The 72,089-nt window shown below is 35.4% G+C and overlaps 4 protein-coding genes across 4 annotated transcripts; 2 read left to right on the forward strand and 2 right to left on the reverse strand.

The window, feature by feature from the left end:
• Nucleotides 1-230: 230 nt before the first annotated feature.
• LOC132549060 (bromodomain adjacent to zinc finger domain protein 1A-like) lies at nucleotides 231-27,235 on the reverse strand. Its single transcript, XM_060212961.1, has 24 exons — nucleotides 27,029-27,235; nucleotides 26,594-26,869; nucleotides 24,172-24,267; nucleotides 21,028-21,138; nucleotides 19,676-19,763; nucleotides 19,173-19,374; nucleotides 18,396-18,565; nucleotides 16,983-17,078; nucleotides 16,165-16,303; nucleotides 15,763-15,912; nucleotides 15,297-15,386; nucleotides 14,365-14,589; nucleotides 13,608-13,773; nucleotides 13,258-13,359; nucleotides 11,696-12,803; nucleotides 10,095-10,195; nucleotides 9,755-9,879; nucleotides 9,556-9,627; nucleotides 8,291-8,544; nucleotides 7,448-7,584; nucleotides 6,679-6,929; nucleotides 4,226-4,420; nucleotides 3,389-3,531; nucleotides 231-2,313 (listed from the first exon to the last, which is right to left on the reverse strand). Exons 1-24 carry the CDS (start codon nucleotides 27,139-27,141, stop codon nucleotides 2,044-2,046), a joined length of 4,680 nt encoding a protein of 1,559 aa, XP_060068944.1. The 5' UTR covers nucleotides 27,142-27,235; the 3' UTR covers nucleotides 231-2,043.
• An 8,809-nt stretch (nucleotides 27,236-36,044) lies between these two features.
• LOC132549061 (malate dehydrogenase, cytoplasmic-like) lies at nucleotides 36,045-49,011 on the forward strand. Its single transcript, XM_060212962.1, has 8 exons — nucleotides 36,045-36,121; nucleotides 39,660-39,764; nucleotides 40,320-40,413; nucleotides 40,783-40,958; nucleotides 41,927-42,049; nucleotides 43,705-43,881; nucleotides 44,189-44,314; nucleotides 48,490-49,011. Exons 1-8 carry the CDS (start codon nucleotides 36,119-36,121, stop codon nucleotides 48,703-48,705), a joined length of 1,020 nt encoding a protein of 339 aa, XP_060068945.1. The 5' UTR covers nucleotides 36,045-36,118; the 3' UTR covers nucleotides 48,706-49,011.
• Nucleotides 49,012-61,830: 12,819 nt separating this feature from the next.
• LOC132549150 (uridine diphosphate glucose pyrophosphatase NUDT22-like) lies at nucleotides 61,831-68,810 on the reverse strand. Its single transcript, XM_060213071.1, has 3 exons — nucleotides 68,325-68,810; nucleotides 62,253-62,458; nucleotides 61,831-62,056 (listed from the first exon to the last, which is right to left on the reverse strand). The coding sequence occupies exons 1-3, from the start codon at nucleotides 68,808-68,810 to the stop codon at nucleotides 61,831-61,833; spliced, it is 918 nt and encodes a 305-aa protein (XP_060069054.1).
• A 202-nt stretch (nucleotides 68,811-69,012) lies between these two features.
• LOC132549162 (radial spoke head protein 9 homolog) lies at nucleotides 69,013-71,657 on the forward strand. The gene is made up of 5 exons (XM_060213083.1): nucleotides 69,013-69,254; nucleotides 69,790-69,955; nucleotides 70,141-70,270; nucleotides 70,559-70,705; nucleotides 71,135-71,657. Exons 1-5 carry the CDS (start codon nucleotides 69,028-69,030, stop codon nucleotides 71,293-71,295), a joined length of 831 nt encoding a protein of 276 aa, XP_060069066.1. The 5' UTR covers nucleotides 69,013-69,027; the 3' UTR covers nucleotides 71,296-71,657.
• Nucleotides 71,658-72,089: the final 432 nt, after the last annotated feature.

The following is a 72,089-nucleotide window of genomic DNA, read 5'->3' on the forward strand; positions in this document are numbered from 1 at the left end:
TTAAAGACAGACCATGGACATAGGGCGATTTCAAAAGTCCATCATCTGATGATGATGGTCTAAAAAGAAGACTTGTTAAGTTGTAACAAATCACAGATAAAGTCCACCATCTAGATCCAATAAACTTGTGTCACAAAAAACTCTAAATGATTTTTTACAAAATGGTCTTCATTATACATGACCAGTCTTTATCATTTGTATTATAAATGTAAACAGAACAACACACAATATTGTTGTCAATAATTTAATAGTACAGCAATTAATAACACAGACAAAATCTATTTCTGGAAGATAAATAGTGAAACAGTCATATAACCACACCAACACACAGTACAAACAAACTTTTGGTCCTATAACACTTTCCATTCATAGCTTTGCTTGATAATAATTCCTAGTTATTTCTGTCTATAACAGTGACTTATGAGTTAAATAAACATATAAACACTATCACATTAATATGATATTAACAGTAAGACAGAACAAGTATTATGGTTTATCATCTTTAGTCTATAACTAGGTTTATAGAATTTACCTTTCATAGGTCTTACACATGAACTGAACACATGCAATAAGGTATGTTTCATTAATGATAGTCATTCATTTCTGAAAATAATGGGTCAAGTCATGATAGCAATGTCAATACAATCTTTTTCTAAACCATATTGGTTTATTAAGAGTGTAATATTTACCGAGATACGGAGTTTAAAGTTTATACAAAATGTACTAATTAGCCACATCTAAACAAGAATTCTATATATACACTAATATCCTCATTAAATTGTTCCCTCTATCCATTATAAACAAGTTACAGCACTATTCCAACGAGACACGAGTTACAGAAGGTACTAATGAGAGCTATGGCATGTTACAGACCTGGCAGTATAGAAATAATGGAACACAACATTTTTCTTCTGAAATAAATCCTAACCTGTGCTAGATAATTAAATAGAAAATGTAGTAAACACATGATTATTCAGTCAATGACATGGTAAAGTATTCTTCCTGAAATATTCAAAAACAATTTTCTTTGTGTGCCATTAAAGGGATGTTAAAACTCTTATTTCATGTGATTAAGGAACTCCTCACACTTACCAAAAGCTCATTAAATCAGAGTCTTTTCATCAATCTCGTATTTTACATTATTGCACCACACTGCAACTGTACACAGAGTAATGTCCCTTTGATATCAAAATGCTTTTCATTCACGACGCAAGTTATTTTTGAGAAGGAAAAAAGATAACAGTTGCTGCTTCATAACATGACATTGTAGACATTTTGTGCCAAGGGAGCTAAACTTTTAAAATGTAAAATTTAAATCAAACCAACTAACGCCTTTTTTCTTTCACTGTGTTTCGTTCTAATTAAAAAAGGCACATATCCTACAAACTTATGGTGCTGTGTTTATAATAAATATTTTATCACTTTGTCATTTTTCTACATACTTAATAACAGACTGACAATACTGCTGTATTTTGAACACCAAGCATTGTTAGTTAAGAAATCTTGGATGTTGGCATGATATTCACTTCTATAATTTTATATAAAAAGTTTCTTACATGTATATATTTTACAGTCAAACCCTTAAATGGAATTCTGACTTTGAGCACTTTAATTTATAACACAGGTAAAAGGACACCAGGTAGACCAACCAGACATACCAGGTAGTAGTAACACTTTCTCAGTATCAATCCTAGGTCAGGATTTCTACATCAAGTGTCAGTTTACTTCAATCAGTTAAAAGTGCTACTTCACACATCATATTTTCATAACAAAGATGAGAAACGGACTATTTAAGTTAACATTGTAACAAATTAGCATTCACAAATATCCATAATTTCATACTGATAACTGAAACCTTGCATTAACTCTTGAAAACAATTTCTCACATGCACAAGATCAATTAAATCCAAAATTACTACAAATTTACTCAATTTGCAAAATGTTGCCATTGATATGCACTTATAAATTGTGCCACAAAAAAAATATTTCAAGGTGATAACCACCTTTACCCAGTTCTATACAAAATGGACACTACGATCAACACTATAGTGTGCGTCGTTGTTTCTTGCTGGGTGGAGTTAAATCATCAGTGTCTATGTGGTTTTCCCTGAGTCGTTTCTCAAACAGCTTGGAAAGAAGCCCTCCAGCTTTGTACTCAGGAGTCTGTTTTTTGTTGTATTGAGCACAGTTGGCGAAGATGAGTCGTACATCCTTCACTATACTTAATGCATCCGTATATATAAAACTATTGATCTTGTTACGGATTGTTGAGAAGTCCATTGGACATGCAATAATGTCATGATAATCTGGAACCTGCAAAGACACAAAATCTTAGTGGTAGATCAACATATAAGGAAATATTTATCTTGGTAGTTAATTTGTGGCTCTTAAGCTGGGATGAAAGCCATTATTACAAGAAGTTGAATGAAAAAGCAATTTAAAAAAAAAAAAAAAAAATGTGAGTCTTGGGGTGCAATAGATGTTTTACTGGGAAAGTCCTAAACAAAACCTAGAATCCTGGGATGGTATAGATATTATCCCTACTACAAACCAGGAGTCACGGGATTGAATAGATGTTTTATTGTAATAGCTCTAAACAAAATTTTGAGTCTAGGGATGGGATACACCTTTTATTAGAACTAACCATGAAAATGGGAAGTTACTTACAGTTCCGTAATTTATTATTGCCCAGACTAAAGATCGAGAGATATCAACTTATGTGAGGATCGGCAAAGACTGATTGTGAGAACAGAGAAACCAGTGTGAGTACCAAGCAGACAAAACCTATGTGAGGATCGGCAAAGACTGATTGTGAGAACAGAGAAACCAGTGTGAGTACCAAGCAGACAAAACTTATGTGAGGATCGGCAAAGACTGATTGTGAGAACAGAGAAACCAGTGCGAGTACCAAGCTGACAAAACTTATGTGAGGATCGATAAAGACTGATTACAAATGTGAGAACAGAGAAACTAGTGTGAGTACCAAGCAGACAAAACTTATGTGAGGATCGATAAAGACTGATTGTGAGAACAGAGAAACCAGTGTGAGTACCAAGCTGACAAAACTTATGTGAGGATCGATAAAGACTGATTGTGAGAACAGAGGAACTAGTTGGAGTACCAAGCTGACAAATCTTATGTGAGGATAGATAAAGACTGATTGTGAGAACAGAGAAACCAGTGTGAGTACCAAGCAGGCAAAAACTTATGTGAGGATCGATAAAGTTTGATTACAATGTAAGTACAGAGAAAACATGTGTGACAAGAAGAATCTCAACCTTATCAAATTTGTACAAGGGTAACAAAAAAGAGTGCCGATCTGTCTAATGTATGATCTACATTACCAGTGAGAATAAAGACCTCTTCTTTAAAGACGAGTCAAACCTACCAGTTTTTTGCTGACAGGTTTCAGGAATGGCGTGCTGTCTTCATGTTTAACTAATTCAAGGACAAGGTCTTCACAAATCTTCATATGTTGTACTTTGGAATTGCCTCGTGAACTGGTGGTTGCAACTTGCTTAATATCAGCATCTTCAAATGAAAACATACTTCTTATAACTTTTGAAGTCGATACATATCCTTACTAACGATCTGCTATCATGATCAATGATTCAAATATTTTCTCTTATTGTCGACAACACTTTTCCTGGTGTGGATACAGATAGGAGATTCTCCTTTTCTATCTTTGACATCAATGATCCAAAGCAATGAGAAAAAAATAAGCATATAACTATGATGGCCAGCAGAGTATAGAAAATGATCATTCACCTCCTTGTTGGTGAGATAGAGGTCTCTCCATCATTGGGAAAATATAATTAAGTTGCAAACGATTGGATAGCCCTTTGTTTACCAACTTAATCATATCTTTCCCCTAAGATTGAGATACCACATTTCATCTCAAAGGAGATGTAAAATTCAATTAGCCCTAAGCAGTAGATATCCCTCAAACTATGTAGTCTCCTCTCCACTTTGACTCCATATGTCCAAATGAAATTCACTTTCTGTAAAAGTGACAGTGAAGTGAGGCTTTACTCTCATTTCTGCTCGTTTGTAAAAATGGTTCATAATCACCCTCAACTTTCCAAAATAATATCATGCAATGCTAACATTATGACCTTGACCTTTCAATGTGACCTTAACCTCAACATGACTTCTTAAATCTTTTAAAATAATAAACACAGGAGACTACAAAATCTATCAAAGTCTGTTCAATACTGTTCCATACCTCCATTTACATCCTGAGCCAGTTTTGACATGGACTTAGCAGCTTTCTTAAGCTTTGGTTTAACCTCATCCATTGGAGAGGCTGGTCGACTCCTCTTGCGTGAGTTTTTCACTGTGACGGGACTATCACGAGGACTTCCCTTCCTAGAGGATGCCTTACTTGAGGTAGGGGTTGACTTTGAAGCTTTCTTTCCACCTTAAACAGAAAAGATTTTCATTTCATTTTTTTCCTGTCAAAGTGAACCTTCTTATTAATAAGGTAAAAATGATCACACTGACAGTAATTTCTGTTACATATAATATTCTAATCAGTATTGCATTTGTTTCTAGTTAATGTAAAAAAGTTTCTCTAAAGATGACATGAAATAAGAATAAGTTGTCAGTTTGGTACTCAAGATATCTAATATAATGCAAATCACAACAATAGGTAGAAAGTGGAGAAATGTCTAAGCAGAGCTAGCTCATTCAAGACATACTTCCTTAGTTCTTATGATTAACAAACATATGATGCTAAAGAGGACATCTTAATGCTGGGACATTTTTTGTATTTATAAGTACCAAAACTTCTCTTGATCATTAATTCTGCTTGGTATTTTCTAGCAAACTAATGCAATGAACTCATTGACCTGTTAACGTAAATAACCTCTTAGCACCTCCATGGTACTGAAGCTTATCAAGATTTTGATATCTAACTTCTTGAAAAAATGACAATATCAAGGCAAATCATATCAAATTACAAAAAATCAACTAAAAGCCAATTCTTATATACATATACATGTACACGAAAACACTGAATGAAGGACTAGGTTATGTTATGTCCCCATCCATTTCAATGTGGAAGCATATCAAAAATGTAAAAATAGAAATTATCAGGAATTTGCAAAGCTATCATATTCTCTCACTGAAGCACTCAAATCTGGATTATGTATGTCTTGAAAAAAAAGATCAGGGATGATAGTTATTGATAACAACAATAAAACTTCTAACTTATGCACAATTTGTTTGAGACATTCCATCCTCAATTTCATTTCACGAAAACCTAGTTCAAATCAAAGTGTGAAGTACAAGGTATTGGTAGAGGTGAAAACCACAAAGATATATGATTTAAGATGTAGGTCTAATTCAAACCCTTGCTGCTAGGAGCTGTGTTTTGCATTACTCATTCCAATTACATCTATATATATTAATCATACAAATCAAAAGTCAAGAAGATCTATACATTTTCCTTCTTTAAAAAGTCAAAATATTAACCAATCATGCCTTCAATAGGTTTCAATTCAATGGAAAAAAGAGTTGATAAATCCTTGATCGTGATTATACACATTAGAAATTACCACAAAAATCTATAGATTATATTTGATTCACAAGATTGATATCGATTGAAATAAAAAAACCCATAAAGGCCTATTAGCTGTCCAAGCATTTTAACATGCTCTTTATGATATGCTGTAAATTCACAAGCATCTTTACATGCCCTTTATGATATGCTGTAAATTCACAATCAGGTATATAAGCTTATGACATCTGATCAGTACTGCTGTCAAAATTAAAACAATTACTAGCTTTTATCTACACAAATTTGATGATGGAATCTAAAGACTGCTTTGTTCACATCTATGGAGTTAGCCATCAACATTTATTTTAAAGAAATATGTCTTTCACACTCTTGATCTTTTCCTCATCCCTGCATATGAACAGAGTGTAAGCTTACCACCAGAACTAATTATAGAAAGTCTAGTCATTGTTGTTTCATATTAAAGTTTTCATAAACTTTTCAATTAGTCTGTTGTTATCATAAGGTTTTCAAAAGTGAAATATATTTCAAACACCTATTTGATAAATCATGTAAGAAACTTGATCTAAGATACATGGTGGTACCATGGACTTAGTTATTGATAAGAAGTCCATGGTGGTAGGTCTACTGAAAATGGAACTGAAATACAAACTTCCTGTTTTAGAACTACGTTGGAAATCAGTCACCCTTTCAAATATGTATGATCATCTATATAACACTAGAATAAATGAAAATATCTAAAACATGTTTTCAGTTATGTTGTTTGATTAACTTTAACCTTATCACAAAATATCTAGTGTATGAGACCTCGAAAGTATTGCTGATGAAAGATAATTGAACAGTGTTAATGATATGATTTTCATTCCAACAGAGAAGAAGCATATTGATATCAGTATGAAATAGTTCAAATTTGTCATTTAAAACAATTTTTGTATCCATTGTATATATTTGACAACAACTACTTCGTGCACTCATTTCAAAACACATTTTATATCCTTTCCATGGAGGCATATGTGCATTGTTGGGATTTTTTATGGTGTAAAATTCAGTCCAGGCTATAAATAGCTGATTTGGGTGATGGAAGAGCAGATGCCTACCACAGGGTGTAAGGTGAGAATAGGTCTCAGTGTTTGTTGGACTTCTGAAGACTACTTAATTACCTTTCCCTGGAAATTTGATCTTTCCCTGCTTTCCTACACCAGAGCAGATCTGACAGAGCCATTTGCCCTTTGGTACCTTCTTGAGAGCAGGTTTAGCACAGGCCAGATGATAGGATAAGGGACATGTGTCACAGCAGATGAGCATGCCCGCCTTACTACACACAGCACACAAGTTGTCATTGTTTTCCTCTTCTTCCTCATCCTCTTCCTCTTCTGCTTCCTCTTCACCATCTTCCTCTTCCTCCTCATCACTATAAATCAGGAATTGCAAACATTTAAAGACTTCCTTTCAAGAATGTTGAACTATATTTAATAGTTATCACTTCAGTTGACTTTTAGTAGTCAAATCAAACATGAACCACCAGGTGATATTGTTTATGTAAGCCAATTTAAAACACTTTATATTGTGTCATAATTGCCACATAACATGATTGTTTTCTTATGTAACAAGGTCCAACTAACACTCAATACTAAAACAGAACTTGGTAACACTTAAAAACTGAATGAATGACCACTCAAAATATCAGTGCATGACATTTAACACACTGAGAAATCTACTCTTTTTCTCTTTTGGCAACACAACTATCAGAAACATAAGAGTGATTTTTTTCACTTCTTCCTATGGCACTTGGCATTAATATCATGACAACAAACTGATCTTCAGTTTATGCATCTTGAGTCTAGGCATTAGACATTGAGCTGTACAGACTTGGGTGGTGTATAAATGAACAACACACAATTCTTCATCGAAACATGCTTTATAACTTACCTATCTGCTTCTTCTTCTTCATCATCTTCTTCATCTTCTGACTGTTCGCTAAATGTACGCCGTCGACTCTTCAGAGGGCTCCTCTTGGTCTCCTTGGGTTTACAGTCTGGACAGTACCAGTCTCCAGAGGGAACGTTCTGTAAAGTTATAATTATCCCATAACATAATTTAGTGTATTGGGAAAACAATGTTTAACCCCTATCACTATATCCTAACAAGCCTCTTCTAGAATACTGTAATACTATCTGCTCAAGACACCCTTCTGGGTCAAATCAAACAATTTAACTTACGTCAAATATTTTTACTATGTAAGTGATCTTCGACATGGATCATGATTACTAGAACATTTAATACAATAAATGGTGACCACTAGTACAGACAGACCTACATTATAAAGTGACCATTAACATTGATATATCTACACTATATGGTGACCACTAATACAGACAGACCTACAATATATAGAAACCACTAGTACAGACAGACCTACAATATATAGTTACCATTAGTTCAGACAGACCTACAATATATAGTGACCACTAGTACAGACAGACCTACAATATATAGTGACCACTAGTACAGACAGACCTACAATATATAGTGACCACTAACATTGATACATCTACAATATATGGTGACCACTTACACAAATGAACTTACAACAATATATGGTGACCTTTGTCACAGACAAACCAAGACTGAACTTGTGTTCTCTGGTACAAACCATCAAGAATGATCTCATTACCTCTATCACAGATAAGCCATCAATACATATCTCGAGTCTAGGCATTAAACAGTACACATGGTAACCTCTCTCACTAATGAACCTACACTAAAACTAACCTTAAGTCTAGGCTTTAGGCAATACATGTGGTGACCTCGATCACACATATCACACAGCAACATCTGTTCAGCATCACCCTTCCTGCGACATATTCGACACCGTGCATGGAGGGCTGATTTGGACCAGGCTATACTCTTTTCTAGAGTGGCCATATGAAGGAATATCTGTGACAGACTAGTAGAGTACAGCAGGGAATCCTCCCATCTCTCTAACAGGGACCGTCCTTGACTCCTAGTAGTGTCCTCTTCTTCTCCTAAATAAACAACAATGGCTGGTAAGGCAAAACCAATATCAATTTTGTTGAAGGAAACACCAATCTCAAGAAATGTCCTTTGTTATCAAGCTTCATACTACATAAAGAAATGGTAAATTTTGCAATAATTGGAAAAAAACACTTTTACAATAAATATTATTAAGAATGCTTTAATGTCTCAAGCACAACAAGCATCAATTAAACCATCCATCATTACTCCCTCTACAACAATAAGAGGGCCATGGCCCTTAATGTTCATCTGACAAATCTGATGAATTCAAATTATGAACATTCCTTGTAAGTATAAGAAACTCATAAATGATAGGTTTTGCTAATGAAAAACAGATGTGCAATCATTACAAAATAACTGGTTATCATGTTGAAGTTTTGATCAGGCTGAAAATAAAACGATATCATCACTTTCTTCTTCTTAACAAATCAACTCCAGTTTCACAATGGTGTGAATGAAAATTGGTAGAATAAGTCCAGACTATTTGTTCACAATGAGATATGTTGATTTTGGACCAGAGGGAAAAAAATAAGAATTTGGTCAGAGAGGAAAATATCGACTAATTTTACCATTTGGGGACCTGCCCTCATAAGTCCCAAGGGGTCAAATCAACTTTCTGAATTGAAGAATTAATTAGCCACTGTTTCTGACAAAATTTGAATGAAATCCATTCAAGCATTATGGAAAGGTAGAAGCAAAGTATTGTCTAACTCCCTTTTGGGGCCCCATCCCCACATTCCCAGAGGTTGAATCAACTTTCTGAATCCAAGAAATAATTCCCCATCAACAATGATGTTTCAGACCATATTTGGTAAAATCCACCGCAGTAGTGTTTTACAGGGAAAGTTTATTGACGGTGCATGACGCAAGACCACATATGCATGATAGCAATAGGTTGCATCTTGACCCTTTGGGTAAGATGACCTAACAAAAGCATATATTCATGTACCGAGAACCTTAGCAAGATTAACATTGGCAGTGACCATCTTGAAAATACACACCATCACTATCTTCCTCTTCTTCTTTCTTTTTCTTTTTAAGCTGCTTTAACTTCTGCTTTTCAGCGTTCTCACCTATACAAAATGAAATGAATATTATTTCTTGACATCTTCAAAACATATCCGATGTAGTTCAGGAATTTCATAATGTATCATCACTGACAGATATCAATGCCTGAATACACAGCTGTGTTACCCTTACCTAGAGGTGGTGTCATGTACTTGGGTTCAACTGCCTTCTCTATCTGAAGCAGAGCCTTTGCAAGGTCTTTGACTGTGGATTCAGAAGATCCTTCAGAACTTAAAGAGGAAGAGTCATCATCGTCCCTTCAAATCAAAGAAAGAATTTCATTTCAAATTACAACAAAAATTGAAACAATGATAATTCTTAAAATCACAGCAGAATTTTGCCTGATAATTACTAAACATAAGGTGTATATGTAAATTTGTTTTAATACTGGTACTTTGGGAAAAATGTAAACCATTTACATGAAAGATGCATGTGTTCTTTATGTTTAACATAAATATTTAATAATGCATACTTTTCAATCTTTTCATCAAATTTAGCGAAAACAGGATCATTTGTCTGAGGGTCGAAGCTGCCATGCTCAATAGCATCTCTCCATACAAATCGATCTTTAACCTGATAAAACAATCATAAATTAAGTTGATAAATTCTAGCAACAGAAACTAATAAAAATTTCAGCAGAATTAAAATATGATTTTTTTGTGTGTGTAACAATAAATACAATGTCACCAACTGATCCAAGAACTATACAATCATTATAACTATTAATAACTAATTAATGTTAAGCTAAATGTATATCATTCTCCTGTTTCCATTTTAAAATGTAAATATTTACAAAATATTTATGAAACTTCAAAATATTTTGATGCTTACACTGTGGCGCAACAATTGAGGAAATGAATTTCGGAATTCTTTCTCGTTCCATCAAACATAACAAGAGGCCCAAGGGGCCTTAACGGTCACCTGAGGAATATATGTCAATAAGCTGGGGATTTTAAAATGTTGCAAAAATGTAACAACACTTGTGCAGGACCATGTGTAAAACATCTGTACCAAGTTTGAACATGACCCATCCAATGGTTCTTGAGAGGAAGTCCATAATGTCTTAGCCAAACAGTGGCCATCTTGGATTTTGAATCGCCCCAAAAAGTTGAAACACTTGCCAGGACCTTGTGTCGAACATTCGTATCAAGTTTCCCCTTTTCCCCCCTCCTGGGGCCCCTATTGGGGCCACGCCCTTTTTCTTCGCAAACTTTGAAGCGGCTTCCCATGGGGATGCTTTGTGCCAAGTTTGGTCAAAATCCATCCAATGGTTCTTGAGAAGTAGTCATTTAATGAAGGTTTTTACATATGGCCCCTTTTACACCCCACCCCCACCCCCTTATGGGCCCCAAATGGAACATTATCACTTTTTTCAACATAATTTCATATGACCTTCACTAAGGGATGCTTTCTACCAAATTTGGTTGAAATTGGTCAAAGTTGAATTTTCGACCCTGTTGAGCGCCCCCTAGTGGGGCCGTTTTTGACCCGATTTTTTTTTTCATTCACAAACTTTGTAGACGTTGCCATAAGGACTCTAATTATCAAATATGAATTTAATCTGACTGTTGGTTCACGAGAAGAAAATTTTTAAAGATTAACCAAATTTTACCCCCTTTTCCCCCCTCCTGAGGCCCCTATTGGGGCTATGATTTTTTTCTTTGCAAACTTGAAGCAGCTTCCCATTGGGATGCTTTGTGCCAAGTTTGGTCAAAATCCATTCAGTGGTTCTTGAGAAGAAGTTGAATATGTAAAAAGTTAACGACGCACAACGACAGACAAATCATGATGGCAATAGGTCACCATGAGCCTTCGGCTCAGGCGACCTAAAAATCATGTAATAATGATATCTCAAATGAGAAAGAATAGACAAATCATTATGGCGATGTTATGACACATATGACAAAAGGATTAAACCACTTAGTTCATTGTAAATCAGGTATTATCAAATACAACTTGTCCTTAAAATCACTTGAAACTTCTCAATTTGTCGAAAATAAGTTGAAATGAGTGAGTAATGTAAGATGATGTGTATAGCTTAAATCAGATTCTGAATTCCTGAAGTCTAAATACCTTGAGAGATCCCAGGCTTCCTACAAATACTCTCTCCTCCAGATCCAGTAACAACTCCCTAAGATTTATTTCTAACACTTCCTGTGCCTGATCTCCCTTTATTAGGCCTTTTGCCATTTTTTTCACTGGAGCCTTCTTGGATGTGCCTTCCATTGCTGGTGACACACTTCGCTCTCGTTCTTCTGTCAGTCTTTCAGGAACAGCTGGTGCAGTACATAAAGATTTCACAGGACACTTTCCGATAAGTTCTAACACTCTGCTTTTTTGATCTATCAAAGTTTGTTTTAAAGCTGATTCCCTATACCCTCGAGAGTTCAGAGAATTAATCAGCTCCTCAAACTGCTCTGCACTTGATATATAGGTCCACATATGCTTTGGACCTTCCATAATTTGCTTACTTGCTAGACTATCAAGTATTGGGGGTCCTTGATCGATGTCCATACCCTCTGTTTTGCTTTGCTGTGAGTCATCATCACTAATTGTCACTACCTCATCACCAGCCCTCTCAGTATTCGCACCATTTCTTAATGGTGTTTCTGTTGGACCATTGCTGACTAGATTAGTGCTGATGGATGTATTATTTTCTGGAGTATTGTTGCTGACATTGGACACATTCATACTATTGTCAGCTGTTGATAAATTCATACTATTATTCACGGATGATGTGTTCATGCTATCATTCTCTTTGTCACTTCCATTTTCTTCTGGTAGTTTCTTTTTAGGAGGTACTTGAATTACTGAAGGTGGGAGCTGCTGCCCAAAAACTGAACTGTTGATAAAAGGATTGGAGCTTGGATTTTGTGGAACAGGTTTCAAGTATTCATCCTTGACATGCATTTCACAATCTTCAATGAAGAGTCCTGGCAGTGACTGGAACACCCAGTATCGTCGATACAATCGATCACGCCCAAGAGGATAGGTCTGACTAGCATGCTGAAGGCGAGATATAGAGTCAATCATCTCTTTCTCTTGTAACCCAAACTCTGCTTTCTTGTTAGCCTCTTCTTCCTCCTCCTGTAGACGTTCTTGCTCTTTCTCCTGCTCTGATCGGATCACATCGGTCTCATCATCCTCCTCCTCAGGTAAAGGTGGCACAGGTAGGCCACTCCTACAATGCAAAGGAAGATTTACTTAGCATCTAATAAACAATCTGTCATCCTCTCTAACAGGATGGTCAACTCATAACTGCAATTAATTTACTGGTGTATCTAAAATTAAGGCCAAGTGGTTTATAGCACAGCTGATGTTTGGCAAGTGGCCTTTCAAAGATCAGACTTCATTCAGTGTTATCACATGCACTTGTTACCTTAAAATGTTATGTCCATTTCTATCAACAGTTTAACTAAGAAATAGGGATACACTCAGTTCATATTTCTATAAGCAAAGCTTAACACAGGAATTAACATTAATTCTTGTTAGGAAGAATGTCTATTGATTTATAATCCTAAACAAGAGCAATTTGTACAGAGCTGTAACTTCACCATCATAATACCACCAAATCTAGTAAGTCTTCAGAGTCACAGAGCTTACAGACAAGTAAAGGGAGACAATGTAACACTCACTCTTGTAACCTCAATCTTTCCTCATACAATTGCATTTTTTTCAAACGTTTTTGTTCCATTTTTTCTCGTTCCATCATCCGTTCTTCTTGGCGACGCTTATATCTGGAAAAAAATTTCACAAAATTATTGAATACTTTGAATTTGAATACAAGACAACTGAAAACTCAAAATTAAGTTAAATTACACTCCATAACATTTAAAACATTCTTCACATTATCATATACTTCTTCCTTTCTAAGTCAAAATGCTTGAAGCATTATAAAAACGAACTTGTATACATTATCTTTCTCAATTTAACTTTACCTTTGTGACCGTCTACACCAAGATCACATCTGGACCTTAACACTCACCTGATGGCTGCTTCCTCACGCTCCCGACGGTGCTCACTCCACTGCATCTGTTTAAGGTCAGATTTCAACTGACGCAATCTCTCATAATTATCCTCAATGGTATCTCGTGTTGCTGCATATGTCAGAATCTGTTGGATCAGCACACGTAGAATCTTCAACTTGTCATCTACAACAGGAATTATGTGAAAATTTATGTCCAAATTATTTATTTATGCATCCTTTTTTATCAAAATTATTTTTCAAGATATACAACAGAGTGACCCCTCCTTCCCCACAACTACCTAAAAGCTACAAACTGAAGGTCATGCAAACATTTCAGTGATATCGATAATCTCAAAATTATAACTTCTCACAATTTATCTTTACCACTTTATCAGATTAGAGAGGGAAATCTTAAGGGTCTTAAATCTTTTTAGTTCCTAGACCACAAGATCTGGGTTTTATTTACCTAATCATAGGTTGTACAAGGTGTTGACTATGTGACTTCATTATATTTCAAATCCCCATGGTATTGAATATACAGATTTTGAACAACAGATCTCAATATAAAACTTTATAAATAAAATGCTGACAAAGCTTTTGTCAGAAAAGTTTACACCAGCCACAAGAAACACAATACATAAAGTACTCCTGAAAATTGATGCATGGATTAATAAACCTTAGAACATAGCATATTACTCTGGATGAATAGGCTGAAGAAACAACATTAATGATATACTCAATTATCTAATGCATGGATGTTGCTGATTTAAAATACCTGGTTCAAGGTCAAACACACAGAAGGAGGAGAGGTTTTTGAGTATAGCCTGCTCCTGACGCCTGAAGTCCAGTCCAGGATCATCCTGCGACGTATAACCACCCCTCTGTTGATAGCGATATTTAATATTCTTTTCCTTTCCCCTAGCCCCTGATGACAATAGGTGAAGACGGAGGATCTCTGACAGAGTGAAGGAATCCAGAGGCAACTTCTTCAGTAAGGACCCTTTTCAAATAATGTATATAAAATGAAGAGCTTAATATAATACAATTATTGTGCTTCACATATATATGCAAGTGACCACAATTCTTCAAAATCATAAAAAATGGACAATTTCATAAGTCATTTCAAAATATTTTAACTAGAAATGTCCTTTATAACTTATATTGCAGTGTAAAAGACAGATTAACATGTACTCAATCTACCTAGATGTAGCTCTGATCACAAACAGCAGTTTCATCATGAACAATATAGAATTCTCCTTCCAAGGACTATGTCTTCATCTACCAAGAACACTTGTACAAAATATGCAAATGTGCAGGATTGTTTTGTCCAAAAACACAAAACAAAACAAAGAAATACAGTGACTGCAAATAACCAGGTGTTAAATTTTGTCCTACCTGAAGCAAACAACTATCTTCTGGTTAAGATAACCAAATAAATGTGTGACATCAAATGATATATCGTATAGCCGTTATTTTTGCAGTGATATTTTTGCTATTTCGCTGTAAAGTGATCATGAAAATTCAGTCCGTGAAATATTGAGTCCTTTAACATCCAGACTGTGAAATTTTAATTCGTTGAAATGATTTTATCATTTTAAAAGAAAATCATGAAAATTTTGACCCCTTCAAAAATTACCAGAAGGTAAGATATCAGACAAGGGTAAAAATATCTTATACCTTATACCAAATGCTCCTAAACTATCTTACCATGGTTAAGCTGAGGGATCTGTGAGTAACTGCTTGCAGATTCTATCAGCTGGTAACTGGATACGTCCGTAACATCCACAATGTCTACCACTAGAGAAAAAATCCAATCATATTTCTAAAAGTGCTCTAGTATGTGTTGATTTCTTTGATACCATTATTCACCAATGATGAGGAATAAAACTGGTTCATTTTGTGATGAATAATAAAGTTGTATAAAAGGGTGAATATAATCCAGTAATTCACTGAAGGCGCTATTACCTGAATAATGCCCTTCATTACACATTATATAATTACTCTAGCATCATTACCTTTATTGAACACCCTTCACACTTCATACAATTGCTATAGAATATGTATATATATACATATTAGAATATACATCATCTTAACAATACCCTTCACTAAGTTCCTTCTGCATTATATGGCAGTTGGAACAATTTCTTGGCAACAAGGTATTGCTACTTACATTGGTTATCTCCCTTGTCTTTCTTTGACAGAGCCTCCTCCTCTTCCTCCTCCTCCTCTTGAAGGGTGAACACAGCAGTGATCATCATGAGAAGGATGTCGGTCAGTGTGCCATTATGGTCAGTCTCCAGCAAAGCTTTCTCTAATACCTCTATAACATTACAATGTATACAGGTCCATTTGACATTCTAGTCAGTTTCTAGCAAAGCTTTCTACTACATCTTTCAGTTATCTAATTTTTGACCCTTCCACATAATGTGATGGCCTTCAGAATATCACTTTGTCAGGGTGAATATAACTTGATAGAAAATCTCAGTAACCAAAAAAAACATTTAACTTATTGTCCAGTCTTACCTGCATTATCCTACATCAATAACATTCATTAACAAAAATTATAACTTACCAAATGTAAATCCCTTTGGAAAATACTCTTTCAAATCAAACAGTGATTTGAAGCTATTGATAAATTCAATGACCATAACAGCATCACCAAATGACTCTACAGGAATCTTGGTCATTACTGGTTGAGGCTCTGGTAGTACCTGGAAATTAATAACAGCACTAGTGTATTTGATTTTTGATACTATACTGCTCTTTATATGTAACTGTATATGTGTGTTGAATATCTCCATCTACATTATATATTTTGGCCAATGAGAAGTGCAAACAGACACCAGCCAAATATATTCAAAATTGTAAGCCAAGGTGAAAGGTAAATTTTACTAACCATATATCAAACCACTGTAAAGTCGATCAAATAGAAAAGTTAGAAATAAATATCTATCTTGTGGCTACATGAAATAAATGAAGTATTGATAAAGACGAGCCACAGTACCTTTGACAATTTTCAATGGGTCTGTATCACTTAACTTGATCAGACTAGATTCTTTTCAGAATGCTTCAATTATTCTATATATAGGAAGGCTCTGGACAATTTTCAATGTTGATAGAGTCTTTCGTTTCGATCCCAGTCACTACATCTCTTTACACTAGCAAGGTCCTGTCAAGACAATTATGCTAAAATCCTATATCATTAAAAAGTTATTCAAGGTTATTAACAAGTTGAACACTGGTATTGACAAAGCTCAACATTGTTCAAGAATTTGATAGCCTATGCTTGCTTCTGTTACAGATCAAGCACCACACCCTATTGGGCATTAATCCTTTAGACCTTGTAGAAGGGATGAGATGGGCTACACTGCAGAATGAAGGTTTAGTTACCTTCAGGTCATCACACTCCATGTCATCACGAATACGATTCCATTCTCTTAGATACTCTAACTGGACTCTTCGTTCCTCCATCAACTTTTCTCGTTCCTGTAAATGTCAAGCATTCAAGTTAACATAGCTGATAATTCTATAATAGATTAATAAGGATAATCCTGTAACATAGATAACAACTACAATGTCAGGAGTATACAGGCTGTGATATTGCTGAAAACTACAACTACCAAGTCAGGAATATACAGGCTGCTGTGATATTGCTGAAAACTACGATTACCAAGTCAGGAATATACAGGCTGTGATATTGCTGAAAACTACAACTAACAAGTCAGGAGTATACAGGCTGTGCCATTGCTGACAACTAAAGCTACCAAGTCAGGAATATACAGGCTGTGATATTGCTGACAACTACAACTACCAAGTCAGGAATATACAGGCTGTGATATTGCTGACAACTACAACTACCAAGTCAGGAGTATACAGGCTGTGATATTGCTGACAACTACAACTACCAAGTCAGGAATATACAGGCTGTGATATTGCTGACAACTACAACTACCAAGTCAGGAATATACAGGCTGTGATATTGCTGACAACTACAACTACCAAGTCAGGAGTATACAGGCTGTGATATTGCTGACAACTACAACTACCAAGTCAGGAATATACAGGCTGTGATATTGCTGACAACTACAACTACCAAGTCAGGAGTATACAGGCTGTGATATTGCTGACAACTACAACTACCAAGTCAGGAGTATACAGGCTGTGATATTGCTGACAACTACAACTACCAAGTCAGGAGTATACAGGCTGTGATATTGCTGACAACTACAACTACCAAGTCAGGAGTATACAGGCTGTGATATTGCTGACAACTACAACTACCAAGTCAGGAGTATAAAGGAAGCGACAACTATACAATTCGGAGCCACGGAAAAATCACATTTGAAAAATACATCCAACACTTTTCTCAAGATATTACAATGACAAATCTTAGAAGTTAACATCCAAGATGTTATCAGAAGGCCATTTCACTTTTCTGATCAAATACAAAATGTGGTATGAACAACAAAGACCTATAAATCAACTTCACCTTCCTGTTTAAAGAAGATCAATGTTCTTAAGAAAAAGCTGTAATGAAGTTCACATGTACAAAATTCCACATGCCCAATAGAAACCATCTCAAATATCATATCAATATAATATTTATGTGATGAATTGATGGACATTTCAGAACATAACAAATATTCAGCATCCTAAGACAATCATAAACTGTCAATTCAATGACAAAGTACAACGTTTCCAAATATGAAAATTAGAGCCTGTAAGCATCATACAAGAATTGTATGTACATATACAGAACTACAAGGCTAGACTGTATTGAAAGTTGAACAGAATATATGTTACCTTTTGTTTCTCCTCTCTTAGCTTTTGTTTTTCTTCTAACATTTTTCTTCTTTTCTCTTCTTTCTCTGCCATTTTTTCTGCAATCTTCTGTTGTTTTAGCTGTTCTTTGAGAGCTGCCTTTTGTTCCATAGTTAACTCAAGCTCAGCTTTTGGTTTTTGAGATTTTTCAGCTAAGAGAAATTATCAAACTACATATCAATTACTTTTGATCATTTAAATATTACACTTAAATCAATTGCTTTTATCTTGATGAAGGCAAGGACCAAAAAAAATCAAATGAGACTTTGTGGACATAAGACATGACTGGACCTAGCCATGGAAACCATGAATCAACAAAGTTTGAGGCAAGACATCCCTCCAAACTGTAACAAATGATGAACTACCAAGCCTGACCAATAATCATAGCTCTAAAGAATCAATACTGCCACGAAACAAAGCAAGAGAAAGAGGGATGAGGTGATATGACACAGACATGATAGGTGATAATGATGTATATGTTTCAGGGACACTAACCAATGTTTGGTTCAAAAGTACCAATGGGGCTTATTTGTGGGAAAGGTACATTCCAAATGTTTATCATAATTAATCAATGACTAAATTTGCAGAAACCAACATAAAGCCAAATGGCAGGCTAAGGCTACATGATATACCCTGGTCATTTCATGTTGGGAAAAATGTAAAGCTAAAATGCAGAAACTCTAAGTGCCAATTATGATTACACTTGATGGATATATAAACCACATCATGTTGTAGCTTCATCACATACAAATAATTTACCCTTTTCTTTTTTTGGCTTTTCCTCTTTTTCCTTTTTCTTTTTCTTTTTCCCTGTGACTTCTTGTTCCTCCATTTCCTCATCTTTCTTTGAGGCAGACAGCATTTTTCTCTTTGACTCTGTTATTTCAAATCCTGGCACTGGGCCAGAGAAAAAGTCCTGGAAATTGGCCTTGTCAAGCCCCTTCTTGATCACGATGTCATTCTTCAAAACACAAACAATTCATTATTGTGTAATTCAAACAACAAGTGATAACTATGCTGTTGTAAAACATGTTCTTATGACATCATTCTTCATGAAGTACACTTTTGTTTACAAAGTGGTGCTAATATAATTATACTACTTTTTAATATAGTGATACAAGCAGATTACATTTTTTTTTTAATTTGGTGCTACAAGCAGTATACATTTGTTTAGAATGTGGTGCAACAACATATAAACACTTGAATACACTCATTAAATGCTTTCTAAATGGGATGTTTTTATGTAAATTACAAATTCTCACCTTGACTCTCCAGATGCCCATATGGGGTTCACAATACTGCTTAAGGAACAACTTGCTCTTATCTCTCGTATACAAGCCTTTTTTGCGACTGTTATGGAGAAAAAATTGTTTGTATATTTTTATCAAAATCAACAATGTCCCATTCTCAACTTAAAATGACGGCAGAAATGGATTATCATTTGTCATTTACTTGTGTCAGGAGGTTAATTAATGACAGGACACAAATTAAAGTTTAATAGCTTACTTACAAGTCCTGACATTTAATCAACAAAGATAATGGGACTTTGTGTGATGTCCACCGCTGCCATTGCAGTAATAATATATAGTGAGGTCTTATTTACAAAATTGTGAAAACAGTGGAAGACCTGAACACTTTTATAATGAATTCTCTCATCCTCTAAACATTGCTTTTTTAGGTTTAAGTATAAGATCACAGGAAACATGTTGATTTATCTGTTAACTGTACATTCCCCTATTGATTCAGACTAGCCGTTGTTAGAACATCAGCAGACACACCTGAAATTTTTATGACCTAGACATGAGATTTTAGTGCTGTTGTTTCTGGACAGAATACATTATATTAGTTTAGTTTCTTTTCAATTCATTACTGCCTATAACGTTAATGTATCACTATTTAAATAATAGCTTTAATATGCGATGACCACTGCCCAACGTTTCAATTAAAATCATCAGTAAAATACATATACTGTACACAAAAGTACATATATGTGTTTACCCATCACAGAAAAATGTAAATGTAAGCACACATTGTCGATTTCAATGATAAGTTGTGTTTTTTGTTTCATGAATGATTCTAAGACTTGATGTGTAAAAGTTTTTTCACTGGTCCTTGAACTTCTAAACGTCAAAGTTTAACTTTATGTCAAAGAAGATTGTTCATTGAACATACAAATTTTTTATTGAAGAAATCTTGGTATCCACCATTGTTTGATCTTTGTTGGTTATGAGCAAGTGCGACATATTTTCATTTTACTTTCCTTCCTCTAATATTATATATATCAAATGTTAACATCCAGCACTAACAGTAGGGACAAAGGTGAATGTACATAGGAACGGTCCGGCCTCTGTATCTGGCACTTTTAAATAGAGATAAAAAGAATTGCTTAGAAGGATAGACAACAGACCAATTAATGGCAATCTGAGAAGCACATTGTCAGACATTTATAGGCTGACCATAAATACAGGTGAAGAAATTATCAGAACATCATGAAACATTAAGGTAGCTTCCATGTAATAAATGTAAATGCTATATATAATGGTTCGAATAAATCCATATTGTGATTATTAGTACAAATACAGAAAATCACACATAGATAAATGTCCTGTCCCACCTTATTTGTTTGGAGGGTACTGTTATTGTGATGTTGTTTTTGCCTCTCTCCTGGACCACATATCGGTATTGTTCTGCTGGCAGTATGGCTCCTCCCTTCCTCTTGGTTGCACTGTCAAATAAATAACAAGCAGGGTTTTCCATAATTTTGTTAGTAGTAGGCTGTGTAGTGAAAGTAGGAGGCTGGCCTGCCGTGTACGTATAGTCGTATACGGAACATTATTACGGAACTGGATTGGTGTAGGCGGCCAAATGATCAAAGTAGCCGGTCAAATTGGCCGGCGACCGGCTCTTTTGGAAAACCCTGACAAGCTTCTATCAAATTGAAAATCTTTAAAATGGGCTGGTATTTCTTCTGAATGTATCATTGAATAGATTGTGATAGCACTAAATAGTAGCAATGTAACACTGAACAAGAAAAAAACTTTAATATATAATTTTAATAGACAAAGATCAATATACACTAAGCAATAGGTATAATGCAGAATCAGAAACCACTGCAGATTCAAGCAAACCTTAATGTTTTGGTTAGTCATATGAAGAAAAAAAATGTATTGTTTTCCTCGTAAAAAGATGTTTTCATACTCAACTACAAACAAAAATAACTGATTAAAGAAATAGCAAGGGTTACAAATTGAATCTCATGTAACCAAGGAAAAGGTGCTCACTTCAGAGGAGTGCTAAGAATTCAAACCCCCCATCAGGTGCCACTGAGATATTATAGATACTTAGTTTGAGACCAAGATAGATTCAGATAATCCAATCTTGTCAAGTCAAATAATTTTGAAATTTCCCTTCATATCTCATTATTTGGAACATGTGGTTTAAGATCCATCTGTCTACATACATGTAATAACAAAGTACATGTAGCATAAATGTATTAATGAAAGGTGAAATATGTTTTCTGGAATTGACAATACTGTTAAACTGACGTATCACCAAAAATGAGTCAATTATACGCATGTCAATATCTATACATCACACATGTGTGAAACATGAAACTAAATGTCTTCTAATGTGACGATTATAAGAAGGATCTGACCAAAATTTAAGACACCCCTTTGTACCTGTCAGATGTGTGACAAATTATCATTAGAGGTTTACTTTGGGATCAGTATTGCTATCACCAGAAAAACAGGTGTCTACTATTACTATAAGTAAAACCTGGAACAACAAAGTAAATAGCAAATATACTTCTTCCTTAATAATGGTATTTTATTGAATGTGAAATAAACAATCTAAAACATTACATCAATATTAATCAATATATTTTAATGTGATGCTAGTGTCCATATCATAAAATTACTGAACAGCTTCATCATTTTGTTTTACTGAAAGCAAACACCCAATGGGCCTGAATTGCTTAAAAAGCCTATAAAGAGAAGGCTTTAACAATCAAAGTGTTAAGGACACTCAAAGATACTGTGTTATGATGTGTATTAAAATAAGGTGATATATCAATATGGAATGCTATAAAATCTTAAGTGATTGGTGATGCTGATTACTTATATATATATACATATATCTATATCATATGAAGGTTCAAGACATATAATCATGATAAGATCTTCCCATTTCATTATGGTAGATGAGTGTGATTAGAGAGGTAACTAGAACACCGACAGGTTGGCAAGGACCCCACTATGTGGTGGCTGGAAACCCCTCAATCCCTAATCTTTAGACACACAGCCCAAACTGACAAGATTACTGGAAAGACCTTTAGTACACTCTGCCAAAATAGTCAAGAAAGACTGTTATGAAACAAGAGATCTCAGAGGGATCATGGCGTCCACCCTTGTTCCATCTTTATTTGTTCTTTGATCTTTTCCCTTCTTTGATTTTGCTCTTAATGATATGAAATTTGAACATTCCTTTGTAGAAATGGCGATGATAATCTTTACCTGCCAAATCCAAGATGGTCGGCTGGAAGCTATTTTGTTTTTTCTGATCTGTCTCAAACTCAAACAGGCACAATTAGGAACAAAAAGCAACCTATACATGAAATATGAGAAACATTTCTTGAGAAGTAGCAATAACAAACTTTCAAAATCAAAACCCAAGATGGCCACCTGTAGGCCATTTTCTTTTTCGGATCAGTACCAAAATAAAACTGGCACAACAAGGTATCAAGGGAAACCTTCATATAAAAAATAATAAAAGTTTTATCAAATACTTCAAGAAATAGTGATAACAAACTTGCAAAGTCAAAATCCAAGATGGCCACCTGTCCACCATTTTTGGGTCTGATCATGATCAGACCTTAAATCAAACAGACAAATGTAGGGACCAAGAGGAACCTACATATGAAATTTGAGAAAGATCCATCCATTATTTCTAAAGAAGTGGCGATAAAATTTGTTTACGGACAGACCACAGACAATATATTCAACGATAAGATTTTTTGTATATAATGACCATGACCTTAGAACTTGGGATAATAAATGCAATATCCCAAGCAATTTCGTGCAGGGCCCTATTAACTGATCATGTACAGTCAAGTGTGACTCCGAAATCTGCATCTTCGCAGTGTAGTGCACTGTTATAGGATACTGAAGGTCCAGACAATAAGATGCAGAGCTATCTTTGCAAAAGCCCACTTCCAAAGCACACCACTGTCCTACTTTCAAGTGAGCTTCTTTGTAATTGGAAACATTTTATTTGAAGATTTTAACAAATAAAACCCTTGTGACCATGAAAGTTGGTCAAGGTCGTTCATGTCAACAGGTGAGCTAAATCAACTATCTGCTTTTAGTTTAAGAACATCTTAATAAATCAACCATGAACAGATGAGATTTAGGTATCATCATTTTTTCTTTTTATCATTGTTTTTTTCCTCTTCTCTTTTCTCATTTTGTAAATTGAACTAATTATTTTGAAACAAATTAATCACACAAGAGTAGGAGTTATTTACCTTGAAATATGGAAACAATTTTTTAACTGACCAGCATAAAACAGATCATTTTGATAGTCATTTTTTAAACATTTTAAATATTTACCTATCTAGGAATTTCTACTTTCCTGACTTCAATTTCAGGTTAAACTAAATCAGCATGAATTGTAAAATAAAATCTATATTATATTCTATACACAGGTTCAAACCACAGCTAATTAATGATAAAAATATCACAGGAGGAACAATAGGTACCTTTCTTCCTCTTCATCCGAGTCTATAACAATACATCCATTCACATCCGATACACCTGTACTTGGTGGAATTACACGTAGAATCTTGCAAGCTTTCCTACAAAAATAAACAATTTCCTTGCTGTTGACTCCAATACCAGCCAAGTTTTCAAAATTCTCATGTGGAAGGAAAGTGTGTCAAGAATATTTTTTTGACTAGCCATAATACCTTGCACATTGCAACATTTAAGTCAATAATGTGCATGCTTTATTGAAATGTAACAATTCCAAAAAATGACATAGAAGACGGAGCATCAATATCTAGATTCCATGGCTTTATCATTAGTTTACATGTTTCTGCTCACTAGGCTAGCCATCATCAGAACTGTATAAATATTAGCGAAGCTAAGGTTAAAATTAAGGCTCAGTCGTGACCTTATTACAATTGTCTATATCAGGTGATATTGATAATACAATGGTGACATTATAGATATGTCGCATTGACAGAATTTACATAGAAATTCTGCATGCTTAAAACCAGACACATTCTTGTCGGACATACCGGCTACAGTATTGGTAATAGTAGTATCTGTAATGGTTTGATCTCCAGAGTTTGATACAGCTGGTGATTGTTGCATTTTTGCCTTTTTCACGAGTTGGTCCGTGATGGCAATTGGTATAGTATGGCAAATATGTATGGTATGCACATGTTTCGACGAACTAGGCTATTCATCATAGGAAATTGTTGGATTTCTTGAGTTGGATTCAGTTTGTGATATGTTTATTATGGCCTTTTCGGTGTTGGTATCTTACGGCAGTTAGTGTGAAAATATGTTTTGTATGGATGGAATGTGATTGGGCAAATAGTATGGCACTGTACAGCATTAGATGGTTTTTTAAAATCAAGTCAGGATCAACTTGAATTTATAAGTAATAATGATCTGTTTAGTTGTTTGAAATGATATGTATTTCCAAAATATTATCATTCTGAAAGAATTTATTCAATTAAAATAAGAAAAATCTATTTTTGATTATCTCATAAGATTTTAAGTTTTCATTTTAAAACAATTTTAGAGCAATAAGCAAAAAAATGTGGAACTAATTTCTTTCTGGAAATTCTTGTTTCATTATGAAATATAAATTTATTGAATAACTGTACAGATTCAAATCCAGAAATATGGGGAGAACATTACATGAAATTTTCGTCTTTCTTACTCAGGATGCCAACTAAATTTAAAAAAAAAAGATTGATATTGTTAAATCATTGGCACTTATTGAGGAACGTCTGCATATTGTCACATCATAAAGATCGTTTTTCAAACTATTTACTTGTTGAATTTGTTATGTTGAACGAATAGGTAGCATGTATATAGTTATAACTTCATCATTATCTGTATAATGACCTTCTCTTAACTATTTGCCAGGACCCACTCCCGAGGTTGAGAACAACAGGCTGTGTACTCATGTGCTTCCAAATGTAGCGGTAAGCAATGCTGAACTTGGGTGACACTAATTTGATAATTGGGTAGTACACTGAGATTGCTAGGACTATGTGACCAGGTGGTCAGTCTTACCTGAAATTATTCCTGTTTGGCAAATATAGCAAGGTTACTTATGACCTACCTGGCAAATCTCTAAAATTAGGAGATTACCCTAATTTTGATACATATGATCGGATGGCAGGGACGGGGAATGAAAATCAGGAAAGTTGGCAGGTCTGGGCTTTGACAATGATTGTCCGAGGTGAAATTTCTGACCATAATTATCAGCAGCAAAATTAGAAATGAGAAAGAACAAGAGCAAAATCCCTCCAACTAGCATCAAATATGGCTCTCAGTCATGATAATCCGTGGCTCTACCAAATGAGCCAAAGAAGCATGCTCCGTCAGCCAAGGACATATGCAATACAGACACCCTCTTGATATTTTCTATTTCACAATGCTTCTACAATTTTGTCCAGAAATTTGGATAGAAAAAGCAAAATAATTAATGTTTTTCTAAGTTTCATTGTTGTACAGATGTTCAACAATATTAGATACCTTTGCAAGTAAGTTGAAGTGATTACCAGTGTTTTGATGAATGTCAGTATATGAATATCACATGACACTTTCAAAATTGTCATGAAAATAACTTTGCACATCATTTTCTCTAAACTATAACACAGTTTCTGTTAGAGACGTCCCCATTGACTCTTCTGAAGGCATAGGCCTTGGATTATAGAGTTTAAATTTTGTTTTGAAATAACAGACGTAACACTAACTGATATAACTACTGTAAATTATCCCTCAAAGAAACAGAGATAAATAAAGCATTCCTTATCTATATGCTTTAAACAATTTTCAATGCCCTACCCTTATGCACAATATCTATATCTATTTATTTTTTTCCATTTAACAACTGGCAAAGTCAACACAAGTAAAAACCAATATTTGTATACTATATACCTCTCTCCGCCCAGCATCACTTCTGCAACTTCGCCTATGAAGAAACGGTCTTTAGCAAAGACGAAGATGTCGTCATTCATGTCTACCAGACGAGTTCGATGAGTAAGGTTGGCCAGAAATAAAACCGGCTTCTGCAAATATCCAGGAAAGGTAGCCAAATTTTTCAGGGCCTTTTCTTCGCATTCTATAGCTTCTTGATATGTTAGTCCTGCTCGGCCGGTGATTGAACATGACCATACCAGGCTATTGCAAAGGATAATGCGCTCAAAGAATTCCCTGTATAATGACAGACAAAGATGCATGCATTAGCAATAAAATGGCGGTGGCTTGGTTTTTACATAAACAAGTCTCGCGAGCACGATCGTCGTCAAAATCAAACACGTGGTGATCGTAGTTGTGAAATCGACATGTCATAACATAAACGATAGTACTTACTCGTAGTCTCTAAATATTTCGTTGGTCAGTTTACAGTGGAAAACTTCTTCGTCTCCATCTAAATCAGGTGGGGGTTTCTGTCTGTGAAATGGCTGTCGTCGCAATAGCGGCATCTTGAATTTTGGAGGGAAAAACAAAGAAAGTTTTGAGTGGCCAAAATTCACTCAAAACGACCAAAACTAAGCTAAAATGAAAGTAGGATCTTTAAAATATCATAATCAATCAAGTTTCTCCAGTACTCCGACGGAACTTCGCTGTTTCCGACGATTTTGTTCCTGTTCCTCTAGGCCTGCTTCGCTCCTTCCTGACAATGAGGTCAAAGGATTGCTAGCGTGAAACACGACTAAACGCAGTCGAAGAGGATTTGTGGTAGGGGTAAAACAAATCGAGTTATCAACTAAATGAAAAATTGTATGACGATAATGATTACACAGACTGGTGGAGTGGTTATCAATTATGCTATTTATGACAACAAATATTTTTTAATGATTTTATTGAATTTTTACGAAATAAAAATATTTGAAGGTTTTAGCGATATGCGATCAGAAAACACAAAGCAGGCGGGGCGAACAAAAAGAAAGACGGCTTTTGATTGGTCAGATGATTTTAATGTCTTATAAATATTCATGTAACCCGGTCATATTCAAATAATTTGCCTCCCAATACAGAAAACTACCAACAAGGGAAGTCACTCTTGTTAGCCTGATTTACAATGAAAAGAACGCATTCTTTGAAGTATAAAAAATAATACTTTGAAATTTGATATAGATCTACAAGAAAACATCAGTTACATGTGAACTTTTATTGTCTCGATAATAAACACTGAAGTTGTACTGGCATGGAACAGAGCTGAAATCAATTGCAACATTTGTTGAAGTATATATCTTTTTTCCTTTTAATATATATTTTTTTTCAGTAATAAATCATAATAGAAAGATCGTGCTATGGTTCATACGGATATTTTACCTCATTTTGTAGAATTCAAGTTAGGTTTTTAATTATGCCTGCATAAAATAATGATATGATTTTACTTTCCGCTTTACCTCTCTCTTCAATAAATTTAAGTTCGTTGATTATTGTCGTGATTTTTTAAATTGTGTGTGTATTTTTTTAAGTTTTGGTTTGGTTCAGGTTTGTTCTTATCGTTTCATATTTTTCTAAGACAAGACAGAAATTACATGTCAGTAAATATTTCGACTTCTGCCATGTGCATGCATTCCAGGGAGAAACAAACTTCATGCATACAACTGCATTGATCTCTCTAGTGTTTTTACGAGAATCTTGGTTGTATTTTAATTTCTTTTTTTTTCGCCTGTATAGATGGTTAATTACTTCAGTATAGTATATATAAGCAGCAGTTCGTCTTAATGACTAATGTGTGTACTTGTTCACCATACAAATAGGTCAGCGATATAAGATTATCTGGAGATAGTCCCAACCATTGTGCCATACTGTTGTAGTCAGAGGAGCCTTGTTCAGGTCCATATCAGTAACGTGTCTACAGTCACTGTACGGCCAAAAGCTCTGATCTGCGAGTTGCAGCAAGTCACAGCAGAGGACAACATGAGAGAGCAAATGAAGATGTCTTTGACAACGTGGAAATCTACAAGGATGACTTGTCAGACCAGGAAATTAGCCGTATGAAGGACCTGCTGGGAAAGTTCTTGACTACATTTGCTACAAGGCACTGGCTTGACCTCACAAACCATGCGCCTTTAAAGCAACGGCGTTTAAGGATCATCCCATTTATGTTTAATGAAGATTGTAACAACTTCACCAACTCTTGACTGCTGGAATTATCAGGAAGTCTCACTGTCCATGAGCACAGAATGTTGTCCTCGTTAGAAAGAAGATTAGTGCTTCGAGGATGTGTGTGGACCACCGCCAGTTAAACCAGTGGACTATCAAAGATACCTATGCTCTTCAGTCTTTTCTCTTTTCAGTCATTGACATGAAGTCTGGATACCACCAAGTGGATGACACGACGAAAATAAAGAGAAAACTGCATTCACTGTTGGTCCTCTGGGATTCTACGAATACGTCAGGATGCCATTCGGTTTGGCTAATGCCCCATCCACTTGTCAGGACTGATGGAGGAAGTAATAGGTTATCTACATACTTGCATTTGTTTCGAGTACAAAGATGGATGTAATCATTTTTCCAAGTACTATGGACACCATATTCAACATTTCGACTCAGTGTTTCAGAAGATAGCAGGTGATGGATTGAAGTTAGCTCCTGACAAGTATGTTCGCTGTTTTTTTATCGGAACGTGGAATCGACATCCGAATGAAGTAGCAAAGGTACTTGATTGACCACGACCTGAGAACTCAGAAGACGTTAGGAAGTTTCTATGGTTCATTAGGTACTATCATCGCTTCATTCAGAACTTCAGCCACATAGCACATAGCTAGGCCATTAACTGTCCTTGTGTCTACACCTGTTAAGTCCAAGAGTAAGAAGAGAAGCAGGATTCGCTACAACAGGCATTGACATGGAGTTCAGATCAGGAGGATGCATTTTATGAACTTAAGCACTGCTTGTCGGGACCATCAATTGTGGGTTATCCAGATTTTAATAAACCGTTTGAGTTGCACACAGACACATCCCTACTTGGACTCGGTGCAGTACTCTATCAGGAACAGGACGGCGCTAAGCGAGTAATCGCATATGTTGGCAGAGGATTGTCAAAACCGGAAAAGAGATACCCGGCACACAAACTCGAATTCCTGGCACTGAAATAGGACGTTACAAACAAGTTCCCAGATTGTTTGCGTGGACGCTCATTTACAGCAGTAATACACAACAACCCACTGACATACATTTTGATATCAACAAAAGTAGACGCCACCACTCAGAGATAGGTTGCTGCTGTAGGTGCCTACAATTTCGACATCCAGTATAGACCAGGAACTAACAACGCGGATGCCTACTCAATGTCACGACACCCGACACTTGAGAATGAAGAGTTAGAGATTAATGTCATCTGTGATGATGTCAAAGCCAACAGCAATGGGATACATATTAACCCATGTATTGAAAGCCTGTCCATGTCAGTTACCACCCTGGATACCTTTTCCAACAGTGTTTGTGACAAACAGCTTGATGTAAAACATGCGCAGTCAAGACCCAGTTATTTCCACATGGATAACACTTGTCGATGCAGGAATGAAACCCCACAGTCACATTTTACTCCGTTCCTATGAACAATCCATCATTTTCGAAAACTTCAACAAGTTAAGGATTAGAGATGATATCCTGTACAGAGAAGTTACCAAAGATGGAGATGTTATATCACAACAAGTTGATTCTAAATCCCTTGTGCCAACCGTGCTCACCATGACGACATGGGTCATTAGGGACGAGATTAGACTCTGTCGCTCATTCAGGATAGATTTTTTTTGCGTTGGAATAACCAGAAATGTGGGAGATTGAGTTACAAAATGTGATCGTTGTCTACGGAGAAAGACATCCACCAATGTGAGAGCACCACTGCTCAGCATTTACACTCATCAACCTTTGGAGTTAGTTTTTCCTTGTGATACCCGACCCTCTTCACCCGGTATGCGGTTCCTGTGCTTACAAGAAATATGACAGCTCGTACCATTGCAGAAGCCCTTTTCAACCACTTTGTTGTTCACTGCGGGTTACAGAGAAGAATCCATACAGACCAGGGACAGACTTTCATGGTTAAGGTTATGAAGGATTTATATGCCATGACAGGGATGGATAAATCCAAGGCCAATCCTTACCATTCCATGCCCAATAGATTGTGTGAGTAACTTAATCGTACTCTACTGAGCATGGTTCGGACGCCTGCAGAGACCGAAAAGCTGGATTGGAAGACTCACGTGCCAGTGCTTGTACATGCATGCAACTGCACTAGCCAGTAATCCACCGGGCGCACTCCATACTTTCTGATGTTTGGACGTAACCCAAGATTCGCAGTGGACTTGGAATTTGGCGTGGATACTAAGTCATCCGAGACTTCTCTAATCTCTCCAAAGCATACAAGATAGGGACTGCTCTCATCGGCATCATTACTGAACCATGTTAATTACTGATTTGTTACCAGGTATTACCTAATGTAGTGGCTGGGCACTTGTTTTAACCAGATCCTCTTTGTCTTTTTTGCCTTATGACTTTGTGTTTTCTTAATTTGGTTGTTTTTTTTATTCATTTCAGATCTGCTTCCTATTTCCTGTATTGTCGCGGAAGGCATTCTACGAAGCAGGGAAGAATGTAGCACGGATGACTTTATGTTTTATTTCATATGGAATTTATCTTATTATCATTATTATTATATTCCGCCACGCGTTTGTTTTACTGTTGCGCATGTGCGTATTTTGTATGCGTGTTTGTTGTCCTTGGTGTGGTTTTACTAAGTGGTGTTAGTGTCTAGTTACGACATATTGGTCATTGTAGTTGTCCTGTGTTCTGATTGGTTAGGTTGGTGTGGACATTGTGTTTGCGGGAGTTGGTCAGATGATAGTCTGATGTTTTGAAAGACTCGGCGTGAGTGTAAGCAGCTTTAGCAGTCTATTTACTAAATTCACTATCACTTCCATTCTATCATAAAAGTAGTATTTTCATAATTGTTTGTATTTTACAATTAGTTATCACTAAATGTATACCAAATCACATCTTTTTATGTAAGGAACATCATTATGAATGCCAATAATTTATGAATCATTTCTGTGATTTTAAAGTAATATTTTGGTGATTGTTCATATATCTGATTTTAAACATAATTGTATTGTTTATTCCTAGATGTAAGCTGTTTATGTGTATGAGTCTTTTTAATGATCAGTTCTTAGGACAGCTCTGTGCCACGCGCAGGTATGATATTGTTGAAATTTGCTAAAACTGTTTTCATAGAAATATGAAATAGTGATATAACATTACTTATTAGTGGCGTTAGATGTAATTTATGACTATTTTAACTTGTATAAGAACACAAGATTGGTAATGCAAGATCAGTAAGAGTTATGTCCCTTGTTTTCACTTGTACGTATGTGAGTAAAATGTGTAATTGTTTTGGTTTATATTTGTTGCAGGATATTAGATTCTTACCATGTTACGATCGTGTCAGTAAAACCTGGTTCCTGGTAATGAACTCATAAACTAGTTTGTGTTATTTCACATAAAACACCGTCGGTTACATTTACACATGTGAAATTAACCTGATGGTGATGTATGCACGTGTGAAATATGTCGATGTTTACACGTGTCAAATCTAGGGATGTCTATACGTATCAAACTTGTTGATGTCTATAGCTTAGAAAGTAAATGGAAATGATGAGATCAAATCCTGTGAAATTTACCAGTGACTTATACACGTACTACTAAATAAACCGGTGATATATACATGTCAATCTGTACGATATCTATATGTGTCAAACCAAATGATGTCTCCATGTGTGATGATACCTACACGTGTGAGATTAAATGGTGGTATACACACGCGCGAAATAATCGGAATCCTTATTGTATCAAACCTGGCGATGCTTTACGTTTAAGATTAAACGATAATGTCTACTCGTGTCCAACCTAATATCTCCTCGTGCGAAATGAATTGATCGTATCTACCCATGTGAAATTAACTATTATTATCTACACTTTTGAAACTGACTTCATTATCGAAACGTCACATACTTTTCTATTTGTTGAGTTATAAAACTTATATTCTATTGATATTACCAACCTGAAGTAGATTCCGTAAAATCACCAGGTTTGACACGTGTAGACAGTACATAGGTTGATACGTGTTGACGTCACCAGGGCTTGACACGTGTACAAGTAATTAAACGTGTCAAACCCTGGTGATGACTACACACATAGCCTTAGATTAGTCTGGTTTGCCGACGGTTGACTACCATGTTTCAAATAATTTTGGACACAAAATGAGAGAGCGTCAAAAAACCGCCAAACTTGCACGATGAATGGAATAATAGTGTGTTTATTCTAATGAATCAATGAAACGTATGCTAAAGATGTCTTAGTTATTATTTTATGCATTTCTCAGATGTCGGAAGCACACGTATCTATTTTATCAAGCTGTTTTACTCGGCTAAGGATATTCCAAATATTAAACTTCAAAAGGTGTCATTTTCTTTGTTTACAACTGATTATTTTCACAGGATTACATCAGTTTCAATTATAGTGAAATTTGAATAAAAAATGTTTATTTTGCGACTGAATGTTCCATTTAGAGCAAAGGCATTTTAAATTTACCAATTTTTACAAACAAACTACTGTCTTAGAGTACTCATTCTTGTTGGTCAAGATTGAAGATGTGTGTTTCTCTGGGACGAAACCAGTCAGTCAGTTTACTAAAATATATGAAGGTTGCAAACTACATCCAGTAGTAACTTCTCCTACACTACACCATGTATTTGATATGACCGGATATTTGTCAGTTTGGAGTTACAAATAGTTACTGAAATTTCACCATCAAAAATTTAAATATATGCCTATAGTTAGGAATAACGATGAAATCAATTTGATCTTAAAACTAAGAAGGACAATTAGGAGGCAATGGAAGGAATATGGAGCGATAAGTAATAGATCAGTTTCTATCTATTGATGAACATGTAAGTACACAAGTTAAAAAAACATTTTCATTTTCTTAGTAAATACAACTTTCTGTTATTGACAAGACAATAGTTAGAGTTCATTTGCTATAGCCAGGCAGCGACTTTTCTTAAACTCTGGAACAACCAGGTCAAAACAAAGGGAACACGAGGACATTCCACAACAATACAGCAAAAGGGAAATAAGGAAAACATTTTAGTCTGCGCGTAGATTTAGAAAAAAAACCAAAATGAAATAATCAATGCGAAGACGAGAACTTTTGTGTAAATGTAAGTCCGACATTCTATAAAACTTGAACTGTTTTCACAACTGATTTACTCGAGTCTGGTGATTCTGTACTGCTAAATGTCATTTGTGTTTTTACGACATATTTTCATGGATTTTTTGTGTCCCCATGCTCCGAAGTGATCAATATCCCGATTTGCTTACGTTTGAAACTTTACACGTGCTTTTACCTTTGGTTACCTGCGCCATCTAGTCATGTTGGAAACTGATATCATTTAAAATGATAGAAATTCCTTTTAGACGTGAAAAAATAATTAAGGTTTAGTATATTCTTCCTTGTTATTAATGTGACACTAAAATAAAATGCTTTTCATAATTCAAGTTTTACACTTGCTTCTATACATGACATGTCTCGTTTGAAAAAGAATATGATATATATAGTTAGATAATGATGCTGATATGATACTGACTAGTATGTAGTTTTTCATATGGGAAAAAAATTCTTTGTATTAATTTTATCAATATGCATAAATTACTAAAGTAAGAAGTTTAATGATTAAACCTTTAATTAGTGGTAAATCAAATTTTAGCCCACCATCATCAGATGGTGGGCTATTCAAATCGCCCTGCGTCCGTGGTCCGTGGTCCGTCCGTCCGTAAACAATTCTTGTTACCGCTATTTATGGAAAAGTTCTGGACAGATCTTTCTCAAATTTCATATGCGGTTTCCCCTTGGGCCCTAGCTGTGCATTGCACCTTTTTTGGACTAATTCGAATTCAAGATGGCCGACAGGCGGCCATCTTGGATTTTGGAAGTAAAAGTTTGTTACCGCTATTTCTTGGAAAGTACTTGATGGATCTTCCTTAAATTTCATTTGCAGTGTCCCCTTGGTCCCTAGTTGTGCATTGTACCTTTTTTGGACTGATTTGAAATCAAGGTGGCCCACAGGCAGCCTTCTTGGATGTCGACAGTAATACAGCACAAGCATATTTTCTTCGATATTCTATCATATTGATTCAAGACCATGTCCATTAGACTGATATCTAATAATACTTTGGGATCTTTTTCAAATGATATTTGCTAATAGGTGCTTAATAAAAATATCTCGTGCCATCATTGAGTACATTCAATGAAGACCAGTTCATGAACATTTACAACACCTGTAACAAACAAAAAAAATGAACAAATCTTCAAGAACTGAAAACAGATCCTCAAATGGTGGGCGCCAAGATCCCTCTGGGATCTCTTGTTTAATTACCCAAGCCATCTATCTCATACGAATACCTCCGCTAAATAACCAGGGTGGTGTACCCACCTATCTATATGCTACTATCCTACAAGACCCAGCAGCTGTACCGTTTCCTGACTTTACTGAAGACGATCACGGTTGACCGGCTTAAAGCTTTCTCTAGACGTCCTATAACAGCCATTGTTGACTTTGAGACAGCAGCTCGCAAAGTCCAGCAAACTTGACATCAGCAATTTGTAGAAAGAACGACGACATTATATGTGTGAAATATGTTTACTCGGAGTGATTATGTACTGGCATTGTCTAAATTTCCTACCATAATCTTGATTTTCACGGAAATATTTGTTTAGAACTGTTTATTTAACTAACCTCCGTGCTTTGAAATTGAAGGAACGTCTTCTTTCTCTTGACGAATAAAAAAAACACAAAACAAAACAAAATGAATAGATAAAGCTAGTATTAATGAAAAAAAATAATACCCCCCCCCTCACAAAAATCAATAACCTATGACGGACACTAAACGGTTGAGTGAAGCTACTCAGAATTGAACACTCTTCAGATTATACAAGTGAATATTTACTAATATAAACAAGAATTAAGGTAGGTACAAAGAATACTGGCATTCTGTATCAGCCATTGTCTTCTTTATTGCATGTCATCTTTATCTGAGATTTTAAAAAATTAAATTATAAAAAAAAATCCCCGGAAATGATGCCCTGAGACAACACAAATATTCTATCATGTTTTAAAACAATGAAAAGTATTGCTGAAAGTAGTATTCTATTTATAGACACATGCGCTGTTGATATGCATCGAAAACACGAATTGAAAGCTGAAGGTGTATATTTGTGAAATACAAAGAAAAATACACTCAGTGGAAGATTTTGACAACATTCTTAAAGAAGTTTTCCAATTTGGGTAGCGAGACGTTAGTTTGCGTTTCGGCTAATTTGTAACAACCCACTCCAAACGACCTTCAACTTCAGTCTATCAGCCGGCATTTGAAGCTCATCGGAAAATTATGGTAAGATTTTCAGTTAAATGTACTGGTGTGAATACATCATGTCACTAAAATGCAATCGACGTATGATATATATAATCAATTAAGAATTTCTTACCTTAAAGAAAGGACGTGAAACTTTTTTTCTGTAAGAATCAAAAGTTTAAGTGAAAATGCATTGTGACCTTCTTACCACCTTCGTCATGTGTACGTAACGGTAACCAAGTTATCGTATGCGTAGTCGAATATATATGTTCATAGATATAATTTTTAGTTATAAAACATTTATCCTTTATGCAATATGTCGAGTTCGAACATGTCTACTTGTCAAGCTGATATTATATACCGACTGCAGCAATTGTACGTGTTTATGTGCTTCTGATCACAGGGACTTCATCATAAAAAATTCCACAACCACAATCCATGTATAAGAGCATCAATGGTTTTTCTATAACTAAATTATCCCTGGGTTACTAATTATTTTCATACAGTTTTGTCACTGTTCTCTTCAATTTTAATGGTCTATGTGATGTGGATGATTGAACTGAGAGTGTTATTGAAATGACTCGAAAGGAGATTCTAAAATATGAAAATAAACCTTTTGGAAATCTACACTTTATACTTTGAGAAACGCATTGACTCCATTGAATCATGATTCGTGGTTTCACTCCTGGTTAAAGATTATAAGACTCTTTTCTATATGGGTATGTAGGATAGGGATATTCCACCCGAGGGGTCACAAAATGTGGTAAAACCCGAGGCTTGCCGAGGGTTTTTACCATATTTTGTGATCCCGAGGGTGGAATATCCCTATCCTACATACCCATATAGAAAAGAGTTTTTTTCTCTCATTTCTAATCTCATATTATCAAATATTTGCACTCACCTCGCGGTAGCCATCACTGGACGCCACCATTTTTCAGATTTCTATTTTTTTCCTTGGGCCATATACATAAAAAATATGCTGAAATAGATTCTCCATCCCCGAATTTTGCAAACTATGTTTGCGGTCGAAAACATTATATGGACTTTGAATGTAAACATCCAACGTCAGTGTTTAACTGTTTTTTCTTCAAGCGGGCTGGGTCAAATACCCTGTCAAATATATCACCCAGAGACATGCGTACGCGTTCAAATATAGTGCCTTAAAACATGCAATAAAACAACACTTTTCTTTTTAATATTTACTATTGCTCAATGTATAATATATCATAAACACTTTTTACATCTTTGAACATGTTGGTCAAGTTATTAATACTACTTCACTGTCAATAGTAATCTTACAAATCTTACACATTTATGAATGGAATTCTTGGTTTGCTTGTGAGATGACGTCACTTACGTCACACATTTCGCGCCACACCGACAGGAGGAAAGTTAGTCATTGTCACTTTCAATCACACGTGGACGACGGCGGAAAGGCCGAGTCCCAGGGTTGGTGATGTTGATATTTATAAAACAGTTTTGTTAATACGAGCCTGCAAACAATGACTCCAATCGACTATGCGTGTTTGTGGATGAAGCGGATGACGAGGACATAGTCGATGAGTGCGCGGGAAAAAACTATGAATTACTCCGCGTGCGAGGCTTTATTACACAGGCGCCTGTGTAATAAACGTCTATCATGATCATGTTTATTGCCCTGGACAGGCCTATCTGACACAGGTGGAAATGAGAGAAATATATATACACACACACATATATATAAAGCTATATGTCATCATGTCAGTGTGTTTGGTAACAAGCTCCACCTTCTCTAAATTCTTCTGTCATGCGCATATTATTGATGTGTTTGGTAACAAGCTCTGCCCACCTCTCGCGTATCTGCATATTGTTAATATATTTTGTAAAAAGCTCCATCCTTCTCTAAATTCTTGTGTCATGCACATATTGTTGATGTGTTTGATAACAGGCTCTGCCCACCTCTTGTGATATCTGCATATTGTCAATATTGTCAAGCTCCGCCCTTCACTAAGGTCTTTTGTCATGTGCATATTGCTTATGTGTTTGGTAACAAGCTCCGTCTATCTCTATGGTCATGTGCACATTGTCAATGTGTTTGGTAACAAGCTCTACCCAGCTTGACAGAAACACTCATGCAGGTATGGATTGTGACGTCACACCATGGTTACCGGTTGTGATTCAGGAAGCTCCGTAGGCAACAGGGTGATTTTCTTAGATATTTACTGTTTTCGACAATAAACATAACAAAAGAAACATGGATTGATGTAAGTTACTACAAAGAAGTTGGTTACATGTTTTGGAGTGAATAGCGTTGATAGATTTTATGGAAAATGACAAAAAGGAAAGCTGGAAGTAGTACTGCTGGAGCTGTTACCAGAGCCAAATCAGTGTCTTTGTCTACAGAAGTCAGGATGGATACCCTGAACATCACCAAAACTGGGTGTAAGTTGTGTTCAAAGGTGTATGTTGAGAAGATAACCAAAATGCTGAAATGCAACAGATGCCGGGAATATTTTTGCATTGGATATATTGGCATGGATGTACATACGTACGAAGTTTTGTGCCGATCAGATAGTATGTGGTTTTGTCCTCCGTGTAGAGTGACAGTTGAGAAAAGTATACTGACCAATAGAAAAATTGAGGAAAGGTGACGTGAGATAATGGAAACATTCGAGAAAAGACTTGAGGATTTGGAAAATTCAATGAAGAGGAAATGTGAAATAGCTGATGTCGAATGCATATTGAAAAAGGAAATGGAAAAGGTTGGGAAACAGATGGAAACGCCTCAGTGTTCGGATGAAATATTCTCGAGAGGTAAAGGATAGGCAAAGCAGGGAGAACAACATGGTCAATTTGGAATTCTTGAACAGCTCGATGATAATGGAAATAAAAGAATGAGAGCAGATATTCAGGTAGTGGAGAGGATCATTGAAACATGTATGCTCAGGGAGGACCCCAGAAGGTCTTTAAACTGGGAAAACGCCCGGATTCAAGTACAGTGTCAAGTGAAAAAGGTCGACCAATGTTTGTGAAGTTTGACTCTCTGGTACATAAAAAATATTTTCAAAAATATCCAAAGGCTACGCAGCTGCAAACAATTTTTCTTCTATACAAATCAGGAATGATCTGACCAAATTAGAACGAGAAAAGGAAAGTAGATTATATAAAGAGGCAAAAAGAAAAGAACAAGAATCTGAAGCCTATATCTATCAGGTTTGCGGACCACCATGGAACAGAAAAATTGTTCGCATCAGCAGAAAACGAGACATTTAAGCCAGGAATGTTATAACATATTAAGCACTGAAATATAAAAAGACAAATATCTCAATCTTTCATGATGAACAATAATTTGATCTTTCAAAACCGTAAATTGCTAAGTCACTATGTAACGATTTATTTCCTCCTACATTGTATGATATATCAATTCCAATGTAAAATCAATTTCAGATATGGACATAGAGGCATTGATTTGCCTGCGTCCATTATTAACTTATAAACTTAACTTTAATTCTCAAACTGCTCATACATCTACGGAAAATTGAAGCAAAAGTGGGAATATTTAATTGAATAAAATAGAGGTACATTAATCTGTTTTTAGGAATCGAAAGAACCAGTTCGGGTTGTCATCACTGGGGCAGCAGGCCAGATTGCCTACTCGCTCATATATGCAGTGGCCAAAGGACAAGTATTTGGTGAAAGGCAGGTAAGGTTCACTTTTCAATAACAATGAATAGAACTTTTGATGAATCTTAAACATACAGCAATCTATTAACTGTGTATTTTGTATAATGTTTTTTGTAAAAAGGACAATTTCATTTGATCATTTGAACTTTTGATGATAATCTATAGCACATATGCTGTAAAAAGTAGTCTTGGGTAACATACAAAATTAAACGGGTAAACCACCACTTGTAAAAGATATGGTGTACTCTAATTAGTTTGCCATGGTCTTTATTAAACAAGACCTTTCTTTTGTCGTTAAAGTTATAAAGAATTTTTCAGATGGAGAGCACTAAAATAAAACGAATGTCTGATTAAGGTTGTATAAAAACTACATTATGCAATGGGCCTTCTGCATGTTGTTTAGTAAAGTAGCCACCAGCTTCTGCAAGGAGACCCTATCTTAGAATGACCTTGTCTGTTCACAATTGGCGGTTCTCGTAAACAAAGAAAACAATTCACCCAATACAAAGACCTGAAATTGTATAGATTGTTGGGATTATTTGTTAACAAATTTGACATGTTTTCCATCTTGAAGGTTGTGCTGGTGCTGCTGGACATTCCCGTAATGGTGAATGTACTGAAAGGTGTAGTGATGGAGATTACAGACTGTAATTTCCATCTTGTTTCAAGTAAGTCAGAGGTTGACCCTAATTATTGTAGGTGGAAATTGGGAAAAAAATCCTGTATAATTTACATTAATTACATAGCATTATGCTACAGCAAGTATTTAATTCTTCATTCTCTGAGATTTGAGAAGTTGAGTATGCAAACTTGTGTTATAGAAACAAAACAAAAAAAATACTGGGCAAGTGTATTAACATTTTGCACTTGCCTGGGCAAAACAATTAGTTGTTTTGGACAGACTAGGAGAGTTTTACTCCTAGTGCTGTTGTATATTGAAGTTTGTTATGGTAGATCTTCAAAGCATAAGTGAAAAATTAGGTTTCACAAATTGTTCAAATACATATTGTTTGGAAATATCTTTGTTTTTTTAACAGAGGTGGTGGCCACAGATAAATTGGATGAAGCCTTTAAAGATGCTGATGTGGCCATGTTAGTTGGAGCCATGCCAAGGCGAGAGGGAATGGAACGCAAAGACCTACTCAAGGCCAATGTCAATATCTTTAAAGTTCAAGGACAGGCAATAGACCAATTTGCTAAGAAAACCATTAAGGTGTGTACCTGAAATCTAGAATAGCCAAAATATATGCTCACACAAAATTTATCACATAACTACCATAGTATCAGTGTAGTAACACCTATTACGTAAATGTTTAATGTCACATTTGTTTAATTGGACCTAGCAGAGCTGTAATTAAAATTGGTAGTATTATATTTTTCAGAGGAAATTTAAAATTTCATATAACTAAGAGCAAGAAAAGAAAATAGAAAAGAAAAAAATCAAACTTTTAATGAACAAATACAGACCAAGAAATGGTGGATGCCAAGATCCTTCTGTGATCTTGTTTTATGCTAAATTTCAAAAGTTTCAATCAAACTCTTTCAGAATTTGAATTCTCCATTTAGTGGAGGTGTTTCAGGCAAGAACTCATTGATGTGAAGACCAAAAATTCATTCTTATTAGTAATGATGACAACTTTTAGGAGAAATCCAGAGGATTTTGGAATAAAATACTATTTTGAAGCAATCTTCATTTATTAAAGGGACTAAGTAGGTGGATTTTCATTTCATAACTGAAGCATTACAACATTTAAATATCTGTTAAAAGTTGTGCACTTTCTGTTAATTATTATACTGAAAAGTTTGCAGGTCCTAGAGCATGTACGATGCAAAAAAAATTTTATAAATCATAACAAAGTGATGAGTTGAAATGAGGTTCCAAAGTGTCAACCAGTGTAATTTGAAGCCGATAACTGTAATAATTTTTTCTCAGAAAAGGTGCTATAATTTTATTAATAATCAAAATAGTTTAAGTATTACAAGACTTGCTTGAAATCAAATGCATGGAAAAAACTGTTGAAATCTAACCATTTAATCCCTTTAAATTGGCCCAGACATGATTTAATTCATCTACATATATGCAAGATTGTTTGATAAGATGCATCTTTGGGTTCTGCATTTGTCACCATGTGATGAAATAGCCTGAGGTTGAGGATCTAAGCTTGAATGTTGTTTTTACAGGTTGTAGTTGTGGGTAACCCAGCAAACACTAATGCTCTGATCTGCTCAAAGTATGCTCCTTCAATTCCAAAGGAAAATTTCTCTGCCCTGACTCGTCTTGATCAAAACAGAGCACAAGCAATGGTAAGTGTCATTCGATCTTAATGGCTGCTTGGCAGTTTTCCCAACAAATTGGTAAGAATTACTGCCAGGTTTGGAGTCTCTCTCCCTCACTAATAATTAATAAGCAGCTTTACGTTTTTGTATTGAATACTATAAGTTCAGTTATCTGATAAACATTTTTTCATTAAAACATACACATTATATGGACATGTGATACTCTCAGTTTAACAAATATAATATACACTTTAATACACTCTATATAACATAGACATTATATACATATACAAATATAAGCTCAGTATAACATACACATTATATATAATATGCTCAGTATAATATGAACATTGTACAGACATAATATGTTCCTTATAACATAAACATAATATAGACATATAATATGCTCAGTACAACATACACATTATATATAATACACTCAGTTTAACATGAACATAATATGACATAATATGCTTGTTATAACATGAGCATTATACAGACATGTGATATGCTCAGTATAAGATACACATTATATTTAATACACTCCGTTTAACATGAACATAATACAGACATAATATGCTTGGTATAACACAAACATTATACAGACATATGCTGTGCTCAGTATAAGATAAAATAATATAGATGTATAATATGCTCAGTATAACATAAACATACTACAGAAATTTAATATGCTCCGTATAACATAGATATGTGATACACAGTGTAACATACACATTTCAATGTGTGCTACACTTTGTGCAACATCCACATTTTATAGATGTATGATACAATCAGTATTACATACACATTATATAGATGTATGATACACTCAGTGTTAAGTCCATGTCCCTGATAATGGGCCTGTAGCATGCTAGGGTGAATTGATACCAAGATTCTGAATATGAACGACCTTGCCCCACTTTCAAGGTCACAGAGGTCAAATGTGTTGAAATATTTAAATGACTTCTTCTCAATAGCCAAAAGGCCAAGGGTACTGATATTTTGCCTGTAGTTTGCTGGGGTGAAGGGCTACAAAGTTTGTTAAAATAAATGACCTTTTCCCTGTTTCGAGGTCACATATGTCAAATCTTTTAACTTCTTCCCGTTAACTGAAAGGCCCATGATACTAATATTGGACCTGTAGCAAGCTAGGATGAATTGCTACCAAGTTTGTTCAAATGATTGTTCTTGACCCTCTTTTGAGGTCACAGGGGTCAAATGTGTTGAACAAAAATTTTAAAAACTTATTTTTAGTAAGAGAAAGGCCAAGGGTAATGATATTGGACCTTAAACATACAGGGAAACAGATTTGGCTGACCCTTTAAGGACAGAGGGTACAGTTCCAGTAGAAACATTAACATGGTTTGAGTTGTGTGCTTTGATATTTAGAATTCCATTTCCTTAAGTTTTATTGAAGCAATTTCAGGCTAGCAATGTCAGATGAGCAATGCAGGCCCTATGGATCTTGTTTGTTTATCAGTATTTTTCTTGTTTATTTACTTGTTGGTCAGTTTCATGTCAAATTTGCCATATTCTGCATTACACACATAGGACTATCATGGTTTCATTTCATAATTATTTCTATATCATAACAAAAAGAGTCAAACTTTCATGATAGTTAAGGCCCTGTTACAGAAAAAGTCATGTGAAAGATAATTTAGACTCATTCTTGTGAACTTTAGGTTGCAGAAAAAATGGGAATTCCATGTAATGAAGTAAGGAATTGTATCATCTGGGGAAACCATTCATCAACACAGTTTCCAGATCTGAACTTTGCTGAGATCACTGTTGGTGATAAATGGGTTCCTGCTATGCCTGCCATTAATGATGATGACTGGGTCAAGAATGAGTTTGTCACCGTGAGTATGTCTTGCCAAGTTTTTCAATACATATCAGTTTTCAGTACACTTGCTTAAAATGGCCAAATAAACTTGCTTTGTTGTTTTAGACCTGACTACTACAATTTATTGAAGATTGCCATTCAAAGTTAACAGTCATTCAAAGTTAAAAGCGATTTGGGTATCACATTTTAGTACCATTCCTGATTGAAGATGTGTGATATTATAACTTACATTGCTTATGTAGGATTGTCAAAAAGGGTCATGATTCATTACAATTGATAAATACCTGTCTTTGTCTATTTGAAAGAACAATTTTTTTCAACAGACTGTCCAGAAGCGTGGGGCTGCAGTTATTGCTGCCAGGAAACTGTCAAGTGCCATGTCCGCAGCTAATGCAATCGTCGATCATGTTAGAGATTGGTGGATTGGAACTGATGATGAAAATGATAAGGTAAATAAGGTTGACGATGATCACAAAAAAACAGAGGTAAATCTGAGTAATTGAGAATAGGATCTATGGATTCATGCCTGAAGAGTTATACGTTATACCTGGACACATGTTAACATCGCCACTGGCCTACTTTCCAACTTTTCACACCTTGAAAATCCAGTTGGTCATAATATCAGAATGTTGTTGTTTTAATCTTTGTCAAATCATTTGTTGCTTAGATTTTCATGAGCTCTGGTAAGGTGACAGTAAAATGTTTGGAAACAAGGTTTTCTCTACACCCTATTTCAGAACATTTGATTGGCTATTAAAAATAACCTCAAATATAACAGCAAATGAATGTGCAAAGCTGCACATGGTACGGATATAGATATCAACTCTGCGTTGATGCACTATTATGATGCCTGTACAGTAATGGATGAATAAATTTCATTATGTGTTTACTGTGAATATGATATGATCGTTTATGATGATTTATGATAGCAGATTAGATATTTCATAGAATAAACAAACAAAAGTTAAGGAAAATCACCGTTCTTATTGGAAAAAGAAATCAAATGACAAATGAAAGTCAACTTCCGTGTTTAGATGTCTGAAAGAAATGTGTCTTTTGGTAATGTCATGTTCTGCTTATTATCACATTTCCTCCAGACACTTATTAGCTTATGTGATGTTGGGTGTCCATCATTCATCGTCAGTCAACTTTTTAATAAAAATGACTATTATTCATGAACAGTTGAACAGATTTTGGCCAAATTTAGTCAGAAGAATCATTTGGGGAAGAGGAACCATGTTTGTATAAATATTGGTCAGTCACCAGGAGCCTGAGAATAGACTCAGAAGTAGAATTTTGGCAAATTTTTGAAATTCTACTCCTGAAGGAATGAATGGATATTGCCTAAATTTGGTCTGAAACATTCTTGGGTGAAGAGTAATCAATCTTGTATAATTGTTAGGTCTCAGCCTACTACGGAGAGGCCCAATAGTGGAAATTGGCTGAATTCTCAAAAATCCTATTCCACTTGTAGGAATGAATGGATATTGGATATTGCCCAGATTTGGGTTGAAGCATTGTAAGGTGATCGGGAATTAGTTTTTTATGAATGATGGTCTTTTGCTGCCTAGGGCCAGAGAGGAAGGGCTTAGTAGAGGAAATGTGTTATATCTTTGAAACAGTTGAGATCCATGTTATATCTTTGAAGCAGTTGAGATCCCAACAAGCAAGTCATGTAAGAATTTGCCCTGAGGTCTGGTTCCACCTTACGGACTTAGTTTTTGGGATATATCATTGAAACATTTGAGATCTCTACCTCTAAAACATATATAGCAATGATGGGCATCAAGAGATAAACTCAATCATGACTCCACCTATCTAGGCTTAATTTCTGGGTTATATCTTCGAAACGGTTGAGATCCTCGCATGATAACCATATATAGCTTTGCTAGGCATCAGGGGATAAACTCAAACATGATGTCAATTTGGCCCAAGGGTGTGCCCCACCCCTCACGTTGGGTAATATCTTTGAAACAAATGAGATTCCCACCCAATAACCATTGTTAGGCATCAAGAGATGAACACAATCATAATGTACATTAAATTAATAATGTGCCCCACTGCCAGGGATATAGTTTCCTAGTTATATCTTTGAAGCATCTAAGATCCCCACCACATAACCATACATGACATTTATTGGGCATCTAAAGAGAAAGACAATCATGAGTTTGTCCATTGGTCTTGCTTCACCCAAGAGGTTAAGTGACTGAGCTGTCATTTGAATATATTTGAAATGCCAATCCTATAGGCATTTATTGCTGGGCATTTAAGATCCAGGTGATTGATGCAGGCCCTATGGACCTTTGGTTTGCAAGTAAACATACAAACAGTGTATCAGTAATGATGATGTAGGTTGATGAAACTTTGACTTGCTATAGATATCACAAGAGTTTTTAGCCACGACCAATTCCAGCCAAACAAATCCAGAGGAATGTCACAGGCTCTTTGACCCTCTTGTCTCTTGTATACTATAGCAAAAGCTGAAATGGAAAGCAGTGTCAGAGCTAAAACTAGAATTAAAGTCACAGATATATTTTCACTTGCATTCAAGTGAAAAATACTGCAAGGATTAATAGATACCAATGTAATATTTACAATAACAAAGCTAAGTCTTGATTTTCAGTTTGAAATTTTTTTCACTTACACTATATGTGTTTGAGGATTCCCAGTATATTGAAATGTATATTTCACATTATCAGAACAAATTGCAAATTGATTCATTTCAAATTATAAATCTAGTTTGATTTATTTTAGTAGTCATTGGTTAAGGTTAGAATGCCAATAGTCTTGTTGGAAATGAAAAAAAATCTTGTGAACAAGGTATCTTGAAACCCCACTAGATTTTGTTCATACACTGTGCTATCATAATATCTAGTTCTAAATCATAATTTAATTGTCATTTGTTATGGTCTAAGGGTCAAAGATCACTTTTGAAATAAGTAGCATGTTCACATGATATCTAATGAACCCTTCAAAGTGACTTATATTGTCCCCACCCCACAGGGGTGCTAGGGGTGGGGCCAAAAGGGTCAAATTGACTCAGATTTCAAAAATCTTCTTCTCAACACCCGGTAGAGTAGAATCAAATGCTCTTCACAGATTGAAGCATCTTCGGATGCTTTACCAAAATTGTGAATTTCATAGTGTCAATGAACTTGCATTTCCCTGTGGAAATGGGGTCAATTTTACTATAGGAATATTATGGTTTTGAGCATAATTTGTTTCATTTCCATTGCAAATATTTCAAACTTGGTTAGAGTTATGAGCAAAGAATGATGGCTTGATGATATGCCCATATTGATCCTGGGGTTAGAGTTAAGAGCAAAGAAAGATGGCTTGATGGTTTGGCCATATTGATCCTGGCTGACCTCCAGAGGCCTGAGGGCAAGACTAAAAGGGGTCAAATTGACTCACATTCAAGGTCACAGGGTTCAAATGTATGAAAGTATAACAACTGATATTTGGCCTGTGGTATACCAGGATAAAGTGTTACCAAGTTTGTTCTAATGAATCACCTTGATCCACTTTTAAGGTCACAGGAGTCAAATGACTTCTATAAGGGGAAAGGCCAAAGGTAATAATATTGAACCTTTAGCATCCTTAGATATTGAAATTTCACCAATAACATGCTGACATGATGGCTTCCAATTTTGTTCAACTTCACAAGGTAAAATTTGAAATTCTTAACAGGTTGTTGAAACTTGTTGAAACTTGTTGAACCTTTTAATGTTAGACAATTTAACAATTAACAAACAGATGAGCAATGCAAGCCCATTTGGCCTCTTCTTAGTTCAGTGTTTAATTAGGATTTTAGTGCTTACATGTGATTCTGATCTATAGTGTTGCAAGCTCAATAAGACATGTCATGGTAATTATTGAAACAGTTGCCTTTATTTGATGATGGTGGGCTATTCAAATTGCCTTGCGTCCCTGGTTGTTGTACATTGTCAGTCAGTCTGTCCGTAAACAATTTTTGTAATCATTATTTCTTGAAAAGTACTGGCTGGTTCTTTCTCAAATTGCATATGTAGGTTCCCCTTGGTGACTAGTTATTCCCATTTGATTTTGGGACAGATCAGAAAAACAAAACTGCTGATAGACAGCCTTCTTCGATTTTGACTTCGTAAGTTTGTTATTGCTATTTTTTGAGAATTACTGTATAGATCGTTCTCAAATTTCTTGTATAGTTTCCTTTTGATCTTTGGTTGTGCCTGTTTGGGACTGATTAGAAACACAAAATGGGCAACAGGCAGCCATCTTAGATTTTGCCCAGTAAAAATTATTATCCCTATTTATTAAGAATTACTGAATAGATATCTTTCAAATTTCATATCTATGTTCCCTTTGGTCTCTCCTTGTGCTCGTTTGATTTGGGGGCTGATCAATTAAATAAAAATGCTTCCAGGTGCCCATTTTGCAGGTAAAGATTATCATGGTTATTTTTGCCAAGGAATGTTCAAATGTCTTATCATTAAGAGCAAAAACTGAGATGAGAAGGAAAAAGATCCAACTTTCAAAGAGCAAATAAAGATCAAACAATGGTGGGTGTAAAGATCCCTCTTGGATCTCTTCTTTTAAAGTATTTTTTGATTTCCTGTCAAATTCATGTTGTATTGTATTCCAGAAAATGGTGTCCATGGGTGTCTGGAGTGATGGCCAAACTTATGGTATTCCGGAAGGAATCATGTACAGCGTTCCTGTCAAAATTGACAAGAAAGGTAACTGGACCATTGCCAAGGATCTCTCCATCAATCAATGGCAGCGTGAGAAGATGGATTTGACAGCAGCAGAGTTGTTGGAAGAGAGAAACGCAGCCATTGAAATCTGTGATGCTGAATGACCAAAGACATCAAAGTTGTAGAGTAATCTTTACACAGATTCACAGTGATGTTGGACATTTGAAGCAGAGACAACCACACATTCTCCTTAAGCCCTATGGTGATGTTCTAAATCAATGTTTGAGACATAATTACACGGTAAAATGAAAATGGTATTAATGTCCATATATAATTCATATTTACATCAATACTAGGAAGCTGTCTTGTGTTGCTGTCTAAGGTATACCAAGTTATTATGGAAGAGATTTTGTCAAAGGCACTTGTAGACACTTGAAGCTAGAAATGAATAAAACTATATCTATATCTTTTATTTTTCTTTCACAAATTTGCTCGAATGATTATTTACATGACTTTGAATGATCAGAAGATTAAAATCAGGGTTGCCATTAGTCTGGACATGGTGAGTAATTCTATCATAACTTCGGCAGTGGTGAGTAAATCTACCATCAGTCTGGATATGGGGAGTAAATCTACCATCAGTCTGGATATGGTGAATAATTCAACAATCATTCTGATGTGGGGAGCAAACCAATCATTAGTCTGGAAATGGAGAGTAAATCTACCATATTTCTGGCTGTGGTGAGTAAGTCTGCCATCAGTCTAGATAAGGGTGGCAAATTAGTCTGCATTTGGGATAAATCAACCATCAGTCTGCATTTAGTGCAAGTCTTATTTCAGTCTGGTTGTGGGGAGTAAAATGCTAAAGTGTAGGTAAATGATCAATATTGAGCTACTTTGACTTTCAATGTATGTTTCTTCTTGAATGAAATGCAGTTGGGAGCCATTTACCAAAATTCATTTTGCTTTTTTACATTTAATATCATCTTGCACATTGCCTGCCTTATGATAAGTATGAAACCAACTGTTTTATGCTGATGAGCATCTGTAGTGAGTGCAATGTCACATATTAACATTATTTTTGCAAACTTTATTTTATTTATTATTTTGGGGATTTATAATAGTATGGAGTTGTCCATCCGTTTGTTGTAAACTTTTATTCGCCTGTAGAATTTTACCCCAGTTTTAAGCTGATCTTTTTCTAACTTGGTAATCACAATGACATGAAGTTGTGGTTTTGTGAACAACAGTTTGATTTAACTTATTTGGAGGAGTTACCCATTACATGAATTTATATATTCCTTCGTTCTATTGTGATTTTCAATTTTGGGAAGAGCTATTGCCCTTTGTTTTTCAATAACTCTTTGTATTATCTTCAGAAATCTCCTTCCCTCAGTTAATAAAGCTTTGATTTATTATTAGGGTTTCCATTTTCATATACATTTTGGTGCAATAAATCATCAATATTTTTTGGCATGGGACAGGCATATGTTGTTCTGTGATACTCATTTTGAATGTTGTGAGTATGTTTGCTTTATGTGTTTTGATGTCATTAGCTTGTAGCTAGCATGTATAACCAAAACCCCAAGTGTATATGACAACTCTATATGAAAGTTTGTAGTATAGAGCTTTGATTTCCTGTGAGGTTTTGTGGTATGATATTTGAAAAAGGAGGTAAGGGGCTGGTTGAGGACTTTGTTTAGTTTGACCCTGTAGTATCAGGAATTTCACTTATCCATTCTGACCTCTCATCCTCTCTTGCCTAACCTTTAGACATCTGAAATTATCAAATGTCCTGTCAAAATGTATAAAGAGTTTTTTCACCAAATTCTAACTGCATGTGATATAACTACAAACTTAATATTGGTGAAACTACATATGAAATAATTTTTGTTGTTTTGTCGTCAGGTACATATGTTAACATGCCTGAAGTTGAGATTTGTGTTAAGTGATATTACTGTATCAGATTCTAATTTATTACCTCACCTGGTCCGAAGCATCAATGAGCAAAGTCAGACAGCTGGATCTGTCATCTGTCAGCTTTTCTCAAAAAATTTGCTGTTTGTCATAAACAACTTTTGGTCAAAAGCATCCTTTGGGAAATGGAACAAATTATGTACAAACTATGCGTCTTCAGAAGCTGAGGGGCAGAATCCAAAAGGTAGGTAGATTGGATTTTGGCTGAATTGATGTGAAGTATTCTTAATTTTATATAAATGGTGGATCTTAAGTGGGAGGGGCAGGGCCCAATATTTGAAATTAGATAAATCCTACATCTTCTAAAGGCATGATTTGGCCTGAAGTATGAATGGTTTGGCTGACCCTCAAGGGACAGAGGGTTGAGGTCTATTAGGGAAATAGAATTGTTGTGTGGTCGGATGTTTAGAATTCCTCTTCCTTTAGTTTTAATGAAGCTAGGTGGGCAATACAGGCCCTATGAGCCTCTTGTATACCCCTTTTTTCTTATATATATATATATATATCTATACAGCAATGGTTGTTTGTTGTAATATAAAAATGATTATTTATAATGAAAGAACAAGAGTGGAAATAGCACTCTTTCATTGTTTTAATGATGTTTTTTTCTTTGTTGCAATAATGGTTTGAGATCATAACATTTACTGTATATGGGGAAGTTTTGCCACAATTTATATTTTCGTCTGTTTTACCCTTTTGTCAGTATGCTTTTAAAGTGAATTTGACACTTGGGGTAGATAAATATTTAAATTTTAGGGCAAAAATAACCACAGGCAAACATTTCTCAGTATACAGTAGACATGTTTAAGAATCAAAAGTAAATTTCTTTTGACTAATATTGTTCTCTTTTAATTCACTCTAACGATGCATTCCTCAAGAGATGGTCTTATCTCTTCAATATTCCCTACCAAATCATGTATGATATCAGAAAACCTCAAATTAAAAACATTATATAGCTGTGGTGTGTGGTTTGCTTTCTTACAGCTCTTAAACCAATTCTTTTTGATTTTCCAGGAGTAGATAAGTTTTGAATTGGCTCCATCTGCTTTCAAAAGTAAAATTTCTCATACATTTGGTACAATGTGCCCTCTCAGCTCTTTGATTATCAGTTGTTTCACAGATCACCTGCATTTTCAGACTCATTGACCGGATAAGGATTGCCCTCTCTTAGGCATTCCATTTGTCTCCAGAAAACATGTGACTAAGGTGACTAGTGTAAATTTCAATTTGATATTGGGTGTGGCCATGTATATAAAAATTATCTACTCCTTACTTAATACCCCAAAATCTTGATTATATACTAATGCATATATTTTCAGAGCAGTTTTATTAGCTCACTTTGGGCCAAGTGAGCTTATGCTATAGCACTGCGTCTGTCGTCTTGTCCGTCCTGCGTCCGTCAACTTTACATTTAAACGTCTTCTGTAATACCAAAAGGCGTGAGTTATCATATTTGGTTGAAAGGTTCCTTTGATGTTGTAAAAAGAAATGACCTTGACCCATATTCAAGGTCACAGAGGTCAAATGTGTTAAAACATTTAAATGACTTCTCCCCAAATACTGGAAGGCCTAGAATCATTATATTAGGCTACTATGTTCCTCTTATGGTGTCCTACAAAGTTTGCTAAAAGAAATAATCTTGACCAATCTTCAAGGTCATAGGGGTCAAATGTGTTAAAATGTTTGAACAATTTCTTTTGAAATATCGAAAAGCTTAGAATCATTATATTTGGCCATTATGTTCCTTTTATAAAGTCCAAGAAAGTTTGCAAAAAGATATTACTTTGACCAATCTTCAAGGTCATAGGGGTCAAATGTGTTAAACCTTTAAATGACATTTTCTGATTATCCAAAACATCTAGGATAGAGATATTATTCTAAAATAGGTTCTCAATGATGTCTGGTAATATTTGAGAACAGAAATGACCTTGACCCATATTCAAGGTCAAAAAAGTCAAATGTGTTAAACCTTTGAACAACTTCTGAATAACCTAAAGGACCAGGATCATAATATTTAGCCAAAAAGTTCCCTTTATGGTGCCCACATAGTGTGTGAAAAAATAGCTTGACCCATAAAAGTATTTAAGGTCACTGGGGTTAAATTTGGTAAAATCATTAACAACTTCTGATTGACCAAAGGCTATCATATTTGGCCAGTGAAAGTTTCACAAAGGTTTATATACAAATATGTAGAACCTTCCAATGACTTATTAAAGGAATATATTTGGCTGGGAATTTTCTTGGCATAATTTGGAATAAATTATAAGACCTTTCACAGTGATGTCACACTGTTCCAAAAAGTAGATTAGGCTAAGCCCCCTGGAGGTCCGAGAGGCTTGAGCTAAGTCATGTGAAAAACTACATGTTAGCCATTTACTTGTGTTCTATTCACAGCATTGAAATACAGAAAACATGATCGGAAAGAGAATTGCAAGAGCTTCATTCAAAGTTGATCCCATTTGCTATGAAGTGTTTATAGGCCTACAGTAAACTGTTATCAGTTTATCTCCAGTACCCGGGGCTTAACTGACCATGGTGACATCACTAATGATATGCATGAAACATTTTATTATTGGTTTTGAGTTAGGATTATGGTTTATGATTACATGTACCTTAATTTTTCCGGTCTTTATATTTAATTGTTGCTATATATTGTTGACTTAGGTAAGTCTCAAATATGTTGTATCTGTGTTTGTAAACAATGATCTAAAGGGCAAGTAAGCTTCTGCTGTCCTGGGTCATACGTCCAGCTATAACTAAGAGTTTTTCTGCTATATTAATTGACCATCTTCTTTCCTTGATTTGAAAGAAAGCTATCAATTATATTTAACTGGAAACATCATAAGAAAGTCTCAATTCAACGTTGCACAGATGAGGGGGCTGACTATTAAGGGACAGAACCAATATGGAATAATTTGTCTTATTGTTTTAAACATCTACTGTGGAACATATGCACAGATATAGTACTGTTGCTCATAAAAATCCAGGTGAACGACACAGGCCCTCTGGGCCTCTTGTTTTTTTTAAAGATATTTGGCTTGTTTTAAAACCTAAAGCAAGATTTTATTGTTCCATTGACAAATAATGTAACTGTGGTTATGGGTAACCAATCTGGACAAGTGGTAAACTATGACTTTTACCCAACATCCAAAGTATTATTTTTAAATTATCTGTTTGACTGCAAGGAATATGCATGGCTTATTTTCAATATTTTGATGTATACCATTATTTCATGTATATACCGTATATACTAACCAGCATTAACTAACCCAATAAACCTGGTTTCGGTGTTGGATAGGGTATAATGAAGCAGTTAATCAGATTTTTTGAGGCTTGAATTTGAACTTGACTGAATAGTGTTCTTAGTAAATATAGCATGTATAACGAATAAATTGACAAGAGCAGGTGAAAATCTTATATAGCAGGTGTGAATCTTGGAACAAAGTCAAATTTTGTAATAGTGGATCAACTTCAGGAACAGATAGAGAACTTTGGGACATTTCAGAGACCTGTGGCAACTAAGGGAACAATGGAAGATTTTAGGGAATAGTGGGACAACTTACAGAACAGAGAGACAACTTAAGGAACAATGGAACATTTTAGAGAACAATGAAACAACTTGGGCAAAACACAGTGGTAATTTTGGAGAGAATGGAACATATTATGGATAAGAGTTCTGTGAATGAAAGCCGCAGATGAATTTTTGGCAATATACGATGTACATATTATCATATCATTTGAGATGGAAAACAATAGGCTTCATTAATTGGCATCAGGGTCATTGTGGTGGTTGGTTATAAACAGCAAGATCATCTGATGAAGATACATTAAAAAGAATAATACATACATTTGAGTTAGTGACATCATCTAAGGGTGACAGTAATGTCCTCTATAGTGAAAATGACATCATGGGTAATGAGAGTGACATCCTCTATGGTTAATTCTTTTCTGTTGACAATGGTGATGTATTTGTCAATATTTCAGTATTTAATCTTTTGCCTTTTAAAAATATTAGTTGAAAAGGGTAAGAACAAACCTAGTACACAGCAGAATCACATAGTAGACACCTCATCCTTTTGAAAATATCTTCCTGATTTTACGATCCAGCTGCACTGAAAATTAAGGTTGCTGAGGAGCTAAACTTAGAAGCTCATTTAGCTCAGGTACAATTAACTGCTATTCAAATCAAATCTTGTTCATAGGGGGACATGGATCTGAATGTTAAGAAAGACCAAAACATCAGGCTGGTATATAGAGATAGCTAATTTGTAGAGGGGAACATAGATCTGTATGTCGCAACGCCAAAACATCAGGCTGGTATATAGAGAGAGCTAATTTATAGGGGTAACATAGATCAGTAAGTCATCAGATCAAAACATCAGGCTGGTATATAGAGAGAGCTAATTTATAGGGGGGAAATAGATCAGTACGTCACCAGACCAAAACATCAGGCTGGTATATAGAGATAGCTAATTTATAGGGGGGATATAGATCAGTACGTCACCAGACCAAAACATCAGGCTGGTATATAGAGATAGCTAATTTATAGGGGTAACATAGATCAGTACGTCACCAGACCAAAACATCAGGCTGGTATATAGAGATAGCTAATTTATAGGGGTAACATAGATCAGTACGTCACCAGACCAAAACATCAGGCTGGTATATAGAGATAGCTAATTTATAGGGGTAACATAGATCAGTACGTCACCAGACCAAAACATCAGGCTGGTATATAGAGATAGCTAATTTATAGGGGTAACATAGATCAGTACGTCACCAGACCAAAACATCAGGCTGGTATATAGAGATAGCTAATTTATAGGGGGGAAATAGATCAGTACGTCACCAGACCAAAACATCAGGCTGGTATATAGAGATAGCTAATTTATAGGGGTAACATAGATCAGTACGTCACCAGACCAAAACATCAGGCTGGTATATAGAGATAGCTAATTTATAGGGGTAACATAGATCAGTACGTCACCAGACCAAAACATCAGGCTGGTATATAGAGATAGCTAATTTATAGGGGGGAAATAGATCAGTACGTCACCAGACCAAAACATCAGGCTGGTATATAGAGATAGCTAATTTATAGGGGTAACATAGATCAGTACGTCACCAGACCAAAACATCAGGCTGGTATATAGAGATAGCTAATTTATAGGGGTAACATAGATCAGTACGTCACCAGACCAAAACATCAGGCTGGTATATAGAGATAGCTAATTTATAGGGGTAACATAGATCAGTACGTCACCAGACCAAAACATCAGGCTGGTATATAGAGATAGCTAATTTATAGGGGTAACATAGATCAGTACGTCACCAGACCAAAACATCAGGCTGGTATATAGAGATAGCTAATTTATAGGGGTAACATAGATCAGTACGTCACCAGACCAAAACATCTGGCTGGTATATAGAGATAGCTGATTTATAGGGGGGACATAGATCAGTAGGACACCAGACCAAAACATCAGGCTGGTATATAGAGATAGCTAATTTATAGGGGGGATATAGATCAGTATGTCTCCAGACCAAAACATCAGACTGGTATATAGACATGTAGATACATTGATTACTTGAGATAATTACTATTTTCACACTATTAGGAAAGAAAAGGAATGAACCATGCATAGAAAAGAAACCAATTGAAAACTAAATGGAAAGGAAAACCTGATACTGGAGTCCATCCTGTGCAAACAGTGCTGAAGGCAGTTAGACAACAGATACTATCCATCATCTTACATACCTTCAAGTATTTTAACCATTACTTGTGTTGATTTTGTCCTTAAATAAAGACTTTTTTTGGTGTGGTACATGTGAAATCATGTACTTGAAGAAGATGGTCACTTACCTTTTGCAAAATCAAATACTTGCTAAAACAAAGTGATTTACAGTTGTCAGCAAATAAACAAAAAAACCAACTCACAAAGTTGTGATTGAAAATACCCTTTAATATATATATACATTAAGTACATCTCAATTATGATCGGAAAAATTCTAAAAAGGATCTCCCAACTTTACGTCTCTTTCTTTCCAGCATTTAACAGATCATATTTCATGACACTAGGCATCTGAGGACTATTCATTTGGATATTAAGAATAGCCCTTCATTCAATTTGAAAATAGAGACTATAACACATTTGACATCTGTGCCCACCTATGTGGGTCAAAGTCATTCATTTGAAGAAGCTGAATATCCTGTCCTCCCAGCATTCAAATGGCAAAAATCAGAAAAATGTGTGTCAATGTTTTAACCTATTTGACTAATTTCTTATACACTCAATCTCTTTCCTTCATTTTAACAAACCTGATTAATCCTTTATCCAACCATCCATGCCACTGACCAAATATGATCCAAGGCTTCTTAGTTTTTCAGAAGTTATCAACGGTAATACACTTATGTAACATGTTTGACTCCTGTGACCTTGAAAATTTGAGTCTTTAATCCATGCATGTTAATCACCTAATCTTAAGTAACTGTTTAAAATGAAATGCTGGTGTCAGCTGGATGGGAAACAGGAAGGAGACCAATGCCACACCATGCCCATATTCAGAAAAAAACTTGAAATTCCAAAGGGGTTTTTACACTGACCACTGTTTGATTGCCATTTGTTCTAAAAAAGTTTAGTATTTGATCTACTGTTCTCTTCTTTCCTCTTGTATGCTGTTAAGTAATTTGAAAATTTCTCTAAAAAAAGCAAGTAAAATCTTAAACTGTTAATCAATCACGATTGCCTGTCAGCAATTTTATCTTTCTGATCATTCCAAAAATCAGAAGAGCACAACCAGGGACCTTAAGAAACCTACCAATAAAACTAGAGGAAGATCAATCGGTATATTTCAGGAAATAGCCATAACAAATTTCTATTGTCAAAACTCATGATAGCCGCTTGGTCACCATTTTGTTTTTTTTATCAGTCCCAAAATCAAATGGACACAAATAGAGGCTAATTGAACCTACATGCAACATTAGGGGCAGATAACTCCAGTATTTCAAAAGTCTTTTCTATCTGTCCTAAAATCAATATGGCACAATGAGAGAAAAGGGTACTCTACATGTAAAATAATAGGAAAGATCCATCAAGTTCTTCTCTAGTAATAGTAATAACAGAAATTGTTGTAAGGATCGAAAGGCAGATACATAACCATGGACAGAGAGGTGGATGTTGCCATGGACATTTAACAGCCCACCATCTGGTAATCAAAAAATATAGTACAAGTTGAGGAAATTTTTATGGCAGAAATGAGTGCCAGTACAAAATTTTAATATTCACAGCTAGCTCTTGTACTTATAACAACACAACTATAAAAAAGTATTCTTATGGGGAGAAGATAACTTCATGCACCCTTACCACCACACTGTTGTTTGGAAGACAGTACATTTAAGGAAAATATAACCCTTAATGTAATTTAATATTAATAATAACAATTTCTTTATATTTATTTCACTCCAATGGTGCCATAACATCAACAATAACACATTTCACTCCACTGGTCCCATAACATCAACAATAACACATTTCACTCCACTGGTCCTATAACATCAACAATAACACATTTCACTCCACTGGTCCCTAACATCAACAATAACACACATTTCACTCCACTGGTCCCATAACATCAACAATAACACATTTCACTCCACTGGTCCCTAAAATCAACAATAACACATTTCACTCCACTGGTCCCGTAACATCAACAATAACACACATTTCACTCCACTGGTCCCATAACATCAACAATAACACATTTCACTCCACTGGTCCCTAAAATCAACAATAACACATTTCACTCCACTGGTCCCGTAACATCAACAATAACACACATTTCACTCCACTGGTCCCATAACATCAACAATAACACACATTTCACTCCACTGGTCCCATAACATCAACAATAACACATTTCACTCCACTGGTCCCATAACATCAACAATAACACACATTTCACTCCACTGGTCCTATAACATCAACAATAACACACATTTCACTCCACTGGTCCCATAACATCAACAGTAACACATTTCACTCCACTGGTCCTATAACATCAACAATAACACACATTTCACTCCACTGGTCCCGTAACATCAACAATAACACACATTTCACTCCACTGGTCCCATAACATCAACAATAACACATTTCACTCCACTGGTCCCATAACATCAACAATAACACATTTCACTCCACTGGTCCCATAACATCAACAGTAACACATTTCACTCCACTGGTCCCATAACATCAACAGTAACACATTTCACTCCACTGGTCCCATAACATCAACAATAAAACATTTCACTCCACTGGTCCCATATCATCAACAATAACACATTTCACTCCACTGGTCCCATAACATCAACAATAACACACATTTCACTCCACTGGTCCCATAACATCAACAATAACACACATTTCACTCCACTGGTCCTATAACATCAACAATAACACATTTCACTCCACTGGTCCCATAACATCAACACATTTCACTCCACTGGTCCCATAACATCAACAATAACACATTTCACTCCACTGGTCCTATAACATCAACAATAAAACACATTTCACTCCACTGGTCCCATATCATCAACAATAACACACATTTAACTCCACTGGTCCCATAACATCAACAGTAACACATTTCACTCCACTGGTCCTATAACATCAACAATAACACATTTCACTCCACTGGTCCCATAACATCAACAATAACACACATTTCACTCCACTGGTCCCATAACATCAACAATAACACATTTCACTCCACTGGTCCTATAACATCAACAATAACACACATTTCACTCCACTGGTCCCATAACATCAACAATAACACATTTCACTCCACTGGTCCTATAACATCAACAATAACACACATTTCACTCCACTGGTCCTATAACAACAACAATAACACACATTTCACTCCACTGGTCCCATAACATCAACAATAACACACATTTCACTCCACTGGTCCCATAACATCAACAATAACACATTTCACTCCACTGGTCCCATAACAACAACAATAACACATTTCACTCCACTGGTCCCATAACATCAACAATAACACATTTCACTCCACTGGTCCCATAACATCAACAATAACACACATTTCACTCCACTGGTCCCATAACATCAACAATAACATATTTCACTCCACTAGTCCCATAACATCAACAATAACACATTTCACTCCACTGGTCCTATAACATCAACAATAACACATTTCACTCCACTGGTCCCATAACATCAACATTAACACACATTTCACTCCACTGGTCCCATAACATCAACAGTAACACATTTCACTCCACTGGTCCTATAACATCAACAATAACACATTTCACTCCACTGGTCCCATAACATCAACAATAACACACATTTCACTCCACTGGTCCTATAACATCAACAATAACACACATTTCACTCCACTGGTCCCATAACATCAACAATAACACATTTCACTCCACTGGTCCCATAACATCAACAATAACACACATTTCACTCCACTGGTCCTATAACATCAGCAATAACACACATTTCACTCCACTGGTCCCATAACATCAACAGTAACACATTTCACTCCACTGGTCCTATAACATCAACAATAAAACACATTTCACTCCACTGGTCCCGTAACATCAATAATAACACACATTTCACTCCACTGGTCCCATAACATCAACAATAACACATTTCACTCCACTGGTCCCATAACATCAACAATAACACACATTTCACTCCACTGGTCCTATAACATCAACAATAACACACATTTCACTCCACTGGTCCCATAACATCAACAGTAACACATTTCACTCCACTGGTCCTATAACATCAACAATAAAACACATTTCACTCCACTGGTCCCGTAACATCAACAATAACACACATTTAACTCCACTGGTCCCATAACATCAACAGTAACACATTTCACTCCACTGGTCCTATAACATCAACAATAACACATTTCACTCCACTGGTCCCATAACATCAACAATAACACACATTTCACTCCACTGGTCCCATAACATCAACAATAACACACATTTCACTCCACTGGTCCCATAACAACAACAATAACACATTTCACTCCACTGGTCCCATAACATCAACAATAACACATTTCACTCCACTGGTCCCATAACATCAACAATAACACACATTTCACTCCACTGGTCCCATAACATCAACAATAACACACATTTCACTCCACTGGTCCCTAAAATCAACAATAACACACATTTCACTCCACTGGTCCCTAAAATCAACAATAACACATTTCACTCCACTGGTCCCTAACATCAACAATAACACATTTCACTCCACTGGTCCCATAACATCAACAATAACACACATTTCACTCCACTGGTCCTATAACATCAACAATAACACACATTTCACTCCACTGGTCCCATAACATCAACAATAACACATTTCACTCCACTGGTCCCATAACATCAACAATAACACATTTCACTCCACTGGTCCCATAACATCAACAGTAACACATTTCACTCCACTGGTCCCATAACATCAACAATAACACATTTCACTCCACTGGTCCCATAACATCAACAATAACACATATTTCACTCCACTGGTCCCATATCATCAACAATAACACATTTCACTCCACTGGTCCCATAACATCAACAATAATACATTTCACTCCACTGGTCCTATAACATCAACAATAACACATATTTCACTCCACTGGTCCCATAACATCAACAATAACGCACATTTCACTCCACTGGTCCCATAACATCAACAATAACGCACATTTCACTCCACTGGTCCCATAACATCAACAATAAGACACATTTCACTCCACTGGTCCCATAACAACAGTAACACATTTCACTCCACTGGTCCCATAACAACAACAGTAACACATTTCACTCCACTGGTCCCATAACATCAACAATAACACACATTTCACTCCACTGGTCCCATAACAACAGTAACACATTTCACTCCACTGGTCCCATAACAACAACAGTAACACATTTCACTCCACTGGTCCCATAACATCAACAATAACACACATTTCACTCCACTGGTCCCATAACATCAACAATAACACACATTTCACTCCACTGGTCCCATATCATCAACAATAACACACATTTCACTCCACTGGTCCTATAACATCAACAATTATGCATTATATACTATTGGCCCCATAACATTAACAATAACATTCAATCTATATGTACAATTCAATTAAAAAATATAATACCCAGCTACCCAGCTAAGTGCACTAAAAAAAGAAAAATCCAAGATATCATAAATCCTGAAATATCACTCTTGATCAGAATGTCTGGAGTCCATGATTTTTCTGTAGTATAGACGGTAAAGTACAATACAGCCTTTAGCAGAAGGAGCCATATTTTGCCAGAAATCATCTCCTGATTTCATCTCTATCACCTCATCAAAGGGTAGTAAGCATATATTGGTGGATTCATCTGCTTCAGACTGGTTACCTTGGCGATATTTGGCCTTGACCTCTTCAGCATTCAGAGAGCATCTGATTTATTAAGTAAGAGTTTAATAAATATATTTGCATTAGTATATTTAAAAAGAAATGGTAATATAAAGCTACACACATAGGTGTTCATGTAATATATTATCTTATTTCTTAATTGTGTTTCTCTAAGATTCTTTAGCAAAACATTTAGTTATACTAAGCACAACAATTAGGCACTAAACGAAAGTATTCTCACCTGATAACAAATTCCACGCTAGGTCTGCCAGCAGCTGTTGTATTCCTGGCAATTCCACATAGTTCTGGCTCAGACAAGCAGGCATGGGGAATGTTAACTTCATCTATTACCTCTCTTTTTATAGAATCAAACATTTCTTCTATCACCTTGACAGGATCCAGTTTTGTCACGTCAATGTTTTCAACTGGAAGTTTTCCAACCAACTCCTGAAAATGTTTATCTCATATGCTGTAGAGAACTTTTTATTTCAATCATTAATTATTCTTAAGTCTTGAATCAAATCTGACCCAAAATTCAACACTACACTTAGCTTATATATGGTAATAAGTGAGGATTGTTGTATGGAGACCCCACTATAGCCTGCAGTCACCTGAGTTCTGTAATTACTGTCATTTTTATTGTTTGTATTGCATAAATTAGCTTATTAACAATTGAAACCTGTTTACATTGTAACTACAATACTGATGAGAGATATCTGATGCCAACATCTACGGGATTGAAAAAGAAAGCTCATGCTGTATTAATTTGACCTTGCTATTGTGAGTATGGTAGTAGGCAATTTGACTTTGCCACTAAGATTATGGAGGTAGGCAACTTGACTTTGCCTCTAAGACTATGGGAGTAGGCAATTTGACTTTGCACTAAGACTATGGGAGTAGGCAATTTGACTTTGCCACAAAGACTATTGAAGTAGGCAATTTGACTTAGCCACCACGACTATGGGAGTAGGCAATTTGACTTTTCCACCAAGACTATAGAAGTAGGCAATTTGACCTTGCCACTAAGACTTTGGGAGTAGGTCATTTGACTTTGCCACTAAGACTATGGGAATAGGCAATTAGACTTTGCCACTAAGACTATTGAAGTAGGCAATTAAATTTGCCACTAAGATTATGGAGGTAGGCAACTTGACTTTGCCTCTAAGACTATGGGAGTAGGCAATTTGACTTTGCCACTAAGACTATGGGAGTAAGCAATTAGACTTTGCCACTAAGACTATGGGAGAAGACAATTTGACTTAGCCACTAAGACTATGAGAGTAGGCAATTAGATTTTGCCACTAAGACTATGGGAATAGGCAATTAGACTTTGCAAATAAGACTATGGAAGTAGGCAATTAGACTTTGCAAATAAGACTATGGAAGTAGGCATTTTGACTAAGCCACTAAGACTATGGGAGTAGGCAATTTGACTTAGCCACTAAGACTATGGGAGTAGGCAATTTGACTTTGCAAATAAGACTATGGGAGTAGGCCATTAGACTTTGCCACTTGGGACTATTGGAGTAGGCATTTTGACTTTGCCACTAAGACAATGTGAGTAGGCCATTTGACTAAGCCACTAAGACTATGGGAGTAGGCAATTTGACTTAGCCACTAAGACTATGGGAGTAGGCAATTAGACTTTGCAAATAAGACTATGGGAGTAGGCCATTAGACTTTGCCACTTGGGACTATTGGAGTAGGCATTTTGACTTTGCCACTAAGACAATGTGAGTAGGCCATTTGACTAAGCCACTAAGACTATGGGAGTAGGCAATTTGACTTAGCCACTAAGACTATGGGAGTAGGCAATTAGACTTTGCAAATAAGACTATGGGAGTAGGCCATTAGACTTTGCCACTTGGGACTATTGGAGTAGGCATTTTGACTTAGCCACTAAGATTATTGGAGTAGGCAATTTGACTTTGCCACAAAGACTATGGGAGTAGGCAATTTGACTTTGCCACTAAGATTATGGGAGTAGGCAATCTGACTTTGCCACTAGGACTATGGGAGAAGGCAATTAGACTTTGCCACTAAGACTATTCAACTAAGCCACTTTGACTATGGGAGTAGGCAATCTGACTTTGCCACTAGGACTATGGGAGAAGGCAATTAGACTTTGCCAATAAGACTATGTGAGTTAGCAATTAGACTTTGCCACTAAGACTATATAAGTAGGCAATTAGACTTTGCCACCAAGACTATGTAAGTTGGCAATTAGACTTTGCCACTAAGACTATGTGAGTTGGCAATTAGACTTTGCCACTAAGACTTTGTGAGTAAGCAATGGTGAAATGAAAGAAGTATCACAGCTGGCTTACAAAGTCTGTATCACTTCAAATTGAAAACAAATATAACCAAATGTATAATTCATGACAAGAATGAAATATTTATATATTGTAATATATATATAATAAATGATACTTCCTTGCCTCCCCAAAAGAAGACACAATTTTCTCTTCATACTTTCATTATTTCCCGCAAATAATAAAACTATGAAACAAGAGGCTCCATTGGCTTTTACAATCATCTGATCATAATAGCACAAGTGATACAGGGAACAGTTATTAGATGTTTGAAACAAGTTTCAATTTTAGCAGGAAAAGTAACAAGATGACAGTGGGCATTACTGGTCATCCGAGTCCTAACATGTTTTTGTTACAAACTGCTATCTGAGTACAATACAAATAAAAATAGAATCATTTCTTATAACCAAAACAAAACAAAAAAATAACAAAAGTATTTTTTTGCCAGAAGTTTAACTATTTCATTAAAATCGACAGTAAAATTGACTCCCTCCCTCGAGGGAAATGGAGTTCCTCAGTTTTTCAAACTTTATAATTTTGACGAAGCTTCTAGGGACTTTTCTGTCAATGGAAAGTTTTGTTAGGTACTCCACAGCATTTAAGTCTGGAGAAAACTTTTGAAATATAAGCAAATTTTGCCTTGAGCCCCACCCTCCTGGCCCCAGAAATGGAGTTTGCATTTTTTTTTTTAAACTATCAGACTGCTACCTGATGACAATAATTCTAATAAAGATTGAAATACATCTGACTGAAAATACTCCTATATAAACTATGGAAAAATGTGCCCCTTCCCTAGTGGGCAATAAATGTTAAAGCAAATTATACACCTACTCTAGCTGATTCTGAAATTATAAACCATAACAAAACCTCTGTTGAAAGTTACATAGTGGTTGCATTTAAAACCAAAACAAGTCTACAAGAGCTTATCTGTTATTGACTGTGTATTCTAGATCTTCAACTGGTTGGTAGAGAACATGGTTATCATGGTATAACACTATCAACTGGTGAATGTTTTTATGTCAAGACTGGTACAAATAGAAATATGCCTTATAACTGGGAAATGAGACACCTCTCATCTCATCTTTATGAGTTTCATACAAAGGTGCCAATTTAAGAAAATTATATATATTAGTGACCTAATACATATACTTTCACGGTTTATGATAAATTCATACAAAGACAAAGATGTCTAGGTGGCGATATATGTAAACAGTTTAGATACAAATTAAGAAAGAGACTAAGAGAGTAAGAATTGTTTTGGAATATGTAACTCATCTTTATCACTTAGCTGAGTTATTGTGGCCTGAATCCAGCAATGGACCAATTCAAAATAATTTAATATTAAAGCTGCCTAGTCGAACTATCAACATACAGTCTAAGAAGTAGTTCATATTCTGTACTTTTCTTTTCACCATCAACTTCAATGTTAGTCTATGTTTGTGTTTTATTTAATTCATGATGAATCTGAAACAATACTTTTCTGTCAGGTTTTAATAAAATAAAGAAAATAAAAAATTATTGATTCCACATTACAGGTATATATATATATGTATACATGTAACTGAATTTGAAGTCATCATTGATTGAAAATATCCAAATTGAACATCTGACTACATGAATTAAAGTGGTATGGTTCATAATGACCCCTGTGTTTTAGTTAACGGTATCCACACAGTCAATTATAAAAATGACATGCAACATGTAACCGTTGAATTGGGGAATTAATACAAAACTACTTGCAAAATATTGGTATCTTTTGTAACTTTGGGCATTACCTAAATGAATCAGATATATTACAGACGTGCTGTATGGACTACTTGTAAAATATGCAAATCATTGATGCATTGTTCCAATTTAACAGAAACAAGAGTATTGTGGGGCAGGGTAATATATGCCCATTCCATGTTGAAGAAGTATGATTTATTGTCTACAAAAAGATACAAATATGGAAATGATAATAATGAGTCAAAATGTTAAGAGAGGAAACAGTGTTATATATGTTAATGAAAAAGATAGATGAAAAGTGCAAGGGAACTGAAGGAAATCTCTAAGACAAGATTAGAATGCTGAAAAGAATAAAAGGCAACAACTTTTTGAAATATGGCCAAACCAAAATGCTGACCTATGTACAAAAACACAACCTCATGTTGAGGTTTTAGAGCCTACCAAGTTTCAAGGGAGGAAATGTATGGACAAGACCAAAATGCTAAAAAGTCAAAGGGGAATAACTTTTTCCAAAACTGTGAATTCACAATGCCATTAAGGAAAACAAATCTCATATAATGTAATTAAGTCTACCAAGTAGAAAACAAAAGAAAATGTTGAGAGAAAATATCCGGGCAAGATTATTAAGATCATGAAAACAGCAAGGGGTAGTAACTCTTCCAAATACAATGGAATAAAATTGCCATTCATGAGAACACAACTGAATTTTAAAGATGAACACACAGCACAGGATATACCACAACACAACCTGCTGACAGGCATATGAAATTCATAAAATGCTATTACAAAAAGCTTTTGATTTCCTAAAATCCTTGATAAAATAACTATCAAGAAATATATCTTATACTGCAAACAAACATCATCAACAAGAACTTGCTTTTATTATGAGAAAACATGTTGTATGAATAACTATTACTGCACATTTTTGAATAACAAAAACTGTTTCAATATTGTTGCCAGAATATGCAAGTGCACCAGAGAGAAGCAATTTTACAAAACAAACTTTCCAGGGAAGCATGTCCCCAGCTCCCCCTAGCAGGTTCAGGTTGCTATGCAACCCTCGCCTGCTTACCAAAGTATTCTAGTCTGACTACACTTTTATGGGAGTTATGACATTTAAAAATCAAGCACCTTAAAACATTTCCATTCATGATGATTTTTTGATTTGCAGTATCTTGATCTTGAAAAGAATACGTTTAAAATACAAGTATAAGCCAAATTTAGAATTTTAACTAGTAATTGAGCATGGAATCCTTATGCAAAATTTTATTGAAATTGATGCTATTTTCAAGAAGAAATCAGAAATGTGAGAATATTAATGGACAACACACACAAAAGCGGTCAAAGAAAAATAAGAAAATGTCACCAAGCTTGGCTCAGGTCACCTAAGAAAACTATACTCTTCAAATCAGTTTCTTATCATTCTCACAACATTTTAGCTCAATGACAAAAGTGAAAAATTGGGCAGTTTAAAAGTTTAAAATGTTTTTTTTTAAAAGATGATTGCCATGGTGGCCATATTGAATTTTGGACAAACCTGAAAGTTAAAAACTTGGTCAGCACCATCTGAGAATTAATAAAGGCAAGTTTTAGCTGAATCTCAATGTTAGCACTTGAGAAGCAATTTAAAAAATGTGTTGTTTGGAGAAGCCAGAATCATATTACGAAATGGCGACCGTGGCTGCCATATTGAACTTTTCAAGGAAACTGAATGATAACACCAACTTGTTGGTTTTCTTTCCTTGACATCCCTACCAATTTTCTACTCAATGGCACCTTTTGAACTTGAGAGTTTAAAATGTGCATTTCAAGACAGTGGCCATCACGGATCATTTCAGGATAATTTCAAGTTCAAGCTAAATACCACTGGTTGAACCTGCTAAAAAAAAGCTAAAAACCATGACTGCATAATCATGTTACAAAAATAAGCATCCCCTTCTCCTACAGATTCTGCAAAGAGTATTCAGTAAGGAAGATGCCTTGCCAAAGAGGTATAAATTATGATCTATGCGTTTTAAGGCCCTAGCCATACACTAAATCGTCTGCTTAAAGGAAACTGCTTCTTGCAAAGACTAGTAAAAAATTTCCGATCAGTAGTATAGTTACTACACAAAATATGGGGTCATACATGAATATATTTCGTCCCTGTTGGAACTTCAACCAGTAACCTTTTGATCTCTAGCCAGACACTCTACAGGTTAACTTAAGGGAAATTTACACTAGTTACTGTATGACTTGTAAGGTGACGTGTACTCTCAATAGCCCTGCACATGTACCTGTGGTTCAGCATGTCCTCCTGGAATGTCCCAAAGGCCTTTCGCTTCTCCACAATGGATACTTCTTTTTAGGAATATAACATGATTGTCAATAGTTTGTACCAAGGCACCTACTCCCATCGCATCAGACATGAATGCCTGAGAGTTATTATGATCTTGTTTGCCTCGTTGTAATATTTCCTTTGCATTTGGGGCCCAGTTAGTACTAATAAAATCTCTATAACATGTTACACCTAAGTTAAAGGTAATTCTACCGTCTGGGCTATTATGATGAGAATCTTCTGAGACCGAGTGCAAACGGAATTTTGTTCCGTTGAATAATTTTGGGTTTTCACGTCTTCTTTTCTCCCAAATAGATTCTATCTGGACATCAAATATGTCAAGTTGTTTTCTATTAAATTCTGAAGATAAACATGCAATTGTGTCAGAACGTCGTATCAGGGACAGACCAGGGACTGTAAACATCACACTAACATCTGGGTCCATGCTGACTGACGGGAAGTAAACAATGTTGGAATCAGTTTAATGCTTCCTAAATCGGTCGAAAAATGCCGATCGTTGAAGCGCTTGTATGATATAGACAATTGAACCTTAACCGGAAACGTGTTACGCCATGCGCGTAGTGCATAGCAACACACAAACTACTGTTGCTGTCCCAGTCGATTTGAGAGGAGTGAACACAATTTGCACATATTTTGGCAAAATGGAATCATCAGGACTTCATCTGGACATTGATTATGTCGGAAGCAGTGGAGTTATTCTCAGTCCAGAACAGAAAGCAGCCTTACAAACGTCTTTAGTCATTCTGCAAAGTCAAAACAAATTCCACAAGGTTTATCTTTGGGGTAAAATTTTGGGTGTGAAAGATGACTATTTTATCGCACAGGGTGTATCCAGGGATGAAATGATTGACAAGAAAACCTTTTACAGGTAGGCACTGAACTAAGTTTTATGAGCTAACTAGTTCATAGTTCTGAGTGTGGATTTTGCATCCATAATTTGTTTTAGACGTCGAGACTGTTCAAATGTATTTGCTATGTATTCTGGTTATAGTGTTTGGACTTCAGAAAAATAAAATACATCACCAAGCTAACATTAAAACCTTATATGTGATACATATGAGATGAAGCATTGTATCAAATTTCATTTTTTTATTTAAAGAATTCAACTGATAGAATTTATGAAATATACTTTAACAAGATTTTTCGACTGAAAAAATTGTGGAATACTGGCCAGTTTGTGATAGTGAAATAAACAAAAATGCGTTTTCTCAAAAGATTTCTAAAATGTGTTGATTCAATAACTGTTGATTGTCACAAGTTTAAAAACAGATGACTGGAATTTGAAAGGTGTAAAGTGTTGTTTTGGTTGGTAAGCGAATAAAATCTCATGTTTATTTAAATTCTACTTGGAAAAGGATTTTTGAAGGCAGTTCTGGAACTATGATACCTTTTGATTGTTGTAGCAAAGACTGTGTTAACTGGGGTTTGTTACCACCTGCCACTAAAGCGATGCGTGACCAAAGTAAGCTGGCAAAGGGACGCTTCACTGGAGACCCATCATACGAGTTTGAACACACGGAAACGAAGAAAGTTGGTGAAGGTGAAGATGCTCAGGAGGAAGAAGAAACAGTGAGTGAATGCACTATCAATTTTTATTGCCTGGTAAAACTGAACATTATTTCAATATGAATTTTGCAATAAAATAAAATGTAGTCAAAAAAGAGAAGATGGAGTTCAGTTTTTTCGTTTTGCATTTTGAAGTAGTAGAAATCTTTGAAGATTATCTAGCAGCTATTTGTTTGTTCTTATTACAGATCTCTATCAAAGAAGAAGACAGACTTTCATCTGTTATTGCAGAAATTGATGAAGATGTTAAAATTGTTCCAAGAGGAGCTTTCGTACAGACACCAACAGGCGAAGTGATAGCAAATCGTAGTTTTGAAGGTATTTATAATAAATATGGAAAAGCTTTCTTTACAAAATCAAAAAAAGAATTAAAAAAAGGAAATCAATGCAAGACAATATAATAATTGCAACTCATGTCCACCAAGCCATGATTGAAATACTGAGATTTTCTGTCTGAGATGTCTCCACAGTTCTGGATTTTCACACATTTCATGACCCTTGGGATGGTGCATTACATTGGGTAAAAATCAATATTAAATGAATATGTATAGGAAAACAATATCAACTTTCTTTTGATGAGTCATTTGTTTGATTTGTACTACGCAGGTCTGGTTGTTTCTGAAGCTGCTAAGATTTGTTCATACATGCACTTCAGGGAGCCTAAGCTCCTACCAGAGAAGTCTCTCCTACAGAAAGCCAACATGGATAAATCTGTTGACTTTATGGACAACTTGGAAGAAGACATTCCTAAAGGTATTATGGCTATGTGTGACTTGTACTGTCTGACATTGTGTTATTTTTGCCCTTCACTGACCTGACCCAGACCTTTCAACTGAACCTTGACAATCAACAAAATTTGACAAAGTATATCTCAAAATAGCCTATAAATACAATTATTATTTTAGGGAATAAAAAGCATACTTCAAGAGAACACTGATAGTCTGGACAGATTTTGACACTGTATTGTTATACATGTTCAACAAAGGTGTTGAATGGTTGTTTGGCTAATTCTTCGATCATATTTTAAAAGACATGAAGACCTTACCTCACAAGTTTCTCCACACAGAGAGACTCATGGCAAATTTTTATAAGGACCACCAAGAGTTATCTATATAATTTTGCATAGTTTAGCCTTTGTGATATAAAATACATTTGACATTTGTACTCTCTTGATTACTGCAGGAGCCTGGAGTTTACAGTTTGAGCGAGGCAGTGGACTGGTGGCCCTTCGCAGTCTGTTATGGCAAGGCTATGTATTCTACCATATCCCCGGCTGTAGAAAGTACGGCTCTATCTATGTGGGAACAGGCGAGAAAAACCTTGACTTGCCTTTTATGTTGTAATTCTCATCTAACAGCAAAACAAACTCCAATATCATTTACATGAAAAGGCATCAAGTATGAGATTCAAATTCTACAGAGATAAATCCTGGAACCATTCTATTTTGGATAGACAGTTAGTCAAGGGGATGTTATACATGAATTGACACACAATATTGTGAACATCCCTAAAAATGGATATATACATCTAATGTCTGTAACTTATCAGTGCTACTTCAGTGAATCCAAAATGAGAGGATTTGAAGATTCGGAGGTTATGGTTCAAAAACTTACGAAAAAAAAAAGAGTAAAATGAAAACAAGAACTTGTAAATCCAAAAACATACCAATAGCATGAAGTATACATTCAGCCCTGTGTCATTATCATTACTGAACAAATGAATACTATGTTAGTATTGAAATAGTTTTTCTTCATATTTAACTTTTGTCTGTCGATATATGTCAATAGAAATATGGATAAAAAATATGTCAATTTGTAAATAAACCATTTATTTCATAAAAAGGATTTGTGATTTCTTTTAAATCAACAATAAAGAGGACTAGTTACCATTCAAGTGCCTTTCCTGGTTTCAAGAAATGATATATTTTATTTTACAAAACAAATTCATTTTGTCATTGATTTAAAATGGGTTTGTATCAATCACCTGCTTTGCAGCTTATCAGGTCATAAGAATTTCTGGTAACTTTCAGGTCATCCCAAACTTCATACCATTTATCTTCAGCCAAATTCATTGATTATTAGTAATTAAATATAGGTTATTTGAAGATTTTAATACAATTCACCAATGCGATATTGAA

Source organism: Ylistrum balloti, unplaced genomic scaffold, assembly GCF_031769215.1.
Source record: "Ylistrum balloti isolate Yb309-2 unplaced genomic scaffold, AGI_CSIRO_Ybal_v1 Utg370042, whole genome shotgun sequence".
Classification (NCBI taxonomy): domain Eukaryota; kingdom Metazoa; phylum Mollusca; class Bivalvia; order Pectinida; family Pectinidae; genus Ylistrum; species Ylistrum balloti.

What these genes read in the sequence shown, in the direction of transcription:
- LOC132549060 (XM_060212961.1), bottom strand. Translation starts at nt 27,141, where the DNA reads ATGCCGCTATTGCGACGACAGCCATTTCACAGACAGAAACCCCCACCT. An exon ending in TCGGATGAAGAGGAAGAAAG is followed by an intron (nt 21,139 to 24,171) that starts GTACCTATTGTT and finishes TTTATTTGACAG; the next exon opens with TGCAACCAAGAGGAAGGGAG. An exon ending in GAAAGATTGAGGTTACAAGA is followed by an intron (nt 12,804 to 13,257) that starts GTGAGTGTTACA and finishes TTTGCATTGTAG; the next exon opens with GAGTGGCCTACCTGTGCCAC.
- LOC132549061 (XM_060212962.1), top strand. An exon ending in TTGCTAAGAAAACCATTAAG is followed by an intron (nt 40,959 to 41,926) that starts GTGTGTACCTGA and finishes TTGTTTTTACAG; the next exon opens with GTTGTAGTTGTGGGTAACCC. An exon ending in CTGATGATGAAAATGATAAG is followed by an intron (nt 44,315 to 48,489) that starts GTAAATAAGGTT and finishes ATTGTATTCCAG; the next exon opens with AAAATGGTGTCCATGGGTGT.
- LOC132549150 (XM_060213071.1), bottom strand. Translation starts at nt 68,810, where the DNA reads ATGGACCCAGATGTTAGTGTGATGTTTACAGTCCCTGGTCTGTCCCTG. An exon ending in GAGGACATGCTGAACCACAG is followed by an intron (nt 62,459 to 68,324) that starts GTACATGTGCAG and finishes AAACATTTTCAG; the next exon opens with GAGTTGGTTGGAAAACTTCC. An exon ending in AGCGTGGAATTTGTTATCAG is followed by an intron (nt 62,057 to 62,252) that starts GTGAGAATACTT and finishes TTAATAAATCAG; the next exon opens with ATGCTCTCTGAATGCTGAAG.
- LOC132549162 (XM_060213083.1), top strand. Translation starts at nt 69,028, where the DNA reads ATGGAATCATCAGGACTTCATCTGGACATTGATTATGTCGGAAGCAGT. An exon ending in GACAAGAAAACCTTTTACAG is followed by an intron (nt 69,255 to 69,789) that starts GTAGGCACTGAA and finishes TGATTGTTGTAG; the next exon opens with CAAAGACTGTGTTAACTGGG. An exon ending in GGAAGAAGACATTCCTAAAG is followed by an intron (nt 70,706 to 71,134) that starts GTATTATGGCTA and finishes TGATTACTGCAG; the next exon opens with GAGCCTGGAGTTTACAGTTT.